Here is a 50,683-nt window from a genome sequence, read left to right on the forward strand (position 1 = left end):
GCCCTTCGTCCTGAGGTGCTCAGCTAGGCTACGGAAGGACTACAACTTGAAGATCTAAAAGAGAAATCCCCCTAATATAACAGGGGATATGTAGACAGGCCCAGGTGAACAGGGCCGTGGCTCTAGCAGACATCTAAGACCAATTTTTGTATCTATGGACATGGGGAAAAGATGAATTATGAACAGCAACATCAGAGCTGGCTCCAGCCGGCCACTGGCAACCACACCCGTCCGAAACTCAGGCAGTTTTACCGGAACTGCCCTCAACGAGAGGCGATATCCCACAAGCTGATGCCGGAAGGGCCCTTTGGCCCTGCTTTTCAATGTGAGAGCAGCTCTGGACCTCAGGTCTTCTGGCGAGAGGGGAGACCTGGCCACGAGAGGTTTTTCCTACTCTCTAAACGTGACTCTCAGACCTTCCTCTCCGGGTGGGCTTGTGTGGATCGACCCAGGAAGGTCAGGGCAGCTCATTTACAGAACCCTCCCTTCACGTCTGGAAATCAGATGCTAGGAGTGGAGACAGGGAGAAAGGGCTCCACACCTGGGCTATTGCTACAGGAGGAGAAAATGGCATTCAGTGAGGTGGCACCGGGCATGCCAGGGACATGGCTGATACTTAACGCAGTTACTTCACCCGGCCACCCTGTCATTAAGCCGTTAGGTGACCTTAGGCAAATCTCTCTGTAGCTCAGTTCCTTTGACTGTGAAACAAGGTAAAAATAGCATGAGCTGCTATTCTGTCATCAGATAAAAATAAGGCTGTAGATGTGAAAGTCTGGTGAAGAGAGGACACAGGCACCGTTCAGGCCTCAGACTATTGTTATCCTGACAAAGCCCATGAACAGCAGCCACATCGGAATGTCTAGTTCTTGTCACCTGGGAAGCAGAATGGTCTCTGTTTCAGGGTTGTTGGGGACGGAGAGGTAAGAAGCCTGTGAAAGCAGCCAGTTCCCTCCCAGCTGGACTCTGAGCTGGGGCACTTTGGTGCTGATCCTCCTATGATGGGCAATATGGCTTGGAGGACAGGGGAGGACTGGGTCCAACCTATCTACCCCATCACCAGGCAGTGTGCGCTGCTAGAGAGGCAAACCTCCCCTAGTGAAGTCCTATGGCTGTAACCCTTACAGGGACCATAAGGGAAAGGAGAGGGTCACAGACATGTGCGATGAAACTTCCTTCCTTTCTGTTTTTCTTCACTAGACACATGCACGTACACACAGATATACACAGGCACAAGCACACTGATACACATACACATATACAGAAACATACACACACAAAGAGATACACACAGATGCACATACACACCTATACACACAAACACACAGAGACATACAAAGCCACACACACAGATACACATACACATACAGACACATACATGGAGACATACATAGACATGCACAGAGACACACACATACACAAAGACATACACACACAGACACATACATGGAGACATACACAGACACACACACACAAAGACATACACACATATACACAGAAATACAAACATACAAACGCACACGTACGCACGCACACGTACGCACACACATATACACATGCACATGCTTGCACACGCACACCCACACCTCTGTTCTGCCTCTTTAGGTGACTCGTCTTTTACAGGCTAGCTCTCAGGCCTCCTCCCATGCGCAGACCTGTGATCTTCCCCTCCACCACCACCCACACATACACACCCTGAGCTTCTAGGGAGCGGGAGCAGGCTCCCCACCTTCTCCTGCATACCAGGGGACTGCTGCTCTGAGGACTCTGAACTCTTTCTTAGCCTCCAGTCTCCCAAGTCTGTGCTCCCTGCCTGTCCAGAGAATTGTTCTTCTGTCTTTCCCAACAGGCTTAAAGAGGTCCAGCCTAAGGTAGAGTGGCTCGGAAGCTGTAGTTTGTCAACGCTGGAGACCACAAAGAGCCTTCTGGTCAGAAGGTAGGCGTGTCCAGCAAGAAGGACAAAATCTGTCTCATCACTGGGCTGGTGTCGCCCTGGAGTCGGGGCGGACAGCAAAGAGCTGAGAGTGACTGACACACTGCCAATGGCTTAGAGGACAGGAGCGCTTCAGGGACTCCTGACTCACTGATGCATGGGCCTTGGATTCACGATTGCTCAGCTCTGGTCTCTCCCATCAGATCCTCCCTCCCTGCCCACAGGCACGGGAACTGGTTTGGTCAACCCTGGCAGTTATTCCATCCTGAGAGCTGTGTCAGACTCTACTCCAGGAGATGCAGATTGTCCTCCAGGCCACAGACACAGGACTGTGACAGTCAGGGGGAGGCAAGACCTGTTATCTTGTTTGTCGTTAACAGCCAGGTATCATACCCATCTCACAGATGGACAAATGAAGACAAAGAAAGAACATCAGTATACTCCGGCTCATTAGACTCAAGGTGTAACATCCTTGCGCTGTCTTCTTGCCAACAGCTTGGATCTCTCCTGGGAGCAGCCGACGGGACCTCAGAGTGAAGTGTCTGGCAGTGTGGCGGCCAGGGGGAGGTGGGGTATGTCAAGTCTGAACCTGACTCCTGCACCTGCAGGATAAGCACAGAGCTGCCCAGCTGCCTCTTGCCCCGCTGCTGTGAGCACACCTCCTGCAGTCCTGCGAGCCCCGGAGTTTATTCAGGGTCGTCCTGAAGGCTGGAAGGTTTTAATCAGATGTGTCTAGCTACCAACAAGAAGAGCACAGTGGGTAACAGTCCTCCGTGGAGGTTCTAGACCCTGAATCTGGGTCCAGGCAGGTACTGCAGAGGCTGAGAAAAGAGGGCCTTAACCTCCACTGTCCCTGTGTGGGGTGGGGTGGGACAAGACACTCATCGCCAAGGCAAATCATTCCTATTTCCTGGAAACCAGTTAGGCCTCCCTGTCTTCTGCCTGTGTCTCTCCCCTTAACCCCTTGGGGCCCCCTACTCAGCATATGACACCCAACAGGATCAAGGGCAGATGGAGAGAGTACAACAGGAGAGGGGAAGTGGAGGACATTAGCTGTAGCTGGACTTTCAGTCTGTTGTTGTTGTTGTTGTTGTTGTTGTTGTTTGCAGAGAGCTGACATCCCCTGTGTGCCTGGGACAACACTGGAGCCCATCGGGCAACTGTCAGCCTCCCTAGAGCCCAACCCGAGATGGTGGGTCTGCTTTTTTGCACCCAGGGAGCAACCTCCTCCTCTGGCTTTTCCCTGCCACACACCCAGGCTGCAGAACACACATATCTTTGTTAATTTATGGGAACAATACAACTCCACAGGGACCACCACTCTAGGCAGCGGCTCTGCCCACACCCAGCTGTTTATCTCAGATGTGTGGTGAGAATAGCAGAACTCCCCACCCTCTCCCAGGCAAGGCACCACCCAGTGCTCACACACACACACACACACACACACACACACACACACACACCCCATGCAGATGTGAGCTCGCTGGCTCCTGTGAAAACAAGCACAGGGCCTGGCATCCATGGACAGCACAGCTGCATGTACAGACATACAGACATGCAGAAAGCCCGGTGGGAGGGCTCTCTACTGAACCAGAGTCCTGCACCTCCCAGCTCTCCTACCCCTCTGGGGCCTCAATGGCCCCTTTTCCTTGGCCGTGAACATCAAAGATCTTCACAGCTGACAGTCATCACAGAGGACAGCTGCCTCGACACTGCCCACTCCAGGGCCTTGAGTCCGCTCTGTGGAGAGCCCTGCCCAGCTGTGGCTGGCCTCTGGACCTCTTGGTTGCACAGGCTCTGGCTTTCTCTGAGAGAAGTGCCTGCTCCAGCCAGTCCTTCCTCATGGTTCCAGTTCCCGGGAGAGGCGGGACAGTTCCCGCTGGTTGTCAATGACCTTCAGCTGCTGGACATAAGCCCAGGTGCTGGCTGGACTCCGGGTGCTCAGGGACTGCTCGGAACCTGGAGGGAGGGAGAACCATCAGAGAGGTAAGGCGCCATGGCCACTTCACGGTGCCTACCTCTCTCCAGGAAGCAGCCTTAGCTCTCTCTTCTTCCCTACCTCACATCCTCTCAACGCCAGTTCCCAGACCACTGTCTCTCCCACCACAGAGTCAGGAGGGCAGAGGCTGCAAAGTCCGAATAAAGAAGACCCCACACCCCACCACAGTCTCAGCATAGTAGGAACTAAAACAGATATGGTGGTGCACATTTATAATCCTGGAGCTTCAGGAGCTGAGGCAGGAGGATGGAGAGTCCCAGGCCCTGTTTCAAAAAACAAAACAAAACAAAAAAGCAAAAACATCCATACATGTGGTACATGCCTTTGCTCCCAGCACCCAGGAGGTGGAGGCATGGGGATCTTTATGAGCTTGAAGTTAGCCTGGGCTACATAAAGAGGTCCAGGCTAGCAAAGCCAAAAAGGGAAAGGAGCAAAAGCTGGAGGGATAGCTCAGGGTGTAAACTGCATGTTGTGTTGTGCGGCTGTAACTCCCATGCTGGTGAGGCAGAAATGGTCAGATCACTGGGGCCAGCCTGACAGCCTAGGACGCCTGGTATGTTCCAGGTCAGTGAGAGCTTGTCTCACAAAGAAGAGAGAGTGGGTGCCCAAGGAAGAACACCCAAGGCTGTTCTTTGACCACTGCACACACACGTGTGAGCCCATATGCATGTGGATGGCATCCGTCCTCACACACATGCACAGGTGCATACACACATCGATGAGAATAAAACTTGCAAAAAGTTCATTGTGCATGCAGGTGTGAGATAAGGCTTTTTTTTTCTTTTTATTATTTTTAAATGAAAGCACAGGCTATGGCTCAGGCTTGGAATCCCAGCCTGGGTCATGAGGCAAGCCGGTCTCAGATAAAAATCAATCAACCAATAAGCAAAATATAAAATAAAAACAGGAGTGACTCAAAACTCATCATAGTGGCTGCTGCGTGGAGAGAGAGGCAGAGGACAGTGGAGAACCAAGTCGCCATCTGTGTTTCCTGCCTTGGACTGAGCCAAAGTCTCGGAGGATTATCACCATGGATGTATCTATCTGTGAGCACAGGGCAGGCACTGTGATCTGAACCATTGGCTACGACTACTCCTTAACTGCATGAGCTCCCATCAGATAAGTGCATAGGTTGGAGTTAGCACACGAGCTTCACCTCCAGCACTTCCCCCCTTAGCTTGAGCTAGCGGCCGTAACTTTCCCAGACAGGTGCCAACGAACTCTACGCTTACGTATTGTACACGTACGTACCGTACGTACGCTTACGTACGGCACGTAAGCGTCCGGCTCTGTCCCAGCTACGCCAACTGTCAGTACCCTGTCCCACCACTTACATGTGGAGATTCTTGATGCCTGGCTGTCCTCGTGGATGTGGGAAACCCGGCTTCTGAGTGGTGATAGAGGCGCTGGGCAGAGAGAGAGAGGGAGAGTCAGGGAGACGGCCACGCAGAGCCTCCGCGGGGGTGCTGAGGGGCTCCCGCCCAGGAGACCACCTCTTACCGGTGCTGTGGCTTCGGCAGTGGTGGAGCATCCGCACGGCTCTGGCCATCATTCGCTGAGGACAACACAAGAGTCAAGAGATCTGGCCTGTCAAGAGTGTCGCCTGCATATGGGGATCTGGGAGTGAAGCTCCCTTTGAACCACGCTGATAGGGACTAGGGTGTCTATAAAAGACAGGGTTATGGCTGCTTCAACCCAGTACATCCAGACGCTCAATGGGAGCGAGGCAGTAGCTGGAAGACAGAGGGAAGGCTAAGAGATAAGAGCTGGAAGGGACTCTTACTGAACAGTGTGATTTTTTTTTAAATGAAATTTATTTATTTTATGTATATGAATACACTGTTGATGTCTTCAGACACACCAAAAGAGGGGATCAGATCTCATTACAGATGGTTGTGAGCCACCATGTGCTTGCTGGGAATTGAATTCGGGACCTCTGGATTAGCAGTCAGTGCCATTAACCTCTGAGCCATCTCTCTCGCCCAGATCAGTATGATGTTTGAGGCTATCATTTAGTAGCGCTAAAGGCAGACCCTCCCATGTGCAGTAAGATGAGACGGGAGCTTTTAAAAAAACAAACAAGGTCTCTCCAAAGCCCAGGCTGTTCTTACACACAGTCCTCCAGCCTTGGCCTCCTGCCTACTGGGGCTACTTGCATGCATGTCTGGGGCTCAGGTTCCAACAGTGGACACCCACTTTTGCCCCTTCCTGGGCAACTAACATTGCCAACTAACACAGGAGGTAGGAGCCCACTGTCCTCAAACTCACCATCTTCTCAAAGTTGATGAGGTTTTCTACCAGTGTGTGGTTCCCTTCATGGATGAAGGTCATGTCTGCAAAGGGATGATTTTCGTTGCTTATAGGTCCCCAAATGCCTTCCTCTCCTGCATCCCAGGGAAGGTGAGAGGCCAACCATGGGAAGCATAGAGCCTGTTCCAACCACACGGTTCAGCCTGCAGCAGCCTCTGAGCCATGGCAACTCCCTGGTATCTCTTGGGGCATCAACCACAGCCTTTGGCTCGCAGCCCTGCTGTGTTCCCGCCCTAACTTCTTTCAGTTTGTCAACCTCTGATTTAGCTGAGCCCTCCCTGTGTGTCAGCCCTTCAGCTGTCATCACCACAGTGTTGAGGGGAAAATGAAGCCCAGGGATGGAGGCGGAGAGCCCAGGGCCTACCTTTGAGTAGCAGGGGCATGAAAGGGATGACAGGAGGAGAGAGCTTGGTGAGAGCCAATCGGTACACTCGGTGGTTCCAGGAAGGGTCCTGCAAGGAGAGAAGGCTGCCCTGAGGGGGACTTTTTCATCCCACACATGATGGTCCACCACAGACCCATCCTCACCTGGGTCCCAGGCCACACTGGAGAGGCTCTAAGCCAACCTCCACAAACCAGCCTCCCCTCACACTACTGTTTGTAGACCAGTGATGAGGCCTAGCTTTCTCATTTCCCAGTGCCCCCAGGAAATCTTCATGGTGATTAATCTCAGAGGCCCCTCTCAGCCTCTCTACCTCTCTGGTGGGTGTGTTCCGCTGAGCCCCTTGGATCTCAGTTTTCTTGATGCCCAAGGCTGAAAACACCTTGGCGCTCTTGCTACTATGGAAGGATACAAAACTTTCAAAAGTTTCAGGAAGCTCTACCCCTGTCTCATTCCTCATTCCTTCTGTCTTACAAGTCCGGTCTGCCAGCCCTTTAAGGGTCCCGGAGGGTCCAGTGACACCCTCTTACCTGACATACAGTGCGTCTTCTGCTCACTACCTCAAGGAATACCTCTTTGCTGTCAAGCTCAGCCCAGCCCTCGGGCAGAGCCTACTCTTGAACCTCAGACCTATGACATCCCTGGGCCTTCTGTGGTCTCATATCCAGGGCAAACGTCTTCTCCATGAATAACAGTGGGTAGAGTATATACCACAAAGCCCCTATCACTATACTGAACGCCCTCAGCCAGTTCCCACAACCACAGGCCAGAGGGACACAGGCCCTAGGTGGGCACTGAAAGCCTTGAAAAGCCCAAGATCCAGGGTCCAGAGAAAGTGGGAATGGGTTCAGCACTCACCAGCAACCTTTCCAGGGCCGAGTACAGCTTCCGTACTTTATGGGGCAGACGCTGTGAAGGTGAGACAGGTGAGGGGCCATGGCTGGGAAGAGAGAGCCATGCTAACATCCCCCAGGAGGTCAGAGGACTGGCCTTGGCAGATCCGGGCCACTTACCTCCCAGGTGTGGGCCAGGCGGCTGATGGCCGAGTTGCTGAGGCCAAACATGACCGCAAAGAAAGAGTTGAGATTCTTCTGCTCCTTGAGGCTGTGAGCACAAGACCCAGACACACCCTCAGAGGAAACCCCAATCCCCAGGGATGCCTTTGTAGGGTGGGTGGGTCAAGTAAAGAGCCAAAGGCACTGGGAACCCAGGAACAAAAAGGAAGGCAGATTGGGCAACACAGTGGGCAGGGAAGGGGGTTAAGTAAGGGTGGCCACGGGACTGGCGACACACCACACTGTCTCCACACATTCCACTATCCCTCCATACCCATCATCTTCACACACTCCGCTGTCCCAGTAGGCACTCACTGGGCTGCCAGCTTGATGAACTTCCGGAGTAGCTGAGCCCGGGGGCCAGGAACCGGGCAGAGACAGAGTTCGGTGGCCACCCAGTACTGCAGCTCGTTGAAGCGTCGCATGAAGCGCTCCAGGTTTGCAGTGGTGACGTCCCGCAGGTGCTGGGGGCCCAGTACATAGTGGATCAGCTCCACCTGGACAGGGTAAAGACCAGGTCAGCATGCCAGGCCCGGTGTCCTGCCCACACCCCTCAGCTCTACCTCCAGCACCTGGTGGATCCTGTTGAAGAGGTTCCAGTCATGCTCTGTGAGCTGGCCTGCCAGGTCCTTGGCACTCACTAGGTCCAGCATCTCAGAAGAACCCAGAGTGGGCCCCAGCTGCTCAGGGTGTGGGGTCTGCAAGAGAAGAATGCTCAGACACAGGGAGGACCTGGGACAAAGACTCTGCCTGCGGTGAGAGGGACAACAGACAGACGGGGCATCGAGAAGTAGAGAGGCTTCTCGGGTCCACGAATGGTGAAAAACAGGCTCTCCTGAGGGGTCGCTGTTCTGACAGCTAACAGCAGGCCTAGCATGCTGGAACTCTGGCTTGAGCCTCTGGAGTCAGAGTCTAGAGCTAGCCCCTCTTTCCCCTTAGCCATCTCCAAGTGCTGTGGCCATCCCTCCCTTTTCCCTGTGGAGCAGCCAGAGCCAAACGCCTCCCTCTGGCCTCTGTGGCCATCCCCCGGAACCCACCCTGCCTCCTGGTCCCAGAGCTTCTCAGGCTCTGGCAGCCTGCCCGTCCCTACCAGCTCGTGCACTTCCTGTGGGTCGACAACAAAGATCCGCTCATTGAGCCCCAGGGATGTGGCCACACCGCGGGCATCTGGCTGCAAGCCAACGACATCTGTGAAGACAGCAGAGGCTGTGCTGAGGGGAGATGGGTGGGATGGAGGCCAGGGAGCAGCTGGAGGCCCTGTCTATCTGAAAGTTTTCTTCTTCTGGCAATGGCCGGGTAGAGACTCTAAACGCACAGGCACTCGTGCCCAGACCTCGACACTGCCTGTAGCGTTGACTCAGGTAGCAACTGAGACTGGGCAACTGCGGATAAGACGTCAACCTTCCTGACCCTCCATTTCCTCCTCCATAAACGGAAGCCTGTAGGACTCATCCCAACCACTTCCCAGGTCATTTCTACATGTGTGGCTGCTGCAGGTAAAAGACGTGTATAAAAAGCCTTCTGGAAATTAGGACACGTCCTATCTACCTCTAAATGTTGACTTTTATCCATTATAAACTAAACAATGCTTTGAGCCTTTGACCAGTGGCTTCCAAAGTACGGCATACAAGACTACTCATGTGTCCAGAGAAAAAGTTAGCTCTTCTATTTAATCCAATTCCCTCCATTTTCTTTCTTTTTTTTTAAAGGTTTATTTATTTTACTTCTCTGAGTACACTGTAGCTGTCTTCAGACACACTGGAAGAGGGCATCGGATCCCATTACAGATGGTTGTGAGCCACCATGTGGTTGCTGGGAATTGAACTCAGGACCTCTGGAAGAGCAGTCAGTGCTCTTAACCACTGAGCCATCTCTCCAGCTCCTCTATTTTCTTCCTTTAATCCATTTCTTCTATTTCGTGTATAGCTTTATTATCCCATGTTGAGGAAGTGGTTTTATATATAACTTATACACAAGTGGACACTTACGGAGATTTGTAATAGAGCACTGGTTAGTGACCATCAGTGGTCTGAAAAATGACTGCCACATAGTAAGATCTCAATAAAGGAAGACATTGGTCAGCAGTAACTCACCAGGTAGCCACCAGAGGGCATTGCTTCCCAGAGCTGAGCACACAGGTGAGCTCTAGTGTCACTGGCTGACTCCTGAAGGGTGAGGGCTTTTCTCTTGCCACAGTTCCCTGACAGCCCCAGTTCCTGACTGCTGGGCTCTGACTGTCCAGGCTACACTACTCAAAGACAACAATGGCTTTTAACATGCCAAATTCTCCCAAAGCAAGTCCTGAGAACGTAGACAGGTGTCTAGGCAGAGATGTGCTAGACTCAGGGTTGCATGCTTGACGGGCATCTGCAGTCTAACGGCTACAGGAGACTCTCAGAATAATGCAATTGCTTGGCAGACAAGGAAATGGAGACTCAGAGAGGCCCAGGGTCTCTCTGCTGGGTAGCAGTTAATGCGGAATTCTCTCCTGGCCCCGGGAGTCTATGTTCACCCTCATCCGGCAGTTCTGTCCTGGTTGCTGGAGTAATTCTAGCACATAGCCCATTCCTGCTTACATAGCTGACCCTTCAAAATGTTTTCTCTCAGGGCTGAAGAGGTGGCTCAGCAGTTAAGTACACTGGTCGCTCCCGGAGAGGACCTGGGTTCTATTCCTAGAACCCACTTGGTGGCTCACAACCTTCTGTACCTCCTGTTTCAGGAGATCTAACCCCCTCTTCTGACTTTCACGGGAATCAAACCCATGTACGGCGTACATTTAGGCAAAACAACCAATACATCAAATAAAACTAAAGCTATTTTTTTTAAAAACCTTATCTTTAAAGTGTTTACAATCCTGGCTAGTTCATCATCCTGACACAAGCTCGACTCCTCTGGGAAGAAGGAAACTCAAGTGAGAAAATGCCTCCGTCGGGCTGGCCTGTCCCAAGCCTGTGGGGCATTTCTTGATTAACGAGTGATCTGGAAGGCTCCGCCCACTGTGGGCGGTGCCACGGGGGAATGTGGCCCTGGGTCCTATAAGAAAGCAGGCAGATGTTTCTTCCCTTCACAGGGGGCTGCTAAGCCGTAAACTGAGCTATACATTTGCCTCCCCAAATTTCTTTTGATCATGCTCTTTACCACAAAGCCAGAAAGCAAACTAGGAGATCTGCTGAGTGACAATAAGACTACCTAAAATCGAAGGCTAGCCACACGCTCACTAACTCCATTAGCTCAGGGACCTTGCTGGTTTCCATGGTTGTAAAGAGGGGATAGGATTTCCTCTTTCTGAATGGAGAGATGGCTCAGTGGATTAGAGCACTGACTGCGGGTTGGGGATTTAGCTCAGTGGTAGAGCGCTTGCCTAGCAAGTGCAAGGCCCTGGGTTCGGTCCCCAGCTCCAGGGGGTAGGGGGGGAGGCACTGACTGCTCTTCCAGAGGTCCTGAGTTCAAATCCCAGCAACCACATGGTGGCTCTCTCTGTAATGAGATCAGATGCCCTCTTCTGGTGTGTCCGAAGATAGCAACAGTGTAACTTATACATAATAAATCTTTAAAAAGAAAAGATTTCCTCTTTTGAGACAGTGATGGGAATGAAGGAGTGTTTAAGAAGGGCAGATGTCAGAAAGCATCCTAAACGCTTTCCTCGTTTAATTCTCACAGAATTCTCACTACCTATGCTTTACAAATGAGGAGCTCACGCACTCCACCCCTGGAGCCACAGCCAGCAAGCTGGGTCTCGAGCATTGCCTCTGAAACAGTCAGAGGAGATGTGGTAATCCTGCCCCAAATTCAGGGCGTGAAAGCAACACTCAGAATTCAAGGTTGTGGGTTTGGGCCTGAGGGTGCTCTCTCCCAGGGTAGAGAGTTAATGCAGAGACACAACTCACCACCGGCAGAATTGACCTTTACCAGCACCTGCCCCTTGGTCCAGTGGTCCTCATGGGCCAAAGCTGCCATCACTTCCCTCACGGAGGCTGTCACCGGCAGGTGCAGGGTCAGCACCGAGTGGTCGGGTCTGCAGATATCATAGGGGACTGGAGAGGAGGAGGGGATGAGCTGGAAGCAGGTGCCTGGTCTCCCCTCCCTAGGAGGAGCAGCCAAAGGACAACCATAGGGCAGGAAAGGGGGATACAAGGAGAAGCAAAGTAGGTTGGTGCCAAAGCCCAGTGGGGAGTCCTAGGGAAGGAGCACAGGTGGCTGACCCGCTTGGCAGCTACAGTAAAGGCTGTGGGGACATGTCCTCCCCTAGCCCAGAGCGACACCAGCCAGGCAGGGGAGACAGAGATGGCAATGCTGACACAGTCTACGCCCAGCTTGCTTATTTATCCCACCCACCTTTGTCCCCGACTCGGATGGCCCCAGCGCTGCTTGGGAGGGGTTCCTCATGGTTAGGAAACCAAACAGGTGCATTCCGGGCCTGAAAGGGGAAGAGGAATAAGGCTCCAGAGTCCACGGACGACATACAGGGCAAAGTCAGGGAGGGCCTTTGTGGTGGCGACCAGCAGGGACCCCCAAAACATCATATTGCCAGGGGCTCTGCTGGTCGCCCGAAGCCAAAGTCTAGGGAGGACAGGGAGCCAGGCTTGAGGAGACCCAGAGGTCAAGTGCAGGCCAGTCATATGATACGAGGGGGGTGGTGTTCAGCCATCTCCATAAACAGGGCCAGGGCTGTTCTGGGATGAAAATGCCTGGGCCCAGTTTTTTTCTGCTTCTTCTTCCCTTCCCTCAGCCAGCATTTGCTACAAAGTGGGCATTGTTCTGGGCATCTAAATATTCACAGTAGTCCTTTGGAGAAAAAATATTTTTAGTCCTCATTTTGTGGACCAGATAAATGAGGCTCGGAGAAGTTAAGTGATGGGCTAGAGGCCACACAGCCACTGCTACGTGGCTAGAAACGTGCTCTCCCTGTGCCCTTGTCCTGCAAGAGCTGCCCTGTCCCAGTGGTCCGCAAATACCAGACAGCCTCCCTGTGAGCGGTCCTAACATGGGCTCACCTGGCTTCGACTCTCTCCAAATCTGGTATTTTCTCTCTGCCTCTAAATGGAGCTGCCCCCTACCCTCTGCCCCTTCCTAAACAGCTTCCTCAGAGTCCCTACCACGAGTGCCACTTGAGCACCTGAACCTGTGCTGGGCTCACCAGGGCCCTAGCTTTCAAGTTACATCCCCATCTGTGAACCATTGCTTCAGACTTCTCCAGGGGTCCGCTGTGCAATTACTAGTTCATGCTCCTCGATACTCCCCAAAGCTTACCACTTTCCTTTGGGTCCCCAGTGCCATCTCTCCTACCTTAAAAGTTCCCCCGTCTGGGGTTGGGGATTTAGCTCAGTGGTGGAGCACTTGCCTAGCAAGCACAAGGCCCTGGGTTTGGTCCCCAGCTCCAAAAAAAAGAAAAGGGAAAAAAAAAAGTGCCCCCATCCCCAGGTACACAGCCACTTCTAACCCACCTGAGTAGAGACACACTGAGCTAAGGACAGAAGCCATCATTGCTTGTCCCCTTTAACCTCAAAAAGGTTCACAAGCAGGAGATACTCTGGCCCCTGACCCCCTTCCTGGTCCCCTCTTCAGCCTCTAGGGCTGCCTGGGGCTGTGTCTGTCAGCTCCCAGGACACCTCTCTAAGCCTCAGGGTACATCAGCAAGTCATCTTCTCTCCACCCACTTTCTCAGGTGCTTCTGTTTCACAGCTCTGCTCCACATGCAGAAGAAGCAAGTCTCTCACGTCCAGCCCTGCATCCTGGGGGGACGTGACCGATGGGAACATACAACACATCACAAGTTCTGGCGTGTGGGGAGGAGCCTAGTATTGGAAGAGCAGAAAGGAAGAATCGTAGAAAGCAGGGTGAGGAGTATGAGGTATGAGGAGTCAAGTTCCCTTAGCAAACAAAGAAAAGCATCTACAAGATGAGAGTGCTTTGAAGAAACCAGAAAGGATGTCTGGGGATGCTCGGATGGGATATGGGGAGACCTCTTGGGGACACACATTCTGACTCTGTTCAGAACAAGCAGGGTCTAAACAGGTAAAGGGTGGCAGAAAAAAGGCCCATGCAGAAGGCAAGTGCAAAGGTCCTGGGGTGAGGCCATCTGTGAGGACAGCAGGAAGGAGCCTCTGGCTGGCCGGGCTGGCTGAAGCCAAGGTGCTCACTTTTGAGTTCACTTCCCTATGACCAACCCAGCCTCCCTTCTTTCCAGTTCTTTCTCCTACTACTCTTCAACCAAATCTTAACTCCAGTTGCAACTCCACACCTCGTCCCCAGCCTCGGCTGGGAGTGGGTTGGCCACCTGGAGCCCCGGGGCAAGCCTTTTCAGACCATGTGAGCTCCTACGCCACCACCCACCAGAAACCCTTGGCTCTCAGAGATGAACCCAGTCACCTGTCTCATCTCCTAGCTACAACTGCAGGCCTCGTGAGTCACCTCCAAAGGAATAAAAGCTCCTTAGGGTAAGAATGAAGGTATCCCCTTAAACTTAGTAGCTCTCACAGGACCTTCTCTGATGCACCCAGCATAGGTCAAGGGCACTCTGGGTGTCTGGGCTGGAGGGGCAGAGGAAGAAGCCGGGCTGGGCAGAGGGAGAAAAACAAGAGGCAGAACAGGCACCTTGGTCTGAGGAGATACATTCCCACAGCCATTCTCCAACCTGCAGAGAAGAGTGAGAGAGAGAGAGAGCCACTGAGGACCCTGGCAGGTAGGGTGTTCTCAGGGCCAGTGGCCACAGTGGTCTGGATCCCATCTTGCCCCCCCACCCAGAAGTTCAGAGGGATGTGGGAAGAGCGTACACAGGGCAGCGGGGTGAGGTGCGCTTAAGACCCGGACGGGCTTCTGTGGTTTCTAGAGGCCAGAAGGAAGGAGGAAGCAGGAGCAAGATACAGGTTCTTGGGATCTAAAGAAGCTCTTGCCCTTGAACCCCAGCTTCTGGGGAAGCAAGATTAAACTCAGAGGAGTTGATTGCTGGGCAGGGCCAGTGGACCTGGGTACCATAGTCCACAGTAATTGGCCAAAAGGGAGACATAGGCACACAATGTAAAGCACAAGCAAATGAATGACCGTAGCATATGTGGGGACAGAGCCTGGAGGCCTGGATGCACCAGGGCCAGCAGCTCAGCCTCTGCTGCACAAGGAGGACCCATGAGCTCTGGTCACTGGTCACCTGTGGTGTCGCCGTCTCTCCGGATACTGTTCCCTCAGCAAGTTGCTAAGTCGGGTATCTCTGCTCACCAGGTCTGAGAGTTTCTGGGAAGGACCAAGAGTCAGCCCCTGGGATGGTTGCAGCTGCACCTTCATGGGTCAGCCCAGCCAGCCCAGCCATACTCCCAGGTACCTGGAGGAAGCTGGTGGCCACGGGATCTGAGCGGAGCATGGGGCTGTAGAGGGCCACCCACCGGCTGACCAGACGCAGAATCTGCTGCCTCTTGTTGCAGATGTAGGTGCTGCGTTCCTGCTCGCTGCCCCCGGCAGGCTCTGATGGCTCCACGTGGAAGGTGGACACCAGTCAAGGGAACCACAACATGCCGTCCAAGCACCCGCTGTGCAGGGCCCGACTGGGTCAGGCATGCTCCGGGTGCCAGGGAAGGGTCACGGCAGCCACTTCGATAGGGATTACTTCCCGCACCTCCACACGCAACACACCATCCCATGCCCTACCCACAGCATCCCGGGGCTGGAAGGATATTGGTGCAGGAGGGCGGCAAAGAGCTGTGTGCAGGGCATGAAGACACTGTGCGTCAGCAGGAAGTCACTGAGGAATGTCTCTGTTGGGCAGGGTTAGGGTTGGGAAGGGATTTCAGCCCAAGTCATAGCACACCTATACTCGCGGCAGGAATATACGTCCCCTAAGTCAGCACAAGCAAGGGAAACAGTGCCCAAACCCTATGACGGTTCTCTCCACCCAAGCGAAGCGTACTTCCTGCCAACTGCCCGTGTGGACCAATCTAGAGCCTGCTGAGGTCAGGCTGCAGTGACCTCCTGATGACTCAGAGGACAGGGAGAGTGTCTTCTGAAGCTACCTGTTGGGTCATGAGCACTGGAATCCGGTCTCATAGCCTCCAACAGGAGTTCTAGGATTTTCTCTGGGGTGCCAGACATTACCGTATATCTAGGGGGAAGACAGTCAATCGATAGCATGTGCCCTAAGAACATCACCCCTCCGTACACAGACATCAATAATGGATAACATCGTGCCTTCTGATTGGCCAGCCCTATTCTGTCTTGGAGAGGAGGCACTGATACATCCTCTCGGTCCCTCAGTCCCTCCTCAGTGCCTCATACTCCTAGATAGCCAAGGGACATGACCATGGCATGGATACCAAGCAAGGCTTGGAAGTGGGAGAGGTAGTGTGTAGGGCAGCGTGTGGAGCTGCGTGGGGAGAGATGTGATAGGCTTGTTACCGGTTCCTGCCTGGGGTCGGAGGGCGGGAAGGGCCAGCACCCTGAGAGGTTCTCTCCAAAACTAACACCACTTTGCCGTGTTCTTCCAGTCTCATGGTTTTTGCTTCCACATCCTGGGGGAGGAGCCACACCGATGCTTAACACACTGAGCTGCTTGCCAGACCTCCTGTACTACCTCCCTTCCAAGTCTGGAGCCCTAGAGGCCCCTAAGGAGCCCCCGCTTTTCTCCAGATACACCTGTATCAGATCTCTCAGTCTCAGAGCCTCCACAGACCCAACCCCCTCAATCCCCGCCCCTCACCTGCCAGTCCCTGGTCTCTCACACCAAACTGTCAGATGACACCAGTCAGATGCCAAGTTTCCTTACAAATTCTCTCTGATGCCAGCGCCTTTGCCCGTACACCCACCATGTTCTCACCACCCCCAAACACTCCCACCCAAAAACTATGGCACCTTGATGATGCGGTTGAAGTCCTGCTTGTCCACACGCAGAAAGTGACAGTTATTTTCTCGAAGGATGATGGTGGCTGCTCGAGGTGCGTCGTTCACCAGAGCCAGCTGTCCAAAGTCATCTCCCTCGTGCAACGTGGTCACCAGCCCCTGAAGCCAGGACTCAATCACAGCCTGCCCCTACCCACCAGCCCGTGGGAGGGACAGTCTCAGACATATGTGTGGGGTCAGCAGCCTTGGGGCTACTATCCAAAGGAGTGTCCATGAAGTCACGAAGCAAAGAGCGTTGACATCTACCCTGGTGGGCTGGAGGGAGGGCTTACCTTGCCATGGGTCACCACATTGACAGATCCCTTCCAGATAATGTACCATGAGGTACCCTTGTCCCCCTGGCTGAACACTGACAGAAGCACCAATCAGATTTGTCCCCTCCTACCACCCACCGTTGCCCCCTCGGCTCCAGACATGGTGGCCAACCCGACTTACACACAGTTCCTGCCTTGCTGTGTGGTTCAAAGAGCAGAACAGCAGCTAGTTCCCGTTTCACCTAGGGGTGGGGAGAAGAAGATCAACAGAGGTAACCTGGGGGAGAGAGACAAGCTGAGAGACAGGGTACATCCAAAGACAGCACCAGAGGATAGAGCTACAGTCAGACTGCTTGTCCCTGGGACATGGCAGAGACAAAGTAAGGGAAAGGAACGGACAATCTTTAGACTGACGGCTGGTGGTTAAGAAACTAGGTGGAGGGTTGGGGATTTAGCTCAGTGGTAGAGCGCTTGCCTAGGAAGCGCAAGGCCCTGGGTTCGGTCCCCAGCTCCGAAAAAAAGAACCAAAAAAAAAAAAAAAAAAAAAAGAAAAGAAAAGAAACTAGGTGGAGAGACTGGAGAGATGGCTCCGTGGTTACGAGCACTGGCTACTCTTCCAGAGGACCTGAGTTTGATTCCCAGCATCCAGATGTCGGCTTACAACCATCCGTCATGTCAGTTCCAGGGGATCCGATGCCCTGTTCTAGATTCCATGGGCACCGGGAGTGTGTGTTATGCACAAGTATATCCATACACGTGAAATGATAAAATAATTTAAAAACTGTAATTTTGAAAGAAGAAGACCTCAGGTGGAAATCTTCAAGCCATGGGGAGGGAACTGCCCTCCCTCGCCGTCACCCCCATCTAGAAGTAGGAAGAGGTCTGGCTAAAGAGCAGGTCTGTTGCATACACTGACCGAGTTAGAAAGGTGAGCCACCGCCTTGATATGTAGCAGCTCCTCGAAGATGAGGTCCAGCTCTTCATCTGTACGCTGACCCGGGCTGCAGGAGCAGAGGAAGCTTTGGGAACTGTGGACCAGAGCCAAGGAGGAGCCACCCCACACGCCCGCTGGGGCCTGGGGCCAGGTGGCTATTCCACAACTATCAGTCAAGACAACCGTTATCAATAGCAGGCTTTGTGGGTGAGCCTCTGGCACTAGGCACTGAGCTAAGCACCTCCCATGCAATATTCCTTTCTACGCTCGCAAGGACATGAGCACCATGATCCCCACAGAAGAGGAATCTGGCTGGAGAGGCCCAAGTCACCTAGTGAGTAGCTGGTTGGTCTAGAATTTGAACCCTGACCTGTCTCAGTCCAAAGTCCACACCCTCTGTCAGTAGGGAGGGTCTTCACACCCTCTGGCCTGATACCCTCAGGAATAGAAACGGTCTGGGATGTGGGAGCTGAGATCACGTAGCCAGTCCGTGGCAGAATGAGAGCTGAGCTCAGGCCTCTACCACCTAGATCCTTCCTCCAGATGACTCTGGGAGCCTATGAGGAAGGTTTGAACGGAAGGCCATGTGGGAATGGGAGCAGAGGCCAGGGTTCTCTACTCACGACTTCCGGAGTGCAACAGTGAGTAGGGCATCAGGCCCTCGCTGGGAGAGTAGGGCCATTGCCTCAACAAGCTCCTCTTCCACGTCATGAGTTCCTGCAGGCTGGGGCTCCGGTCCAGGGAATCTGTAGAATTGGGCGTCTCGGTCCTGGAAGGTCCAGTCATGTTTTACTGGGGAGCCAAGGCGTAGCAGAGAAAAGAAAATCAGGCCAAGTATTGAACTTAATTCTAACACTATCAGAATGCCTTAATCCATCAGCTCTCAAACCATGTGTTGAAACCCCTTTAGGGGGGAGGTCACATATCAGATATTTACGTTAGGATGCGAAACAGTAGCGAGACTACAGTTAATGAAGTAGCAACAAAGTAATTTTATGGTTGGGGCTCACTACAGCACAAGGAACTGTATCAAGGGTTGGTCACAGCATTAGGAAGGTGGAGAAGCACTGCCTTAAACCTCTCCACAGCTCCCAACAGAGTCCACTCCCCAGGTCAGCCTTCCCTACGCCCACCCAGTCCTAGTGCCCAATCAGAGCTCAGCTCACCATGGCAAAGGGCACCCTCATCCAGCAACACCTGGCAGATGCCCACAGCTTGGCTCCGTGAGTGGACCCCAAGACCCAGAGCCAAGATCCCATCCACTAGCTCCCGGCCAGAGCAGCACTGCCTGTGGGAAATGCAAGGGGGCCTGAGAATCAAAGTAGGAGGGAGCGGAACTCTATCCAAAGGCACCTTACAGGCCCAAGCCCAGCTCTTTCCTGCAAAGCCGGGCTGGGCCCAGATGTCTGCAGGAGGGAAGGGAAGGGAAGACAGCAGGCAGGACCCCAACTCACGACCCACCGATGTAGTCGCAGATGGTATTTTCTGTCTCGGATGAGGGTAGGGTACGTTGCCAAGAGATGACGGTACAGGAGCTTCCCGGCCTTGTGCACATGCTCTGTGGTGGCCTGGGAAGGAGCAGGGGGAGGGCACCACAAACTTAGGCCCCGCCCTCTGCAGCTTGTAGCCCCTCCCAGCTCTACTGTCATTGCGTACCTGCTCCAGGCTCACTCTGAAGTCCAGGGAGCCCTCACTGTTGGTAAGTGGCGTCTGAGGACAGTAGGGAGAGTTTGCAGATCAGTGGGAGGCCTTCAAACTCACGGAGTGGGACCCCTCCCGCCCCTCTCAGTAGACATCTTTTCCCACACCAGTGTGCTGCAGGTGAGAGCCCCAAGATCCCTCTTCTGTGCACACGGGGTCCACACTGCTCAGGCTGCCAGGCTAACAGGCCCCGCGTGTGGCTGGTCCGGGTGGAGCTAGAGGACGTTGGAAGGTGTGATACAAGACTCATGAGAGGCCAGGGCACAAACATCGTGGCAGGCCTGGGAAAACAAGCTCCCTGCTGGGACTACAGGTTGACCTCAGGCTCAGGTCTGTGCCCAACTACAGGGTCCTCCCTCTGTAGGGCTGTGGCTCAGTTAACAGAAACACAAATTCTGGAGCCAGGCTCTGTACTAATGGTGTTACCCTGAACAATATCTCTGTGTCCAAAATCTCTAAACCATAACTAAGAGGGCAACTCGTGGGGACGAGTTGGCACAGACTCAGGCTTGTCTCTTTCTAGCAGCAAGCCACTGCAAGCCACATCCCTGTAAGAGTGGATAAGGCTTTGGAAGCCCATAAGTGGCTTACCATAATGATGCCCTCGGTAGCAATGTCGCCACCAGGGACTCCTAGGCAAATGTGCCCTGCATATCAGCCATGAAGGCCTCTCACAACCCCTTTTTCCAACCATCTGAAAATGGAGATTTTTATGAACAGCTCTGGGCAGGCTGCTCTGTTCCCTACAAGCCCTCCCAAGGCATCCTTACAGCTCACAGAGCACATCCACCTTCCATGAGGTGCGGTAGGCAGAGATGATGTGTTCCCTTACGACTTTCAGGGAAACAAGTCTTGATGTGAATTCAAGGGCCCTGCATAATTCAACCACACATGCGCAGGATTGTTAACCAGCTGTGGGTAAACCGGAACTCCCACCCAAGGCAGTCTCATTTCCAGTCCCACCCCACCCACCACATCTCCCTACACTCAAGGACCTGGAGAAGTATTGGCAGCTCTGGGATCCAAGTCCTCTCTCTGAGACTGGCAGGTCCTAAGCACAGGCAATGTTTTCACTCTATCCAGGCAGAGACTCGAGGTCTGACATGAGTGCCTGCCTAGCATGGGGTAGAAGTCACTAGGTGTCCCAAGGGTATCCCTGCCAGGGCCACTGGCCCAGTCCAGTGCCAGACACACAGCCCTAGAGACTCAAGGACAGGAAATGAGGAGGAGGAGGAGGAGCCAGGAAGGGAGGAAGAGCAGGAATGTCTCCATCCAGGCCCTGTGTTGGAACAAACAGTGCCCGAGTGCTAATGACTTCTTGTTATTCATGTCAAAATGCCCAAGTCACCCTAGCTCCTGTCCCAGCTCCCTTTGGTGGCCACAGCCCAGGCTCTGGCTGGGCTTTGTTATTATTGTTGTTAGATTTATTTGTGTGTGTGTGCGTGCGTGCGTGTGTGTGTGTGTGTGTGTGTGTGTGCGCGCATGTGTGCATGTGTACTCATAGACAATAGAGGAGGATTAGATTCCCTGGAACTGGAGTTATAGGTAGCTGGGACACTGTTGCTGGGTTGCTGGGAGCCAAATTCAGGCCTTCTGCAAGGTGGCAAATATTCTTATCCACAGAGCCGTCTCCAGTCACTTTTTTTGGAGTTAAGGTCTCATGCAGTCCAGGCTAGAGTCTCTAAGTATCCGAGGATGACCTTGAACTCCTGATCACTACACAGGACTCCATGCATGTTAATCGAGCACTCTACCAACTGAGCCCACCCTGCCTGGAATTATCCTGACCTGGGCCATACGATCAAGCCGGTCACTTCCTGCCCTACCTACCCCAAGGGCTGGGCACAGGAGTCTGAGAACAGTAGCCTGAGAAGGCAACCATAGGGCCTTTTACTTTGCTAAAGAAAGCGGAAGCCAAGGGAGACAAATTCACTGCCTAGGGTTACATAGTTGCTGAGAAAGGCAAGGTTCTAGGTGCTGCCTCTGTGTGAAGCAGGTGTCTGGATCCCATTTCTAAGCCAGAAAGAAAGAAGGGGGAAAAAAAGGTTACAGTTACATAACCCACCTAACAGGTGGTAAACAGCACTCACACTGGAACTGTCTGACTCCACAAGCGATGCTTTCAGCCCTACCGCCTCTCAGGAGTTCAACCCTGTTCTCACTTCCTCACTGCAAGCCACAGCCACAGAAATAGCAGAGCATTGTGCCCTGGGGAACATTGTACAGGCAGAGCCGGGGACCCTCATAATGCTCATGTGAATGAAAACCTTGGGGACAGGCAGGGAGAGGACCATGAATGAGCAGCAGTGGGCGTGTGTGTATGGCCTCCAGATGCCTGTGTTCCAATGCTGGTTTCTGAATGGCAGCCAGGATGTGTAACCTTACCCTGATTTAAGCTCTCTGTGCACAAGCTTCTTGTCTGAGAAGGGGATTGATAATAATAGTACCTACTCCCGCGGGTCATTATCATATCATTAAATAGTGTAATAATCGGAAGCCCATGGAATGGTGCCTGCCCACACTGCTTGGCAAATGCTAGTGCAGTAACTGAGCCTTCATGTTGGTTTATTTTGGGGGGGGGGGTGTTGGTTTTTCAGGACCGGGTTTCTCTGCAAAGCCCTGGCTGTCCTGGAACTCACTCTGTAGATCAGGCTGGCCTGGAACTCAGAGATCTACCTGCCTCTGCCTCTTGAGTGTTGGGATTAAAGGTGTGCGCCACCACACCTCACTACTTTCTTATTTCTTATGTGTACCTACTACCTTGACATATGGGCCGTGGCTGGCCCTGGACTTGGTCTCATGGCCCTGAGTATCATTTTGAGGTTCTCAGTTGGCTCAGCCTTCCCCTACGACCTCTTCTTAGCCTGGGACAGGAAGGAGCCCAGGTAAAAGAGGATATGCTGGCATTAGCCAGATAGCCAGCCCCACCCTCGTTCCCTGTCACTAAGTGTCAGAGTTTGGCTGCAGGGAGAGTCGGGGACGGTGCAGGGACCCACCAGACCAGTTCCTTCGGTCATGGCTAAGGTCCTAGGCCAGGTTGTGCATGGAGCAGGGACACGAGGGTGTCGGAGGTATTCTGCAGGTAGATCTTGGGTATAAAACGCAGCTCAGCCACTCAGCAGCTGTGCAGCCCTTCACCAGCTGCTTGACCTCTCTGTGCCTCCCTCTTCACATCTGGAAGATGAAACCACTGGGACTGGTCCCACCAGGCTGTTGTGAGCATATTTAGTATGACAAAGATGAAGCTGTCATAAGGCACGGGACACAAGTACTGTGACTCTTAGCCACTGCCATCATTTGGACGGATTTGATTTGGAGATTAGAAACACTCCCCCCCCCCAAACTGTCCAGTCTTGTTTGCACCTGTGGGGCCAGCCAAGGTCACCCTGAGCCTTTTTTGTTCCCACATATAGTACAAGACCTCATCTCTCCCACATCTTTTTCAAAGCTGTTTTCGCCCCATTGCTATACTGCCTTAGCCATAGTCAGAAAGTCCTCTCTACATCTGGCTGCGAGCCCCACCCCCACCCCCCTGAGCTACCCTGCCTTCTTTTTCTCTTGTCCTGGTCTCTGATGAACTAAATCTTCTTCAGAAGGTGAACCCACTTTCCCCTGGGTTTTCTAAAGAGGGAGGTGTAGCCTAAACTGCCCAGGCCTGCCTTCCTGGACTCTGGTTCACCCTCTTCACCCCGTGCATGCACATGCCCTGCTGGCACTTGCTGCCTCACAGGAACACTTCATGAATCTAATGAGCCATAAGAGAGCCAAGACATGGGGTTGGGGATTTAGCTCAGTGGTAGAGCGCTTGCCTAGGAAGCGCAAGGCCTTGGGTTCGGTCCCCAGCTCCGGAAAAAAAGAACCAAAAAAAAAAAAAAAAAAAAAAAAAGAGCCAAGACATGCAGCCTCCAAGGGGGTCAGAGAGCTTCCGAAGCACAGGCACAAAAGGTTCAATCTATCTTGCTCCACCCATCAGGAGGGGCATGGTAGAAAGATGGGGAACAGTGGTCTCTAGCCCTAAAAGCCAAATACGTTATTCCTAGAAACCTAAGCACATTGCCCCCATATCTGGCAGAGGAGGGCTTTGCTTCCAGACCTTTGACCCCCTTCACACTCCAACAGTCCCAACCTTCATGTGTCCAGCTTCCCGTACAATCTGGTCCTTCCTTTCTGAGGTCTTAGGGGAGAAAGAGACTGGAGAGGACTTCTCCACCCTCTCCAACTTAAGATCCCAAGAGATTCCCCAGTGACCTCATTGTCCTGGTAACTGACCTTCTCCCACCCCCTACCTAGCTTCTCCAAGCCTGGGAGGGACAGGAAGCTCACAAGTAATTGCAGCCTTGAAAAGGAGGGCGGGTTCCAGCCGGCTAGATCCCAGCAGGAACTACCACAGTGACCCGGAGCCTGAGTAGGGATGAGGGGTAGGACGAGTCTCCTCCCACCCCCAACCCCTATTAGAAAGACCCAGGGAGAGAGGGGCAAGCAGGGGCTCCACTCCAGTGCCAAGGGTCTCCTTCTTTAGACCCACCTGGGGCTTTCTCAACCCAGACTCCTCTATTAGAAATGGAAATAGTATCTGGACAAGATAGGAAAAGGAAACAATCAGTGCTGATATGTTTTTACTCAAAAAGACTTGCTGGTGAAAGATGATCCTTTCCAAGATTGTCACCCATTCCTGTTCTCTCCCCACCCTCCACTCAGTACTCTTTGCCCCTACACACACACACACACACACACACACACACACACACACACGGGGGGGGGGTGCGGGGGAGGGAGAGAGAGCGGAGCATACAGACAGGACTGTTGAGCCTGGTAGTTGGGGAAAAGGATTCCAGGAGCCAGGTTCCTGCCTTTCCCCCTCCCTAGCCCCTGTCCTTCTCACTGGCTTCCTTCAGCAGTCGTTCTCCGCCCTGAAACCTCTTCAGTCCCCCGGTGGCCAGGTGCCAAGCTTTATTCACACAAATACCTCACCCTAGGAGCCAAAAAACAGATTCAGCCCAGTTCAATTGTTCACTAAAGGAGACCGTTGCCACGGTGATGTGTCAAGAACAGTAACCAAGCTAATTTCACCCCCACTTGACCTGGCCCCACATCTCCCACTGCCTCACAGAAAGAACTCACAACATGTAAGTCCACGCCTGGCACACGGAGGTGATGGGTAAATGATAAAGCCCTTTCTTGCTCGCCCACCGGTGGCTGAATGGGGCAGCGCACGCAGCACGACGTGCACACGGGGCACACAGGCTCATTGTGTGAGCAGCCACACACACTCTGCCACCAAACTTCCCTGCCTTCTATCCATCCAGATGTATTTGTCCTGGAGAAAGCTGCCTGACCCGCCAGCACTACAGTCCAGACTCTTCCAGCCCTGACCCACCCTGGCAGATGGCCGGTACTCACCCAGCGAAGTCCCTGGATGCAGCTTGGGCGCCGGTGCTCGAACACTAGCTGGTAAGAGCAGCACCGGGGACGGTGCATTCTCTTCAGCACCATATTGAGCAGCGTGCCCTCCGGAACCACGTCCGGGAGACCTCCCACCTGCGGTGCCCCCACAGCTGGACTCTCCACCACAGCTGGGCCCACCTGCCAGTGGTTCTCACCTGGCCAGCTGACCTGTGATGGGGGGAGGAAAGTGGACAGCCATCGGCCGGAGGAGCTGGACCTTCCTACCACCACCCCAGGCTTAGCGTCCTCTGGACTTGGACTGGTCATGCGGAGGTGCGGCAACCCTGCCAGGAGCCGGGGGAGGGACAGGAAGACCTGCCCCGGGTCCTGCTGGTTTGGCTCACCTAGGGGTCTCCAGCTTGACTCACAAAGATGAGGCCCTTCTCAGTTCTGGCTGGAATTCGGCCCCACCTCACTGCCCATGTCCTGAAGGCATGTCCACCTTTGTACACACACTAGATCCACAGAAGTAGCTTTTCCTCAAATTCTCCTCCCCGCCACTCTCTCCCACCCAAACTCCCCCACGTGTCGGCTTCCTCTCCCGCCCTTTACAGCAGGATTCCTTGGCCCTGACCCCGTCCCACCTCACTCACCTTCATGTTTCTTTTCCAGCTCACACCGCGGTGCTTGCCCTAGCAAGAGGCTGCAGGAACCCTGGAGTGCCCCAGGGCAGCTCCACCCGGGAATCCTGGAGGGGGGATGAGTGAGTCCCTAGCGCAGGAAAGGGTCAGCTTCCAGCAGGACAGGTTGCCGGGAGTAGCGAGGTGCAGGGCTGGGCAGATGGGGTTAGTCCTGGGTGAGTAAAGGGCTGGGGGCGTGGGGGAGCCCCCACCCCTCCCCAAAGACTAAGGACTCCGAGCCTCCGCCTCCGTCCCAGATGTAAAAGCCAGCTGGCACAGGGCGTTCAGGCGAAGCTGCAGCTGGCACTGGTCCGGGCGGGAGCTGTCACACCCCCTGCGCTGCCCGCCCCTTCCCCTCCCCGGGACAGGGGGCGGGGAGCAGGCACCGGCTTTACGGTAGGTGTGGGCATAAGGGAAGGGGCTGGGCCAGCAGTTGATGGAGTCCCGTACCCTACTACGTCAGTGGGTTCAAGCTCTTGTCCTGAGGTCTCAGCGGGTAGGAAGTGCCGAAGGGTATCTGCCCCAGCCGCTGCCCGAGTGCCGGGTTAGGGGCGGTGATGGCTGCACCCGCCGCCACGTGGCCAAGAGGAGAAATGCAAACAAGGAAACTAGGGAAGGGGGAGGGAGTGAGTCATGGCGGCCCCACCCCGGAGGGAAATCCGGGCTGGGGCCGCTTCCTGGCCAGGGGCGTCCGGCCTCCCGTTTGGGCTCAGGGTTTCCAGAAGCCCAGGGCTGAAACTGGGCAGCCTTCCCGTGGGGGAATCCCGTTGCCTGGCCTCCCACCTTTGCCCTCCCAATCGCACACACTGGCGCGGGTGGGGAAATTGAGGCTGGCGGAGAGGGACTGCATTCCAGACGGAGAGGGGCAAGTGGGTAGGTGTAAAGTGCCGGGACTTGACTCTGTGGCAGAGTTTCAAAGACAGGATGGGCTTTGGGGGCCCTGCCCCGCCCACAAAGTGCTCCCCTGTGCCGAGCTAGGTGAAGGCAGAGCACACCTCCTCCTTGGGCCTCTTTCCACCGTCGGACAGATGGCTGGCACTTCGTCTCACTCGCTCCTGCTTTCTAGTGGACAGACTGTGACCTGGGACTGTGATTTCCCGTAATTGCTCAGGACATCGGTGAGGGTTTAGAAGAAGGCACAGGTTCCACACCTACGGTTCTAAGCCTCTCTGCCCTCTTCTTTCCCACTGCCATTAAACCTGGAAGGGGGAGGTGGGGCTAAAGCCCGTTTCCACCCAGCACTGAGAACTTTAACCACCCCTTAAAAACTGAATTTAAATGCGGTTTTTCTTTCCCCGAGGGCATATTAGCACGACTGATTTAACTCCTGGAATTCCGATTCCATCCTATTGGCACGAAGTGGAAACTCGGAGCTTTGAACAAACGTTCCAGGTGGTCTGTAGTGCCCACCCTTGGAGACACACTATTGAAGATTTCTCTGCGCCTCTCTGAGGAAAGAGGAGGACCTGGAGACAAGTCTGCCTCACAACTCAGGTTCCTAGAACTTCGTAGAATAGCTCGAATACTTGGTCTGAAAGGATAGGAGATGGGTGGTCTCATGTGTGCAGTTGGGGGTGAAATGGTGGCCACAGTCAGGATGCTGGACGTGGCCTAGAAGGTCTTGCAAAAGAGTTTCCTGAAACTAACTGTGGAGTAAGAAGGGGGTGGCTTCTACTCCTGTCACCCCATTTAGGACAGGTGAGAAAGATGTTGATAGATGTGGCAGGACCTGTAACTAATTTTTTCAATGCATTGGTTTTTTTTTTTTTTAAGATTTATTTATTTTATGTATATGACTACTCTGTAGCTGTCTTCAGACACACCAGAAGAGGGCATCAGATCCCATTACAGGTGGTTGTGAGCCACCATGTGGTGGCTGGGATTTGAACTCAGGTCCTCTGGAAGAGCAGTCAGTGCTTTTAACCGATGAGCCATCTCTCCAGCCCCTCAATGCTTTATTTTTAATGATGGTTCTTAAATGCTTAAACTTGCCTTTAGCCCATTACCCACCAGAGGCAGTGGGTAAGGATGAAGAAGAAAGGATGCCGGGGGGGGGGGGAGGGGGCAGTGGACCTGTTTAGATAGTCTGGATATCGGCAGTTCCGTTCACAGGTCAGCAGCAGCTCGATCCACGTGCAAACACTTCACGGATAAGTTCCGTAGAGTCTGGTTAGTAAACAGCGGTGATGTGACCTAGCAGAGAGAGCCAGGCCTCAGCCTTGGCTCAAGTCAGCAGGAGGGACCAACAGGAGAATCAGAAGTCCTCTCAGGAAAGGGAAGACCAGTGAGACCCACAAGTGTTGCACAGCTAGCTGTACCAGCAAGACAAACTCTGTCTCTGTCACTCTGTAGAGTCCTGTTTATGCCCTCCAAATATTCCCCGGTCCTCCATGAGCCTTGCCTCCAGACCCCAGTCTGTGGAAATGGCAAGAAACTGCAGTACACCCCAGAAGTTTTTTGGTGCATTTCTCTCTATGGAATCCTGACAAATGCAGCTCACCTTAGCCTTTCACACCTGGGTCCCGCTTAATGAAATGTTCCTTCATGTGTTTGCCCCAGCAAAACACCATCCAACTGACTTTCCAAAGAACCTTTAAGTTTCCACTTCAAGGACCTACTTACCTGTTGATCTAACCATGTGCCTGGCCCTGTGTCCCATCCAGGCTGTCTGGCTCTACTCCCCCCACCCCCATCCCCCAGGATACTCCATACACGCTCCTTACGCACTACAGGCATCCTTTAGATTGCAATGCCTAGAGAAGATACTAAGTCACGGGAAGGGGCTGGAGAGATGGCTCAGCAGTTAAGAGCACTGACTGCTCTTCCAGAGGTCCTGAGTTCAAATCCCAGCAACCACATGGTGGCTCACAACCATCTGTAATGGGATCTGATGCCCTCTTATGGTGTGTCTGAAGACAGCTACAGTGCACTCACATACGTGAAATAAATAAATCTTAAAAAAGAAAAAAAAAAGACACTAGAAGGGGCTGTGTGTGTGTGTGTGGTAGCCAGGACCAGCCAGGACCAACCAGGACCAGCCAGGGCTAGCCAGGGTATGACAATTACTATCATTTGACAAGATCTACCACCTAGGAGACCAGCCTCTGTCTCTCTGAGAGTGTTTTAAGAGATAAAGCCCATCTTGAATTCAGGGTGAACCATCCTCACAGACGGGGGTGGGGGGTGGGGGGCTCCATGAAGGAAAAGAAGGGGAGCTGAGTGTGACGTAACCACGTAAACCATTCGCCTTCCTCTACTCTCCATGCTCCCGTGGTCCTCCTTGGTACACTGCCTCAGCAAAGCCTGCCTTAAGTTGCTCTTGTTTGTCAGGTCAGCGAGAGAAGCATTCAATGCACAGGAAGCACCTGAAGAAAGCTATTCAAATGGGCAACAGTGAGTGTCCCAAACCCATTGGCCCCGTCTTGCCTTTCTTGTCTCTGCCCTGGGAAGCTACAATGTTGCCTTTTGTGCTCACCTAGTCACTGGTGGCCTGAGCCACCAAAGGGATTAACTGTCCCTTCTGTGGCGGCAGCAGCCAGGTTCCCTGCCTTCTGCCAGTGCAGTGGGTCTTCTCCGGATTTGCAATTACTGCTCATTGGCTGTTCCGTTGAGGCTGAGGCCTGGGGGCAGGGGAGGGGGAGCCGGTCGGTCAGGGAACCGGGAAGGATGTCTGAAGAAGACATCCAGGCCAGATGGGTCATCTTGGAGGTGATCAAGCCATATCCTGTTGCAGCATCCACCATCCCCAACTGTCATTACCTGCCTGGTAGGGATCTTAGACAAATAGTAATTAGGGTCACCACGCACTAGGCCCTGTTCTTAATACTCCATATACACTAGCTTAATTGTCACAACAACCCCATGAGACAGCTTTATCGTTGTCCCATTTTTCAGATGAGGAAGCTGAGGCTCCAAGATGTCAAACAATTTGCCCAGCATTTTTTCTACCTCACGAGCAGTGGAACAACAAGCGATTCTACCCAAAGGGTCACTGAATCTGTGCTTCACCGTTCTGGCAGAAAAATCGCAACACTTCCTACAAAGAAGAAAGGCTCACATCAGGAGTTCTAGCCCCCCCCCCCCCCGCCCTAGGTATTCTAGCTCTGGATGTCAGAGAGCTACTTCAGATCCATTTGGTACAGGCTGTCCCTTCATTGGTTTCTGCCAGAGTACAGGCCCCCTAGGAGCCCCCATGTCTCTTCAGGTAAATGGCAGCTGCCCTGGGGACTGGGCCTGGAGGTAGGACAGTTGTGGAGGGCTCCTGAGAGCAAGGCTTTGACTCTGGACTGCGTTTTTTTGACGAAGGCCTCTTGACTGACTCTGCACACACTGAGCCCACAGCTTCCTGGATTTCTACTGGAGCCTTAAAACTCCATGTGTCTGGGGGCTGGAGAGGTGGCTCAGTGGTTAAGAGCACGGACTGCTCTTCCTGAGGTCCTGAGTTCAAATCCCAGCAACCACATGGTGGCTCACAACCATCTGTAATAAGATCTGATGCCCTCTTCTGGTGTGTCTGAAGGCAGTTACAGTGTACTCATATACAATAAAATAAAATCTTAAAAAAAAAAAAAAAAAAACCTCCACGTGTCCAAACTCCCTTCCTGTCCAGGGGGTTCCTCCTCCTCTTTTGCCTCTCTCAGGCTCCTGGACTCCTGCCAATGTCTAAGCAAGAAACCTGTAAGGTAACTCGCTTCTCCTACAGTCAGTCAAGCACCTAACACATGCGTGTACCCACTGGATAGCTCATCTCTCCGTTCCCCGCTGCAGCCCAATGGAGGTCTAGTGGCAGTTACTGTGGGCCACCTACTGCTGTCTCTCAAATGCCATCTTCTAGTCCTTACAGCTTTTATTTGCAAGTGGGGGAGCTGAAGTACGGAGAGGTAAAAGTCACTTAACCAAGGTCACAATGATGGCAAATGGGAGAGCCACACCTGGGTGTGTAATGTCAGTCCGAGTTCCTATCTGATACTTCTTCAGCCACCTCTCCTGTCCCTCATCACTACCTCTGGTTCACCTCCCTTCATCCTCCCTCCCTCCACATCTTTTAAAAACTCTCGAGTCCATTTGACATTTACCGCAGTTTCCCAGGAACTGTGTTGTAAAACTAGGTAGCAGGTGCCACCTTCCACCTCTAGGGACAGGCAGACCCGGTAGGCTGATAGCTTACTTTGCACACACAAAGCTCTAGAATCCACACCCAGCACCGAATCTCAGCGCCACAACCGAGCTGGGGTGCATGCCTGTAATTCCAGACTGGAGAAGGGGAGGCAAGAGGATAACAGGTCCAAAGTTGTCCTCAGATATATAGCAAGTTCAAGACCAGCCTGGGCTACAAGACACCCTGCCTCAGGGGTAAGGGGGGGGCGGGGCGGGGGGTGAAGGGTCAAAAAAAAAAACAACGCAACCAAACCAGGCTGTGGGAACACCGAGTCCAGTGGGGTTATCTTTCCACCTCGCTCACAGGCTAATCTGATCATTCTCCCTCCCCAGCAGAGCTATCTGGCGTAAATAGATGCTCCGAGATTACGGATAGGGATGAAGTCAAGGGGAACCCTGGAAACCACTGTGGGCCTGCATTCTGCAGATTCGGAGGCAGTGAGAGGGGTTGGCTGCTTCTGTCTGTTTTCAAGGTGTTTTCTTCCTCAATACTTCCTTTCCTTTCTTACCCTGTGCCGTGGAGGGCACTCACGAGGCTTGGCCATATTATGGGAGGTTGGGAGAAGTTGTTAACGCTTGGAGACTAGCCCTAAATAACACACTGGAGGAGTTAGGACTTGATGCCAGCCCTCTCTCGGGATCCCTGGACATCCACCTTGGCAATGGATAAACAACCATGGGAAAAATTAAAAGCAGCACCCAGGCCCCCCTTATCTGGACTCTGCCTCCTGGCCCTGGAAAGGCCTCTAACTCTTTTCCTGGGCGCCTTCTCCCCGAAGTGGTTCCAGTTGGGTTACTCTATCTCCTCTCCCGCCCATTCCTGGGGTGGGGGTAGAGGCAGGGAGCTGGAATGTGATGGGCTCTGAGCCAAACCTTCCTAGGACTAACAGGTCAGGGGCAGCCACTCGTGGGCCACTCTGCACAGTGATGCAAGCAGAAGCTGGTTCCTGCCTCTCACGGTTGGGGAAGTGGGGAAGCGCGGCTTTCAGGCAGGGCTGGAGACTAGCAGGGAGTTTACTGGGACATGAGTGGGGACACGCTTCTGGCAGGTGCTCAAGATCTGGTGGGTGACTGAAGAGACCTGAGGTGGTAACCAAAGGGTGGAAAGATGGCAAGTGAGGGCAGCCACATAGAGGTCGAGAGGCACAAGTCGTTTACTCAAAAAACTCTATGTGACACGAGTATGCAGAAGCTCTCTGCTGCTTCCTACTGCCTCTGTTTGCTTCCATGGAAGAAGGGAGAGGGAGGAAGGGGCACACACCACACACACACACACACACACACACACACACACACACACCACATACCACACACACATACACACAACACACAACACACACACACAGAGGGAGAGAGAAACAGAGAGAGAGAGAAACAGAGACAGACAGACACACACACACATAGAGAGAGACAGACAGACAGACAGACACACAGAGAGAGAGAAACAGAGACAGACAGACACACACACATAGAGAGAGAAAGAGAGACAGACAGAAACACACACATAGAGAGAGAAAGAGAGACAGACAGACACACAGAGAAACAGACAGACACACACATACAGAGAGACAGACAGACAGACACACAGAGAGAAACAGAGGCAGACAGACACACACAAACACACACACACACACACACACACAGAGGCAGGTGCAGGAGCAGAGACAGAGAGAGAGAGACAGACACCCACCCCCACCCCACCCCCGACACACACACACAGAAACAGAGAAAGCGACAAAGATAGACAGACAGACAGACAGACAGAAACAGAGAGAGAACTGTACTGGAGACATCTTATCTGACCTTGAATGGGCAGTGCTCAGAAATGGCTACTTTCCCTTAGATTCTGTTTCCCCCTCCTTCCAGTATCGCTTGCCTTCCTCAGTTAACTCTGCCCCCCACAGCTGGCCACCTGCAGACCACCTCGTCCTCCCTGGGCTGCTCTTCCACTGTTCCCAGATTTCCTTACAGCTCCAGTGTTTTTATCTTGCCCTAGGCTGAGCCTCTGGCCTCTGTCCAGCCCTCCCTTTCTGCCTCTGGTTTTGGAAGCTGGCAGTGGGGGTAGCTTCAGGAGCCCCGGAGAGGTCCTGTCAGGTAGGTCTCAGGAGACATCCCGTCTACCCATCTACCCGCTAGCTTGTTCTGGTTGTCTCCAGAGTATTGTCTGAGGCGGGAGGCAGGAGGAGCAGGGCAACAAGGACAACCCGGCATTCAGGCCGGGAATAGAGTCTCTTTCCAACCTCAGCATGGTCCCAATCCTGCCCCTAACTCTCCCTCAGGAAATGCTGGGGCCAGCAAGGAAGTTGGACAGTCTGAGACTTCCTGGCACCAGACTACTGCCCGTTTCCTCTCTTCAGAGAGGCTCTGGTCAGAGAGCAGAGGAGGTGCAAAGATGGAAGCCAGAGAAGGAAGCCAGCAGACAAAGGGAAGTCTATAATTCCACAGAGAGACCTTCACAGATAAAGTTGCCTGGTTATAGCCAGCAGGCTTGGTTATTCAGACTTCCCACTTAGGGACTACAGGGAGCGCTCCCCCTCCTCCTCCTCCTCCTCCTCCTCCTCCTCTTCCTCCCCCTCCTCCTCTTCTTCCTCCTCCCCCCTTATCCCCCCTTCCCTCCTCCTCCCCCTCCCCCTCCTCCTCTTCTTCCTCCTCCTCCTCTTCCTCCTCCCCCCTCCTTATCCCCCCCATTCCCTCCCCTCCCCCTCCCCCTCCTCCTCTTCTTTTTCAGGAGTCTTTACCTTCAGGGGAAGGGGCAGGTCAGCCATATGCACCCTGCAGACACACTGCTGAAGTGTTGGAAATTCCAGCTGACTACCCAGTCCCAGGCTGTCTCTGCCTTCACAGGAGTGCCCCAATGGGTCTGGGAGCCATTGCAAACCACAGCCAGTGCCCAGCTGCTCTCTCTGCAAGTGTCCTACCTGTGCCAGGCTCCTCCAGAGCCCCATGTTCCCTGTCCCATGCCTGGCATTCACCATACCGCACCTATCCCAAGAGTCCTCTGGGGCTACATCAGTAGTCATGGAGCAGGAACTGCTTCTGGGGCCGCTGTAAACCCCTTACCCACTATACTCGCTTTGCTTCATTCAGGCTCTGTTCCTCCCGTGCTCAAAGCAGCTTGCAGGGAGCAGGGTTACCCTGAAATGGGAACAATCAGGGAGGTCCCCTTTCCACCTTCCATATGACTCCCCCTTAAGTCTATCTTTCTGTACCTTTGTACCCAGTTCGTGGCATAGCTCTGCTCCTATTGCCCCACCACCACCACCATTGCTGGCCCATCCTTTCCTCCTCCAGAAAGGGTCATCAAGCATGGCCACTAGGCCCTCCCTCTGGAGCTAAGTTTCAGACCTTGCTCAGACAGATGTCTAGTCCTTTACTCACCACTAGCCTTGTAAGCAGGAATCTGCCTGCTCTGCAGGAAGCCTCCAGGTGAGTTACTCATATAATGAACCCATCCCAAATTCCAGTCTCAGTGTGAATCCTCATCGCCCCGTGTGTGTGCCCTGTACCAGGGGGTGGCCGTCGCCACCCCGCCTCACAGCTGCAGCCTAATTCTTTCTCCACCCGCTTCAGCCTCCTGGGACTCACCCAAGTGAATCAGTCCCACAAGCCCTAGGCTGCAGTCCATGTTGAGGTAAACACAGGATCTACCTGCCCTCTGCTTTCCAGACGTCAATGTTCTCCATACCCAAGAATAGAGGAAGGAGATTGGAACTGGTCCTGTGGTGGAGCCTCACACTTCTCTTCCTAGGCTGCTACAAGGATAATAACATCATCTGCTTCCTACCGAATCCTCTTAGCTTTACCAAAAGGCCTGCGACTTCTGGCTGGCTCTCTTCACTCAGTGTCCTGCCTGTGGAAGAGCCAGTGTTTCTCAACTTGTGGGTCGTGACCCCTTTCACGGAGGTCTCCCAAGACCATCGGAAAACTCGGATGTTTACATTACGATTCACAGCAGTAACAAAATTGCAGTTGTGAAGTAGCAACAAAATTAATTTTCTGGTTGGGGGTCAGCATAGCATGAAGAACTGTATTAAAGGGTCACAGCCTTAGGAAGGCTGAAAAACCACTGCTCGAGGCTCTCAGGCAATCAGAGAAGTGGGGACTCAGCGTGAGGGTGGATTTCAAGCAGGTCTACTTCAGCCCTAAGAGGCTGTTCTAGAGACAGAGGGTCTGGGGAGCATCATCCTAGGACCTTGAATCTGGGTCCTTCCTGCAGCCTCAAAGCAGGGGTGCTCGGTGACTGGGGCCCTCCTTGTTGCCAGACACCTGCAACCCCCCTTTAGAGCCAGTTCTTTCTGAAGATCTCTGGTCCACAGCCAGACCTCGGAAGGAAGACGGAGCTGCAGACATGGAGAGAGAAAGCTAGGTTCCCCTCCTCTGCGCCTGGCACAGAATTGGGCTGTCATAACCAAGGGCTTCGGTTTTGAACTTCTCAGGATTAGGGAAGGACAGGGTGGTGAGGTAAGATCTGGGCAGAAGAATCTCAGAACTTACAAGCTAAATTTAGGTCTACAAAGCTTTCGTGAACCTGCATAGCTGAGCGTGTGAAGGTACAAGGCTGGGGAAGGTTGCCCCCTAGAGCCGAGATGGAAAACTTCTGTGTGGACGGCTAGCCTTTCTGTCCCTCAGTTATTGTTAAGTTCCTACCTAGACCCCTGGGGAAACAGGAGCACTAACCATTATGGCTTGATCTAGACCTGTAGCTCTCAACCTTCCCAATGCCAGGGCCTTTAACACTCCTCGTACTGTGTGGACCCCCAACCATAAGATCGTTTTTGTTGCTACTTTATAACTGTAGTTTTGCTACTGTTATGAGTCACAGTGTGAATACCTGTGTTTTCTGATGGCCTTAGGTGACCCCTGTGAAAAGATCACCCGACCCCTGACAGGGTCAAGATCCGCAGGTTGAGAACCACTGTTCTAGACCCAAGGGCTTCCTGAGATATATGGCGTTTACTTGTAAAACAGGCAAAGTCAGCCACCAAAATGGCTTGTGATTAAAGAGACTCGCTGCCAAGCCTGACGACCGAGGTTCAATCCCTGAGACCCGCCTGGTGGAAAGAGAACACCAATCCTGTTCTCTGATCTCCACGGTAATGCCTTGGTGTGATGTGATGGTTGAACTGTATAGAAAGAACTCGAGAGAGTGGAAAGTGTCGTGGGGGTGTCCTGTTTCAGAGGGGGGGTCATAAAGAAGTAAGTAAGGCTTTTGAAGAAGGAACATTTGGACTGAGACTTGGAGCTCTTAATCCCTAAAACGGGAGGAGAAAGATCGCCAACCCATTATGGCTGAACCGATTAAAGCAGGCAGTTGGTTAAGACAAGCTTCTTTGTTTGTGTACATGGGCTGCCTCCTCCTAAGGCAACGTTTGAGAGGTCAGCATGGAATGAGAGAAAGACAAGGCTTTTATAGCTCAGGGGTTTCCCGATGCTGGACTTGGCAGGCAAAACAGGCAGGCGTGCAGGAGCAGAATCGTAAGTATGACAAGCTAGTCTCTCCTGAAACAGAGACATAACAAGGTAGTCAGAACAACAGGTAGGCGCAACAAGGTAGTCACAGGTGCTCATATAACCTTCTGAAAAAAGGTAGGGTTGTAAGATGATTATAAACAACTTTTTCCCCCAAAATTTATTTATTTTATGTATACGAGTACACTGTCACTGTCTTCAGACACCAGAAGAGGGCGTCGGATTCCATTACAGATGGTTGTGAGCCACCATGTGGTTGCTGGGATTTGAACTCAGGACCTCTGGGAAGAGCAGTCAGGGCTCTTAACCACTGAGCCATCTTCCCCAGCCCTATAAACAGCTTTTTAAAGCAAAGACGTGATTGCTATTCCTAGGGCAGGTGGTGCAGAACCATTTGTGGTTAAGGTTACATGTGGGTCCTACCCCAATCCTTGGGAGACAGAGTTTAGTCATAAACAGGAACGAACCTAGTTTGTCTTTACTATAAGAGGGCTTTTAAGCTTAAAATGGAAGCAGGCTGGCCCTTCAGAATGACAGATCAACCTTAGGAACAGTCAAAGAGCTTTCAGGACACAGCACAAAGGCTCAGGGCTAGAGCAAAAGGGCTGCCTTTAAGAAACCTACCAGCAGGTAAGGCTGGCAAAGTGTTAATCAGTCTACTTACAAGCAAGGATTGAATCCCAGAGTCCCATGTTGTGACTCCAGGCAGAAATAGGATTCAAAGGGAAACGAACAATTGAGGTCAGTTAGGAGGCTGTGGCAGGGGTCATGATGAGGGCACTGAGATGTAGACAGGGGACAGGGCGGACTCAACTAGGTCTGCTCAGGCCTTGCGTGAGGAGAAGGGGAGACTCATGATTTAGTCTGGATTTAGTTGTGGAGCCTCAGGATACATGGATGCTCTCCCAGGGAACATCGGAGTCCCTCTGGGAAGAGCTAAGGAGTAGAGAGAAGTAAGCCCTCACAGGACCAGTTAACTCAGGTTTCGGGAAGATAGTTCAATGGAGGTTGCCCTCGAACAGTGGAGGAAAAGAAATGTCTGGAATGTGTCTTTGTGGGAGAGGGAGGAAGGAATTTCTTAGGAGGCAGGGTGTCTGCAAAAGGGAGTTACCGACATTGATGGGAAAGTGTGAAAGTGACTTTAGAGACTGGTGGCCAAGACAAACCGTTCTTCAGCCGGCCTGAAGTGGAATGATGGGACGGCTGACTAAAAGCCACCCCCACAGCCCAGCGATGGAACCCAATAAATATGCATGGCACACTCACTGCTCGGATCCAGTGAAGACCTGGGGAGACAGGGGTTGACTGCCTGGGCTCCATCCATTTACTCCTGACCCACAGGGCCTTTCAACACAGCCTCTGGAGCCGTCCCGTGGGAGGAGGGAATTCAGGACCTATGGGAGATTTTTATGGGTCTTACCTAGAAATGCCCTGTGCCATTTCTGCCTGCAAGTCATCGCTCAAAAATCCATGGCACTGGTTCAACTCAGATCCCTCTACCTAGAGGGTCAGGGTGGAAAGGCCTTGGTGGGCCTGGAAATATGCCTTTACCCGAGCTTGCTACAGTGATTACTTTTTTAAATGGACACACACACACACACACACACACACACACGCACAGAGAGAGAGAGAGAGAGAGAGAGAGAGAGAGAGAGAGAGAGAGAGAGAGAGACTGACTCTATGTAGCTGTCTTAGCTAGGGTTCTATTGCTGTGAAGAGATACCATGACCATAGCAACTCTTTTTTAAAAAAAAATTATTTATTATATATAAGCACACTGTAGCTGTCTTCAGACACACCAGAAGAGGGGCATCAGATCTCATTACAGATGGTCGTGAGACACCATGTGGTTGGTGGGATTTGAACTCAGGACCTCTGGAAGAGCAGTCAGTCAGTGTGCTCTTAACCACTGAGCCACCTCTCCAGCCCAACCGTAGAAACTCTTATAAAGGAAACCATTTCATTGGCGCTGGCTTACAGTTTCAGAGGTTTAGTCCGTTATCATCATAGCAGGCAACAGGAGGATGCAGGCAGACAAGGTACTGGAGAAAGAGCTGAGAGTTCTACATCTTGATCTTCAGGCCGTAGGAGACCAAGGGCCACACTGGGCATAGATTAAACATATAAGACCTCAAAGCCTGCCTCCACAGTGGCAAAACTTCCTCTAACAAGGCCACGCCTCCTAATAGTGATGCTCCCCATGGGCCGAGCATTCACACACAAGAGTCTATGGGGCCCATTCAAAGGACCACAGTCGCCCTGGCTACCTTGGAACCTGTTATGTAGACCAGAGTGTCCTGGAACTCATAGAGACTTGCCTGCCTCTGCCTCCTGAGCTCTGGGATTAAATCGTAGCCAGCACGTCCCTAGAAATTGCCGTGCGGGTACTTCTTCACTAAACGAAGATTTTTGTAATCTAGATCTGACAGACTAACTTATGTCCTCAGGACACAGCCCCTGTCCTGTGACCCTTTAAAAATATTGATAACGGTCTCTGCCCCGGCACTAGTAACTTGTTAATTGAAGTCTGAGTGTTTCTGACAGGCTTAGCAAGAGCCATTGTTCTCTCTAGAAGCCTGGAGCAGCAGGAGTCCTGAGTGGTTCCGCCTGTGCTGTCGTCTAATGTTGTGGTCACTTAGCCGTGTGCAGCTATCTTAATTACAATTAGACATAAGAAAAAACTCAGCTTAGCAACCAAACTAGCCATTGATCAACCGCTCGAAGGCCACATGTGACCGGGGGTGGGCAAACTGCATAGCCTAGATAGACACTGTTTTCTTTGTGGCTGAAAGTTATTTTGGGTAGCTTTGAGGTATTAGGAGACATGGCTAGAGTCTGCAGGCCTTTAAAGCCCCCTACTTCACCCACATTTTCCCATACTCATTCACATTTCAGCCTAACCTGTCCCCTTTGTATAGCCTGGGCCCCAGGCTGCTGTTACATAACCACCAGTTGTTACTTTCTTGCAGAACCCCGTCTCCCTACAAACTGTTCAGCACACTCCTGACGGGCTCGCACAGCACTGCCCCCCTCCCTTCCTTCCGTCCACCGTGGGAACGACTGAGCACCTGACATTCTAGGTTAAAATAACTTAAACATTTCCAGAATCCGTTTCTTCTTTCCTTTCTGCCTCTGCCTGAGCCAGCTCTTGCCAGGGCAGCGTTTGGCTGCTACTGAGTGCGTTTTCTGGCTTTTTACTGAGAACTCATGGTGTGCCAGGAAGTCGGCCAAACACGGACAGCTCTTCAGAGCCCTTTGAAGTGGGCAGGGTGGCTGTCTGTCTCCATTTTATAGCCACAGTAACCATTGTACTGAGGAGGGACGGACAGGTCCCACTGATCCCCCTGCTTCCTGTCTTCCCTGGGCAGTCCCTCTTTCACAGTAGCATCAGGTGATATTTCTAGAACACAGTTACTCCAGGCTGTGAGGAGGGAGGTAGATGCTGCAAGGCCCTGCACACACACACACACACACACACACACACACACACACACACACACACACATGATTATTTCCAAGCTCAAAACCCACAACTTCAAATCCAACAGTCCAGCTACAAAAAAAAAAAAAAATTATTATTGTCAGAACATTCCACTCTGCATGCTTCTCCCAGGGGCTGTCTTATGTACTGTTCCTAATTCCTAGGGTATCTACACGCCACCCAAAAGATGGCCGAAATGAATTTATACATCAAAATCACCCCTTGTTTTAAAAAGGGTCTCCAAGTCAGGTGCAGTGGGCCACACTGTAATTCTAACACTGAAGGCCAGGCTGGAGGACTTTCCTTTTCTTATCTTTTTTTTTTTTAAAGATTTATTTATTTTTATCTTTATGTATGTGAGCACACTGTCACTGACGCACCAGAAGAGGGCACTGGATCCCATTACAGATGGTTGTGAGCCACCATGTGGTTGCTGGGAATTGAACTCATGACCTCTAGAAGAGCAGCCAGCGCTCTTAACCCCCAGGCTGGAAGATCTTAGAAGCCAGCCTCTGCTGCACAGTGAGACTTCGTCTCAGAATTCCGAAGAACCCAATCCAGCCAATCACAGCAAACATTCACATTGGAAACCGTGAAAGTGGCACTGGAATTGATTTGGATTTTTCTTTTTTCTTTTTTCTTTTTTTCGGAGCTGGGGACCGAACCCAGGGCCTTGCGCTCGCTAGGCAAGCGCTCTACCGCTGAGCTAAATCCCCAACCCCTGATTTGGATATTCTTAAAGATGCCCCCACCCCACCCCCAGATTATTTTTGAAGTAAGATAAATGTGATTTACGTCACGTGCTTGGCAATTGAGCGTTCTGACTTAGACTGCTGTGTCTGAAATCCCCTTCGTTGGTATTTAATGCTCGCCTTAGACCTTCACAGTCATCTGTGCAACAGATGTGTACTAAGGCCGTTTGAATGCCTGACGCTCTGCTGGGTGTTGGTGTCCCCGAAACTGGAACCGCTGCTGCTCATGGAGTTGGTCCTCTAGAAGGGGGAATCGGGCAGTCTTCAAGATATCGGCATCTGGGTCCCTACAAGCTGTGAGTGCCTTACTTGATGAGTTTTGCTGAGCAAGGGAGGTAAGGGTCTGGAGTCTGGGAGGTGGGAGAAAAGGGGAGGAGCGGGAGGGAGGAATCTCAGCCAGTCTGGAAGCCTGCAAACAGCTGTCCCTTACAGCTTCCCCGGGGAGGCAGCCCTGGAGTCCTCTGACTTTCAGTGCAGTGACGTTTCTCTTTGGACCCTTGACCTACGGACTATCATGCATTTGTGTTGCTTCAGATTCAGTACTTGTTGCTGTACTGAAACACAGTTACTCACACTGTGGGGTCTGAGGGTGCGCGGAGATGGGGGTGGGGGTGGGGGGTTGCCAGAGGACTCTGGGTCATGGAGTGCAGAACCCTGCTTTGCTTTAACCTTCCGTGTCCACAGTCCATACTTATGAAGCTGAACTGGTGAAAGCTGGGCGGCTGTGTTGTGGCTGCACTGCAGAGGCTGGGGCAAGCTTGCCAGGGATTAGGCATGAGAGTTGTGGGAATGGAAGGCAGAAGAAGGTGCTGGAGGCTGGTGCTTCCGGCCAGGCTGGAGGCGCTCAGACACCGGGGCTTTGCAAAGGCTTGCGACCACTGGTGGAAGAGCAGGGTCCTGGGCTCATCCCCAGACCCCATCCATCTCTCTAGTGGGTCCTTGGCGGGCCTGAAAATACTGATCACTATTTGATTTAAGAAACTAAAATGGTGGCAAACATGTGGAGCCATCTTGGGCAATGTGTATAACTTCTGGGGAGGAAACCCGCTGGTTGGGAATACAGATAGAAAGTTTTTTTTTTCTTTTTTCTTTTTCTTTTTCTTTTTTTGAGACAGGGGTTCTCTGTGTAGCCCTGGCTGCTTTCTGTAGACCAGGCTGGCCTCCAACTCACCAAGATCCACCTGCTTCTTTTTTTTTTTTTTTTTTTTCCGGAGCTGGGGACCTAACCGAGGGCCTTGCGCTTGCTAGGCAAGCGTTCTACCACTGAGCTAAATCCCCAACCCTGATCCACCTGCTTCTGCCTAGTGAGTGCTGGGATTAAAGGTGTGCACCACCATCACCCTCCTGGTAGAAAGATGATGTTAATTGTATGTTGTATTATTTTAGATTCTCATTTTTTATTTTATTTATTTAATTTCGGGGGGAATCAAGGAATCAAACTAGCTCCCCAGGTCTGCCATCTCCTTGCCTCGGCCACTTCCCAAACGCCAGGATTCCACGCGTGGGCCGTCATGCTCAGTTTTCGATTTTTTCCTTGTTTTGGTTTGTGACAGGGTCTCACTGTCTAGCTCTGGAGAGAGATCCTCTACCCCAACAGTGTAAAGGTATGCACCACCACACCTAAGGCTAGCTTCTATAGCCTTAACTAGTAATTTTGATGTGTTTGAGTTTCCTGTTCAAAATTTAATCCCAGAACTCAGAGGCAGAGGCAGGCGGGTCTCTATGAGTTCCAAGCCAGCCTGGTCTACATAGGGAATTCCAAGACAGTCAAGGCCGCATCTCAAAAAATTCAAAAGTATTTTTAAAGATTAAAAATTAAAAAGTGGTCATTGGGGCTGGAGAGATGGCCCAGCAGTTAAGAGCACTGGCTGCTCTTTTAGAGGTCGTGAATTCAATTCCCAGCAACCTCATGGTGGCTCATAACCATCTATAATGGGAATCCTATGCCCTCTTCTGGTGTGTCTGAAGAGAGTGACAGTGAACTCATATATAAAATTTTTTTTTCAAGTGATCATTGTAGCTGGCGCGGGTAAAAGACCCAGGGACCCAGGCCAAGGACCCAGTAGGTAGGTGGAGGTCTGGGGATGAACCCAGGACCCTGCCCTTCCACCAGGGGTCGCCGGCCTTTGCAAAGCCGCGTTGTCGGGAGCGGCCTCCGGCCGGGGAGGGCGCTGTGCCGGCGGCACCGGGGGCGGGCTGGGGGCGGAGCGCCGGGCGGCAGCGGCTCTGGCTCGGGCTCGGGCTGGGGCTGGGGCTTGGGCTCCAGCTCGGGCCCTGCACCTGTGAGTCGGTGGCGCTGCTCCTCCGCTGCCCCATGGCCCCGACCCGGCTGCAGCTCGGCGTCCGCGCCGCCTACTCGGGCTTCAGCTCGTTGGCCGGCTTCTCCATCTTCTTCGTCTGGACGGTGGTCTACCGACAACCGGGGACTGCGGCGATGGGGGGTCTCGCAGGTATCCCGGGGGGGGGGGGCGCGGGGCGATCGGGGCGGGCTGCGCGCGGCGGTTGGGGTGGCGCTGCCCCGGGGACCGGAGCGTTGTTTACTCCAGAGAGACCAGAGACAGCGCAGGCCCGGGTTCCTGGGCAGTGCCCGGGCCTCTGGGACCTGGTGCCTTCTGAACGTGTCGGGACCTAGGGTGCCCACAGCCCGCCTCTGTGGTTCGCACAGCCCTGCGACTCCGGGGCTGTCGCGTTCCCGCACCCTGTGAATCTACCCTCCACCCGGTGGCCACTAAAGCGTCCTCTGCGCGCCCGTCCTCTGGCCACCCTCGCTCCCGCAACACACATACTATTTGTGCAGAATTACCGCATCTCTTCTAAGTGGGGTTCGTGGGGAAACCCATCAGCCAACCCCCTTCCAGCCCCAGAGCCCTCGGCCGAGACCAGGACACTGCTGTGGACCCTGTGTCACTGGACATTACCTTTACTCCCTTGTCCGTCTGCTCTGGTTGGAGCCAGTGGGAATCTGCTAATCCCTGAGGGATCAGGAGGTGGTGAAGGCCCAGCAGTGCGCTGTATCAAATGTGTAGTTTTGGTCATGCTGTTTAACCTCTCCTGTATGAAGGCCAAATATATTATCTGTACTTATTAGCATAATTTAATACTTGTCGCTGTGCTAAACAATCTACTCCCCTTACTTCATTCAATCCTTATGGTAATCCTCTGAAGTAACACCATTGTGCCCATTTTACAGTTAGAAAAATCGATCGAGGCTTAGGGTAAATAAATCATTTGTCTAGGGTTGCAACAGCCACGTGATGGCCCAGCCTGGAAAGCCTGGTGGACCCGATTTCTATCCCTAGAACTCAGAAGGAGGTTAGTGTACTAACCTGAATACTGGGAGAACTAACCCCACAGTACGATAGCCACATGAAGTAATATGTATGGGGAGAGTATGTGTGAGGAAAACATTTATAATGCAACGATCTTATTCCATGACTAAAATCCTTGGCCCAGAGATCTATAAATGGAATAAGTCAAAATAATTAATTCATGCTGGGCAGCAGTGGCCCAGGCCTTTAATCCCAGCACTTGGGAGGCAGAGGCAGGTGGATCTCTTGAGTTTAAAGGCAACCTAGTTTTACAGAGTGAGTTTCAGGACAGACGGGGCTACACAGAGAAACCGTGTCTCCAAAAAAAAAAACCCCAAAAAACAAAACCAAACAACAACAAAACAAATTCACTCATTGCCTCTGAGTGTACTGAGTGCCATCCTGAGGTGGAGAGGGTGCCAGAGGTGGGGTTTCTGCCTTATCAGAGGGCAAGCACAGTTTCTAAAACTAAGGCATGCCAAGCAAGGGCACTGTGGTCACCATGAAGGTTGGGTCTGATGCTCTGGCCGGGAGTTCTCAAGCCTGTATGGGGGGAACCACCTGTGGACTCCTGCCCCTCCTGGGATAGCTGGCACCACCGGCCTGTCTGGGCACAGAACCTTTCCCCTCTACTGACCTCTTCCACACTTCCTATTGGCCACCATGCTTCTGGGTTTGGAAGGCACTGACTTGGCCCATGGCTGGATGCTGAGGCTTGAGATAAGCTGTCTGGATGCTGGAGGGAGGGAAGGCTTTGCTGGGATCAGCTGACTGTGTTAAGAGTCAGACCTGTGGAAGGAGCTGCGTGAGGTGAGGCATGGCAGTGCCTGTTGGGAGGAGGAGAAGCCACTGACAGAGATGCCACTAACTGCCCTCTGGGCACGGTGCTGTGTGCTACTACTGTCCCCTCTCCTAAGCTACGTGTCTGGCTGCTTGTTGCCGGGAGGTGGTGGTCCACGAGGGAGGCAGAGGCAGGTGGGTCTCGAGTTCCAGGACAGCCGGGGCTATACAGACAAACCCTATCTCATCACAACAACTAAGACCTGAGGAAGGGTTCCAGCCACCACAGGGCCTCCCTCTGACCCATTCTCTGCTTGTTCGTTCCTCGATGCCTTTGCCTGACCTGAGGCAGGCTAGCCGGGAAGCTGCCTTCAGAGACAGGCGCTTGGCCGCAGCTAGCTGCGACATGGACACACATCTCCCAGGTAGTCTGGGCGCTGGCAATCAGAGGTGGTTTCGAGGAGCCGAAACTGCTCGGTGGAGGTGGCTGGTGGGCACTCTTTCCCGACCCATGGGTTGCGACAGGGGGTCCACGGGCAGTCACCCTCCTTCCTCTTTTGGGGTGGAATGTCAGCAGGTTTTCTGACTTGCAAGCACTCCACTTCTGACTCAGCATTTTGCAGCCCAGAAATTGCTGAGTCACAGGGTCCATCCTAGTGGGTTTTGCCTGTGTTGGTCAACTGTGGCTGTTGGACATGCTGGCTTCTGGAACAGGGTTCGTACGAGTGTCTGGGGGTGGGGACCCACTCTTATCCTGGCAGGAATCTGGGAGGAAGTGACTTTGCAAAAAGGCAGTGGCCTGAAAAAGCATGGGTTAGATGGAGAGGCATCATCGGACCCCCGCCCCCCGCCACGCTTCTTTCTCCCTTCCCTCCCCAGAGCCCCTCCAGCTCTGCACTGAGAGCCCTAGGTAACATGCCTACTCTGTGTCTAGAAACCATGGAAAGTGCTTACCCCCCACATCCAAACAGCTCCGTATTCTTCACAATCGAGCTTTGATGGAGAGGCACTCTGGGACCCTGGGTCTCTTCTGTCCTCAGGGCAGAGCGACAGACCTAAGGCATGTCCTGAGACTCATATGCCAAATGCCTATATTTGCTCTTGGGCTCCCTTGGGTGCCTCCTAGCTCCTCATCCAGTCTAGCAGCTGAAAGTGCTTTCCCTTACCAGTCCTGTGAACCCAGAGCCTAGGCAAGTCTAGCCTTAGAGAAGGCAGAGGGGAGCCAGGATGAGATCTAGCTTGCTTCTGCAGCCATTGGTGCTGGGGACTTGTCCACTGTCCATACACTTTATGCAGACCATGCATGCACCTTGGAGCCCTTGAGTATCTCAGGAAAGGGAACAGAGAAAGGCAGGGTATAGCTGCTTCCCACAAGAGTATAGAAGGGGACCAGGGAGGGACACTTCCTCCGTGACCACTTGTGGAGGACGTATCTCTCCAAGGAGGGCCCAGGGGGGGACAAGGCCTGAGTACAGGGCTGGAGGTGGGTTCAGGGGCATCTGAGCCACCCTCTTCCTTTTCCTCCTGCTCTCAGTACTTCTGGGCCTATGTGGAGGTGAGAGTTTGGGGGAACCCCTGGATCGTGCTGGTGGTCTGAGGTGACTTCCTAGTCTTTACACTTCCTAGTTTAGCGTTTTTTCTAACCCCGAAATTGCTTGGCCACAGAGGAACTGCTCTGACTTCCTTTCCCCTCCTAAGCTGGATTCCAGAATCTTTAAGTGGGGAAGGATCTTAGAACTCAGTTATTCTACCCGCTGTGTGAGGAGAGAGGACAAGTCTCTGGAAGGAACTGGACTGTCCCCAAATGAAATGCTCAGTGACAAAAGCCCACGTGCTCAGGGGTGGAGCTCAGGGGTGGAGCTCACTGGTAAAGCAAGCTCTGTGTGCAGAGTCCTGGGTTTAATCCTTAGCACCCCTAAGGAGAGAAGCCAACCGACTCCCTGCCTGTGAAAACTTGAGGAGGGACAGGGAGACTTCTGTGGAAGTTGCTGGAATAAAATACAGACCATGGAGGGTGAAGGAGAGATTAGGGTTCTGGCTTCCTCTGGCCTGCTGTGGCTTCTTACCAAGACAGATGGAGGCATGTCTGTCTTCCTCCACCCAGAGCTCCCGGGTGATGGGAACCCATCCCAAGGAGGAAGGCTGAGGGCCAGTCCGGGCTGAACCGAGAGGATGGGTGATGGGGGCGTCAGACTAGCAGGTAGGGAAAGCAGTGTAGGTAGGTGGTTGGTGGGCTCGTGCCCACGCAGGAGAAACCCAGGATTCCCTGCTTATCCAGACTGGCAGGACCTCAGGGCTCCCTCCTTTTTACGCCTGTAAATTGGCCGCACTAAGGACAGAAAACCGGTGCCTCGGCCCTAAGGTTCCTGGTTTCTGTTATCTGTCCCTGCTTTGTTTTTGCCCCAGTGCGATAATTAAGCTGGTCCCTTGCCACCCGCATCTCCACGCCTCCTACCCTAACAGAGGTTTAAAACATTTTAGGCGTGTCAAGAGCAGAGACGGTTTAACAAATGCCTGGGCTCATTCCCCAGCCTATGAAATAAGATGCTTGGTGGCCGTCCAAGGGTCCCTGTGCCTCCCTCGGTCCCTGCTACACACCCTCCTTCCCAGCCAGATAGATGTCTGTCCCTCTGTTTGAGAGGTCACAGCACTTGTGCTATGCCTCTGATGATCTGAAAAGGCTCCCCCCTTCTGGATGGGGGAGGCTGAGGGGCCTCCTGCCTGCAACACATGGCTGTACTGAGAGCTTACAGCTGGCTGGCTCTCTTCCTTTATTCTTCCTTTGCTTGGCCCCACTGCCCTGCTCCAAGGCCTTGCCAATGGGATTGGCATTTGCTTCACTCTTTGAGCGGCACCCGCAGGCACTGCCTGGCACGGAGGTTTGCATTGTAGACTATTGTTATGGATGGAGAGCAGCTGGCATCCTAGAAGTGCCCACTAGGCCCAGAGGGCATGCCCAGAAGACTCGGGGATGTTAGGCTGCCCTTTACCACACACTGGAAGAATGGTAGGAGACCTAGCCCAAAGCAAATAGACCACTTGGGTGGTGGGTGGCCCTGGGGGGCCTCAGGACAGGGGTCCTTTTTTATTTTTATTTTTTTGCAGGACCAGTATAGAGTTTAGTTGTTGAGCTGAGAAGAGCCCTGGTGCCCAAAAGTTCAGCTGCAGGCTCCAGGGCCCAGAGGGTGTGGTCCGTAGGGAGCAGGCGGAGGTAGAGTGTAGGAGAGGGCCTGCTTCGCCACCTCTATGGCTTCGGATAGGCATCAGGAAGTCTGTATGTAAAGTTCTCAGAGTGAAACTCCAAACAAATCCTGTTTAGGGGGATTTTTTCTGTGGACATGTGCGTATTAGAAACTAAAACGGATACCCTTTTACGCATTTAGAAGAAATATTTAACCATAGTTTGGTTTTATTTGTTTTTGGATTTTGAAGACAGGCCTCTCTGTGTAGTCCTGGATGTCCTAGAACTTGCTCTGTAGACCAGGCTGGCCTCGAATCCTAAGATCCACCCTCCTCTGCCTCCCGAGGGCTGGGATTAAAGGTGTGAGCCACCGCTGCCTGGCTGACACAGTATTTCCAAGTTGGATGCAGTGGCCCACGCTTTTAATCCGAGCATTTGGGAGGCAGAGGCAGGCGGATCTCTGAAATTGAGGTCAGCCTGGTCTACAGAGCAAGTTCCAGGACAGCCAGAGCTACAAAGAGAAATCCTGTCTGGAAAAAAACAGAACGAAGAAAGAAAGACCCCGTTTCTCTCAAAAGAAGTGGAGGTTGGGGTGGGGAGGGGAGGAGGAAGAGAAAGAACAAAGAGGCATCGAAAATAGAATAAGAGAGAACATCGTGGTTTTGTTTTCCATGTCTCTTTAATGCTGGGCATTCTGGAAAGCAGCAAGAGTCTCACGCCCCCACGTTCAAGTGGTGACGTCACACCTCACAGATACACATCACGGTCACGAGGGCCAGCCCTGACGTCACTGGGCAGGTAGATTTGGCCCTAGCGGACCTCATAGGCCCTAGATTGGTGCCACTGGGCTAGATGCCAAGTGACACGGCAGGCAGGTGCCTGGGTCCTGCTGACTGAGTCTGTCCCCGCAGGTGTCCTGGCCCTGTGGGTCTTGGTGACTCACGTGATGTACATGCAGGATTACTGGAGGACCTGGCTCAGAGGCCTACGTGGCTTCTTCTTCGTGGGTGCTCTCTTCTCCGCAGTCTCCTTTTCCGCCTTCTGCACCTTCCTGACGTTGGCCATCACCCAGCACCAGAGTGAGGACCGTCCGGGGAAAGGAGGAAGGGAGAGGGCCTAACAACTTAGCTATTCTAGGGACTGGACGGATTGCTTGACCTTCCCTGCTGGGCTTCCCCCTGATGGGGGGAATGGGAGCCCCCATCTCCTCAGGGGCAGGAAGTGTTGGGTCCTTTCATCTCTGCCTAGCTTCAGGAGGGCAGCGCCCCCTGCTGGTAGTGGTGGTGGTAAGAACTATCAGAGGCTGTCTCCTGTGTGATGACGGTTGGAAGGGGGCCTGGGTGTGTGCCACAGAAGCACAGTGTGGGTGGTACAGACCTGCTGCTCAACTCTGACCTCCTTTCATGACCTCAGCTTTGTGACCAAACACGCAGTGTTACTCTAAGCCCGCAGTACACGCCCGCCTGCCTCTCGATGGCATTGGTTCAGAGGTCAGGGGGCTGGAAGTATATGCAGTGGCAAGAAGGGGGTCCTGCCCTGGTGGTTGGCTGTGGTACTATGGGCAGATCTCTCAAGTTACCGTCTGGCTCTTTCCCCTGCAGGTTTCAAAGACCCGAACAGCTACTACCTCTCCTGTGTCTGGAGTTTCATTTCCTTCAAGTGGGCCTTTCTACTCAGCCTCTACGCCCACCGCTACCGGGCTGACTTCGCTGACATCAGCATCCTCAGTGATTTCTAACCCAGGGAATGAGGTCACCACGGCCTGGGGGCCCTCGGGAGCTGGACTCAGTTTCTGAGTCATTAAGGGAGCTCGCCCCAACCCCTGGGGACTCCAGAACCATGGCAGAGTATATGGGTCAGTTCGGTTTCCCAGAAATCTGTCTGGTCCCCTTTCGGGGAAGACATAGAGCTGTTAAAGAGGAACTGCCAATATGCCCATTAGCCTGGCTACAGGGCAGCTTAGACCTTTCCAAATGGATCTATTTTCTTAGCACTCTGAGGGATCTTTGTAAGCAAGGCCATGACAATGAATTCAATGGGTAGGCTTGGATCTGTGGCCAGTGGCAGGGGCTGGGACAGGTTTCCTTGCTACCCCAGACTTCATTGAAGCTGTGTGTGTGGAGGCATCAAAGGTCTGGTCAGGTGAGGGACTTCTAGCAGAGATCTCCATCCCAGCTCCCTCACCCTGTTGTCCTCAAGGGTCGGGCAGCTAAGTCCATTGGTCCTTAGGGAAGTGGCAGTTGGCTCTCCCCTGATCAGCATAGTTGAACAGGAGCCAGTGTCTGTCCCTTCTACCTTCCCATCCAGAGTTTGTTTCCCATGAGGGTGCTAGTGCCAGTCAACCATTCCCGTGTGTCACATGTGCACATATGACCACGTACACCAGAGCAGGACCCCTCAGATGAGGCTAGACTTTGAGGACCACAGGAAACACACCCCTGCACCTAGAAGGGCTTTGGAATAGGGGGCAACCTGGTGGGGGCCTCCCCATCTGTACTGAGGCCCCAGCCTTACATCTCCTCTACCCCTGACTGCACAAGACAACCCTGACCGTGAGGACCTTCTCCCTGCACCAGACCCCACCTTTGACCTTTAACCTTCTCTCTCCCCCGAAGGAGCTCTTCTGAGTGGACATGGGCCCAAGGCCTTACCTAAGTGGAGAGGGAGGGCAGGGCTGCTACATGTCTCCTTCTATGGTAGGTCACCATTTTGCACATCTACTATCCCACCTGGGCACTGTCCCCAGCTCTCTGCCTTACCTGTGTCACTAACGGAAATACAGCGGCCATTTTAACCAGCCTCAGGGTGTTTCATTGGGGGTGGGGGTCTTGAGAGGGGACAAGAGTGGGCAAGATGGGGGGGGGTGCTCTAGCTATCTGATCATCTCCCTAAGTTTGCGGCTACTGGGCAGCCCCTCCCCCATCTCTGGTCCCTCTTGGTATGTGGAGACTATCTCAGGTCCCCTTTGCTCTCTGAGCTTTGCTCAGCCAGGGTTAGGATGCCCACAGACCCACCATCCCTGCAAATTCCATCCCCACA

At 53.0% G+C, this 50,683-nt stretch overlaps 2 protein-coding genes and 2 long non-coding RNA genes across 14 annotated transcripts; 3 read left to right on the forward strand and 1 right to left on the reverse strand.

Moving 5' to 3' along the window:
* Positions 1–792: 792 nt before the first annotated feature.
* LOC134479568 (uncharacterized) lies at positions 793–5,757 on the forward strand. Its single transcript, XR_010053081.1, has 2 exons — positions 793–923; positions 1,850–5,757. It is a non-coding gene; the product is annotated as an uncharacterized LOC134479568 (long non-coding RNA).
* On the reverse strand, positions 3,207–25,627 carry Rapgef3 (Rap guanine nucleotide exchange factor 3). Of its 5 annotated transcripts, XM_039079829.2 has the most exons (29): positions 25,490–25,627; positions 24,852–25,064; positions 19,407–19,460; positions 19,212–19,318; positions 18,917–19,038; positions 18,374–18,542; positions 17,733–17,817; positions 16,998–17,058; positions 16,835–16,911; positions 16,515–16,661; positions 16,062–16,174; positions 15,680–15,768; positions 15,346–15,424; positions 14,995–15,154; positions 14,824–14,906; positions 14,274–14,313; positions 13,337–13,474; positions 12,015–12,096; positions 11,567–11,713; positions 8,770–8,867; positions 8,252–8,377; positions 7,995–8,176; positions 7,638–7,728; positions 7,483–7,533; positions 6,607–6,694; positions 6,201–6,265; positions 5,433–5,487; positions 5,267–5,338; positions 3,207–3,892 (listed from the first exon to the last, which is right to left on the reverse strand). In XM_039079829.2, exons 1-29 carry the CDS (start codon positions 25,493–25,495, stop codon positions 3,774–3,776), a joined length of 2,919 nt encoding a protein of 972 aa, XP_038935757.1. In that variant the 5' UTR covers positions 25,496–25,627; the 3' UTR covers positions 3,207–3,773. The 5 variants fall into 5 exon arrangements, with proteins under 5 accessions (XP_038935757.1, XP_063120252.1, XP_038935756.1 ...); XM_063264182.1 differs by lacking the exon at positions 13,337–13,474; XM_039079828.2 differs by lacking the exon at positions 25,490–25,627 and having other exon boundaries at positions 24,852–25,163.
* Positions 24,260–30,093, forward strand: LOC102548155 (uncharacterized). Of its 6 annotated transcripts, XR_010053079.1 has the most exons (7): positions 24,260–24,577; positions 24,758–24,902; positions 25,025–25,169; positions 25,509–26,634; positions 26,817–27,010; positions 28,847–28,909; positions 29,411–30,093. It is a non-coding gene; the product is annotated as an uncharacterized LOC102548155 (long non-coding RNA). The 6 variants fall into 6 exon arrangements; XR_005487395.2 differs by lacking the exons at positions 24,260–24,577; positions 24,758–24,902 and having other exon boundaries at positions 25,031–25,169; positions 25,509–26,389; positions 26,495–26,634; XR_005487397.2 differs by lacking the exons at positions 24,260–24,577; positions 24,758–24,902 and having other exon boundaries at positions 25,031–25,169; positions 25,509–26,389; positions 26,495–26,634; positions 26,827–27,010.
* Positions 30,094–42,556: 12,463 nt separating this feature from the next.
* Positions 42,557–50,443, forward strand: Slc48a1 (solute carrier family 48 member 1). Of its 2 annotated transcripts, NM_001127456.1 has the most exon segments (3): positions 42,642–42,825; positions 48,556–48,723; positions 49,246–50,443. In NM_001127456.1, coding segments are annotated over 3 exon segments (441 nt in total). In that variant the 5' UTR covers positions 42,642–42,689; the 3' UTR covers positions 49,383–50,443.
* Positions 50,444–50,683: the final 240 nt, after the last annotated feature.

This window comes from Rattus norvegicus, chromosome 7, assembly GCF_036323735.1.
Source record: "Rattus norvegicus strain BN/NHsdMcwi chromosome 7, GRCr8, whole genome shotgun sequence".
Taxonomy (NCBI): Eukaryota; Metazoa; Chordata; class Mammalia; order Rodentia; family Muridae; genus Rattus; species Rattus norvegicus.

Excerpts from the sequence above, each read along its gene's own strand:
- Rapgef3 (XM_039079828.2), bottom strand. The coding sequence starts at position 25,163 with ATGACCAGTCCAAGTCCAGAGGACGCTAAGCCTGGGGTGGTGGTAGGA. Across the intron at positions 19,319-19,406 it reads TCAGAGTGAGCCTGGAGCAG|GCCACCACAGAGCATGTGCA; the intron begins GTACGCAATGAC and ends GCTCCTTCCCAG. Across the intron at positions 3,893-5,266 it reads GGCATCAAGAATCTCCACAT|GTTCCGAGCAGTCCCTGAGC; the intron begins GTAAGTGGTGGG and ends CCCTCCCTCCAG.
- Slc48a1 (XM_039078912.2), top strand. The coding sequence starts at position 42,690 with ATGGCCCCGACCCGGCTGCAGCTCGGCGTCCGCGCCGCCTACTCGGGC. Across the intron at positions 42,826-49,245 it reads GGCGATGGGGGGTCTCGCAG|GTTTCAAAGACCCGAACAGC; the intron begins GTATCCCGGGGG and ends TTTCCCCTGCAG.